General features: G+C 39.8%; 2 non-coding genes and 1 pseudogene across 2 annotated transcripts; 2 read left to right on the forward strand and 1 right to left on the reverse strand.

Annotated features, from left to right (window-relative positions):
- Nucleotides 1–6,116: 6,116 nt before the first annotated feature.
- LOC148571412 (small nucleolar RNA R71) lies at nt 6,117–6,220 on the forward strand. Its single transcript, XR_015908459.1, has one exon. It is a non-coding gene; the product is annotated as a small nucleolar RNA R71 (small nucleolar RNA).
- A 14,508-nt stretch (nt 6,221–20,728) lies between these two features.
- On the forward strand, nt 20,729–26,713 carry LOC148571413 (uncharacterized; annotated as a pseudogene).
- Nucleotides 26,714–44,293: 17,580 nt separating this feature from the next.
- Nucleotides 44,294–44,401, reverse strand: LOC148571414 (small nucleolar RNA R71). The gene has a single exon (XR_015908788.1). It is a non-coding gene; the product is annotated as a small nucleolar RNA R71 (small nucleolar RNA).
- Between the last annotated feature and the right edge of the window lie 27,688 nt (nt 44,402–72,089).

Raw genomic sequence — 72,089 nt, forward strand, 5'->3', positions numbered from 1 at the left:
AAGATATGCTCACATGCTCTGTCACAGCACGACCATTCATCTGTCGATTCTCGATCATGCTGGAATAGGATTCACCCTCCTTTTGCGTCTGTCACTAACGCCCAGCACTCGCGAGTTTGAAGCTCGTCACAGTCATTCAATCATTGAATCCTACTCGGAATACCACAGACAAGGTTTAGACTTTCCGGATTCTCTTGAATGCCGCCATCATTCTAGCTTACGCCACGAAGATTCTGGTTAGGAGATCTAAGAGATACTCATTCTAGCTTAATTCATGTAGAACAGAAGTGTTTGTCAGGCACGCGTTCATAAGGGAGAAGGATGATGAGCGTCACACATAATCATCACCTTCATCACGTTCTTGGGTACGAATGGATATCTTAGAAGCGAAATAAGATGAATTGAATAGAAAACAGTAGTACTTTGCATTAATCTTTGAGGAACAGCAGAGCTCCACACCTTAATCTATGGAGTGTAGAAACTCTACCGTTGAAAATACATAAGTGAAAGGTCCAGGCATGGCCGAGATGGCCAGCCCCCTAAACGAGATCAATAGTCTCCTAAGATGAACAATGGAATAAAACTGAGACCAAAGATACCTAATACAATAGTAAGAGGTCCTATTTATAATAAACTAGCTACTAGGGTTTACATGAGTAAGTAATTGATGCATAAATCCACTTCCTGGGCCCACTTGGTGTGTGTTTGGGCTGAGCCTGAGTGTTGCACGTGCAGAGGCCATTTGTGGAGTTGAACGCCAGTTTCTGTGCCAGTTTGGGCGTTCAACTCTGGTTTTGGATCCTTTTCTAGCGCTGGACGCCAGATTTGGGCAGAAGGCTGGCGTTGAACTCCAGTTTACGTCGTCAATTCTTGGCGAAAGTATGGACTATTATATATTGCTGGAAAGCCCTGGATGTCTACTTTCCAACGCAATTGGAAGCGCGCCATTTCGAGTTATGTAGCTCCAGAAAATTCACTTTGAGTGCAGGGAGGTCAGAATCCAACAACATCAGCAGTCCTTTTTCAACCTCTGAATCTGATTTCTGCTCAAGTCCCTCAATTTCAGCCAGAAAATACCTGAAATCACAGAAAAACACACAAACTCATAGTAAAGTCTAGAAATGTGAATTTAACACAAAATCTATTAAAAACATCCCTAAAAGTAACTAGATCCTACTAAAAACATACTAAAAACAATGTCAAAAAGCGTATAAATTATCCGCTCATCACAATACCAAACTTAAATTGTTGCTTGTCCCCAAGCAACTGAAAATCAAATAGGATAAAAAGAAGAGAATATACTATAAATTCCAAACTATCAATGAAACATAGCTCCAATCATATGAGCGGGACTTATAGCTTTTTGCCTCTTAAATAGTTTTGGCATCTCACTTTATCCATTGAGGTTCAGAATGATTGGCATCTATAGGAACTTAGAGTTCAGATAGTGTTATTGATTCTCCTAGTTCAGTATGATGATTCTTGAACACAGCTTCCTTATGAGTCTTGGCCGTGGCCCTAAGCACTTTGTTTTCCAGTATTACCACCGGATACATAAATGCCACAGACACATAATTGGGTGAACCTTTTCAGATTGTGACTCAGCTTTGCTAAAGTCCCCAATCAGAGGTGTCCAGGGTTCTTAAGCATACTCTTTTTTTTGCTTTGGACCTTGACTTTAACCGCTCAGTCTCAAGTTTTCACTTGACACCTACACGCCACAAGCACATGGTTAGGGACAGCTTGGTTTAGCCGCTTAGACCAGGATTTTATTCCTTTAGGCCCTCCTATCCACTGATGCTCAAAGCCTTGGGATCCTTTTTATTTGCCCTTGCCTTTTGGTTTTAAGGGTTATTGGCTTTTTCTGCTTGCTTTTTCTTTTTCTTTCTATTTTTTTTCGCCTATTTTTTTTTCTTTTTTTTTTTTTCTGCAAGCTTTGTTTTTTTGCTGCTTTTTCTTGCTTCAAGAATCATTTTTATGATTTTTCAGATTATCAAATAACATGTCTCCTAGTCATCATTCTTTCAAGAGCCAACATATTTAACATTCTTAAACAACAACTTCAAAAGACATATGCACTGTTCAAGCATACATTCAGAAAACAAGAAGCATTGTCACCACATCAATATAATTAAGCTAAGTTCAAGGATAAATTCGAAACTCATGTACTTCTTGTTCTTTTGAATTAAAACATTTTTCATTTAAGAGAGGTGATGGATTCATAGGACATTCATATCTTTAAGACAAAGTTACTAACTACTAATGATCATGTAGTGAAGACACAAACATAGATAGGCACATAACATAGAAAACGAAAAACAGAAGAAAGAAGAACAAGGAATGAATCCACCTTAGTGATGGTGGTGTTTCCTTCTTGAGGAACCAATGATGTCCTTGAGCTCTTCTATGTCTCTTCCTTGTCTTTGTTGCTCCTCCCTCATTGCTTTCTGATCTTCTCTTATTTCATGGAGCATGATGGAGTGCTCTTGATGTTCCACCCTTAGTTGTCCCATATTGGAACTCAATTCTTCTAGGGAGGTGTTGATGTGCTCCTAACAGTTTTGTGGAGGAAAGTGCATTTGAGGCATTTCCGGAATCTCATGGTGATGAGCTTCTTGCGTCTCTTGAGCTCCATGACTGGGCTCTCTTGCTTGCTCCATCTTTTTCTTAGTGATGGGATTTTCCTCTTTAATGAGGATATCTCCCTCTATGTCAATCCCAGCTGAATTGCATAGGTGGCAAATGAGGTGAGGAAAGGCTAACCTTGCCATAGTGGAGGACTTGTCAGCCACCTTGTAGAGTTCTTGAGGTATAATCTCATGAACTTCCACCTCTTCTCCAATCATGATGCTATGGATCATGATGGCCCGGTCTATAGTAACTTCAGACCGGTTGCTAGTGGGAATGATTGAGCATTGAATAAACTCCAACCATCCTCTAGCAATAGGCTTGAGGTCCAATCTTCTTAGTTGAACCGGCTTGCCTTTGGAGTCAATCTTCCATTGAGCTCCTTCTACACATATGTCCATAAGGACTTGGTCCAACCTTTGATCAAAGTTGACTCTCCTTGTGTAGGGGCATGCGTTCTCTTCCATGTATGGCAAGTTGAACGCCAACCTCACATTTTCCGGACTAAAATCTAAGTATTTCCCCCGAACCATTGTAACATAGTTCTTTGGATCCGGGTTCTTACTTTGATCATGGTTCTTGGTGATCCATGCATTGGCATAGAACTCTTGAACCATTAGGATGCCGACTTGTTGGATGGGATTTGTTAGAACTTCCCAACCTCTTCTTTGAATTTCATGTCGGATCTCCGGATACTCATTTCTTTTGAGTTTAAAAGGGACCTCAGGGATCACCTTCTTCTTGGCCACAACATCATAGAGGTGGTCTTTGATGGGCTTTGGAGATGAACCTTTCCATCTCCCATGACTCGGATGTGGAAGCTTTTGTCTTCCCTTTCCCTCTTCTAGAGGATTCTCCGGTCTTAGGTGCCATCAATGGTAATGGAAAAACAACAAAGCTATGCTTTTACCACACCAAACTTAGAATATTACTCGCCCTCGAGCAATAAACAAAAGAATAGAAGAAGAAGAAGAAGAAATATGGAGAGGGAGAGGGAGAAGTGGTTTCGGCCAAGGAGAGTGTAGAGGGGTGTGTTGTGTGAATTTGAAGAAGAATGGATGGCTTTATATAGGGTAGGGAGGTGGGGTTAAGGTTCAGCCATATGGGTGGGTTTGGGTGGGAAATTGGTTTTGAATTTTGAAGGTAGGTGGAGTTTATGAGGTAGGTTTATGGGGAAGAGAGATTGAGGTGATTGGTGAGGGGTTTTTAGGGAAGAGTGTTTATGGGGTTGTGTGAAAGAGAGTGGTGAGGAGAGGTGAGTGGAGGTAGGGGGGATCCTGTGGGGTCCACAGATCCTGAGTGGATCCTGTGGGGTCCACAGATCCTGAGTGGGTCCTGTGGGGTCCACAGATCCTGAGGTGTCAAGGATTTACATCCCTGCACCCATTAGGCATGTAAAAATGCCTTTGTACACAACTCTGGGCATTCAGCGCCAGGTTGGTGGCCATTTTGGGCGTTCAACGCCCATCTGTGTGCCATTTCTGGCGTTGAACGCCAGAACCATGCCTGTTCTGGCGTTCAGCGTCCAGAAGCTGCCCATTTTGGGCGTTCAGCGCCAGAACCATGCTCTGTTCTGGCGCTGAACACCAGACAGATGCTCCTCCAGGGTGTGATTTTTCTTCTGCTATTTTTGATTCCTGTTTTTGATTTTTTTTTGTTTATTTTGTGACTCCACATGATCATAAACCTAAGAAAACATGAAAAACAATAAAAATAAGAATTAGATAAACATTGGGTTGCCTCCCAACAAGCGCTTCTTTAATGTCAATAGCTTGACAGTGGGCTCTCATGGAGCCTCACAGATGTGTAGAGCTTTGTTGAGACTTTCCAACACCAAACTTAGAGTTTGGATATGGGAGTTCAACACCAAACTTAGAGTTTGGTTGTGGCCTCCCAACACCAAACTTAGAGTCTGACTGTGGGGGTTCTGGTTGACTCTTTTTTTTGAGAGAAGCTTTTTCTGCTTCCTCTCCATGGTTGCAGAGGGAGATCCTTGAGTTTTAAACACAAGGGAGTCCTTATTCCATTGAAGGATTATTTCACCTCTGTCAACATTAATCACAGCTCTTGCTGTGGCCAGGAAAGGTCTTCCTAGGATGATGGATTCATCCTCTTCCTTTCCAGTATCCAGGACTATGAAATCAGCAGGGATGTAAAGGCCTTCAACCTTTACTAATACGTCCTCTACTTGTCCATAAGCCTGTTTTCTAGAGCTGTCTGCCATCTCTAATGAGATTTTAGCAGCTTGCACCCCATAGATTCCCAGTTTCTCTATTACAGAGAGGGGCGTGAGGTTTATTCCTGAACCAAGGTCACACAGAGCCTTAAAGATCATGGTGCCTATGGTATAGGGTATTATGAACTTTCCAGGATCCTGTCTCTTCTGAGGTAATGTTAGTTGATCCAGATCTCTTAGTTCATTGATGAACAAGGGAGGTTCAACTTCCCAAGTATCAATGCCAAATAATTTGGCATTTAGCTTCATGATTGCACCAAGAAACTTGGCAGTTTGCTCTTCAGTAACATCCTCATTCTCTTCAGAAGAGGAATACTCATCAGAGCTCATGATGGGCATAAGGAGGTTTAATGGGATCTCTATGGTCTCTAGATGGGCCCCAGAGTCCTTTGGTTCCTCAGAGGGAAGCTCCTTATTGACCACTGGACGTCCCAGGAGGTCTTCCTCCTTGGGATTCACGTCCTCTCCTCTCTTCACAGGTTCGGCCATGGCACTTATGTCAATGGCCTTGCACTCTTTTTTTGGATTCTCTTCTGTATTACTTGGGAGAGTACTAGGAGGGATTTCAGTGATCCTTTTACTCAGCTGGCCCACTTGTGCTTCCAGATTTCTAATGGAAGACCTTGTTTCATTCATGAAACTTACAGTGGCTTTAGATAGATCAGAGACTAGATTTGCTAAATTAGAAGCATTTTGTTCAGAGTTCTCTGTCTGTTGCTGAGTTGATGATGGAAAAGGCTTGCTGTTGTTAAACCTGTTTCTTCCACCATTGTTAAAGCCTTGTTGAGGCTTTTGATCCTTCCATGAGAAATTTGGATGATTTCTCCATGATGAGTTATAGGTGTTTCCATAAGGTTCACCTAAGTAGTTCACCTCTGCTATTGCAGGGTTCTCAGGATCATAAGCTTCTTCTTCAGGAGAAGCCTCTTGAGTACTGTTGGATGCAGCTTGCATTCCATTTAGACTCTGAGAAATCATATTGACTTGCTGAGTCAATATTTTATTCTAAGCCAATATGGCATTCAGAGTATCAACTTCAAGAACTCCCTTCTTCATAGGCGTCCCATTACTCACAGGATTCCTTTCAGAAGTGTACATGAACTGGTTATTAGCAACCATGTCAATGAGTTCTTGAGCTTCTGCAGGCGTTTTCTTTAGGTGAATGGATCCACCTGCAGAAGTGTCCAGTGACATCTTTGATAGCTCAGATAAACCATCATAGAATATATCCAGGATGGTCCATTCTGAAAACATGTCAGAAGGACACTTTTTGATCAACTGTTTGTATCTTTCCCAAGCTTCATAGAGGGATTCACCTTCTTTCTGTCTGAAGGTTTGAACATCAGCTCTAAGCTTGCTCAGCTTTTGAGGAGGAAAGTACTTGGCTAAGAAAGCCGTGACCAGCTTATCCCAAGAGTTCAGGCTGTCTTTGGGTTGAGAATCCAACCATAATCTAGCTCTGTCTCTTACAGCAAAAGGGAAAAGCATGAGCCTGTAGACTTCAGGATCTACTCCATTAGTCTTAACAGTATCACATATCTGCAAGAATTCAGTTAAGAACTGAAAAGGATCTTCAGATGGAAGTCCATGAAACTTGCAGTTCTGCTGCATCAGAGAAACTAACTGAGGTTTCAGCTCAAAGTTGTTTACTCCAATGGCAGGAATGGAGATGCTTCTTCCATGTAAATTGGAATTAGGTGCAGTAAAGTCACCAAGCATTCTCCTTGCATTGTTGTTGGGTTCGGCTGCCATCTCCTTTACTTGTTCAAAATTTTCAATTAAGTTGTCTCTGGATTGTTGTATTTTAGCTTCTCTTAAATTTCTCTTCAGAGTCCTTTTAGGTTCTGGATCAGCTTCAACAAGAATGCCTTTTTCTCTGTCCCTGCTCATAAGAAAGAGGAGAGAAAAAGAGAAGAAGAGGAATCCTCTATGTCACAGTAAAGAGGATCCTTATTGTTAGTAGAAGAAAAGAGGAAGAAATTCGAACACAGATAGAAGAGGGGGGTTCGAATTTGGTGATGATGTGAGGAAGAGATGTTAGTTAATGAATGAATAAATAGAATAGGATGAGAGAGAGAGAGGGAATTTTCGAAAATTATTTTTGAAAAGGAGTTAGTGATTTTTGAAATTTGGTTTTTGAAAATGTGTTAGTAATTTTCGAAAATTAAGATTTAAAAAAATAAAATAATTAATAAATTAAAAAAGAAATTTTGAAAAAGGGGGAAGATATTTTCGAAAATGAGAGAGAGAGAGTTAGTTAGGTGGTTTTGAAAAAGTTAAGAAACAAACAAAAAGTTAGTTAGTTAGTTGAAACAAATTTTGAAAAGATAGGAAGTTAGGAAGTTAGAGAAGATATTTTGAAATCAAATTTTTGAAAAAGATAAGATAAGAAGATATTTTGGAAATTAATTTTGAAAAAGATTTGATTTTTAAAATCTCAATTAATGACTTGATTCATAAGAAATCACAAGATATGATTCTAGAACTTAAAGTTTGAATCTTTCTTAACAAGCAAGTAACAAACTTCAAATTTTTGAATCAAAACATTAATTGATTATGTTATTTTCGAAAATTTGGTATAAAAATAAGAAAAAGATTTTTGAAAAATATTTTTAGAATTTCTGAAAATAACTAAGAATTTTGAAAAGGATTTGATTTTTGAAAAAGATTTTGAAAAAGATAAGATTTTCAAATTGAAAATTTGATTTGACTCATAAGAAACAACTTGATTTTAAAAATTTTTGAAAAAGTCAACTCAAATTTTCGAATTTGATGAGAGAAAAAGGGAAAGATATTTTTTTGATTTTTGAATTTTTATGATGCAAGAGAAAAACACTAAAAGGATGCAATGCATGAAATTTTTAGATCAAAACAATGAATGCATGCAAGAATGCTATGAATGTCAAGATGAACACCAAGAACACAATGAATGTCATGATGAACATCAAGAACATATTTTTGAAAAAATTTTTAATGCAAAGAAAACATGCAAGACACCAAACTTAGAATTCTTTAATGCTTAGACACTAAGAATTCAAGAATGCATATGATAAACATGAAAAGACACAAAACAAAAAATCATCAAGATCAAACAAGAAGACTTACCAAGAACAACTTGAAGATCATGAAGAACACTATGAATGCATGATATTTTCGAAAAATGCAAGATGCATATGCAAGTGACACCAAACTTATGATATGACTCAAGACTCAAACAAGAAACAGAAAATATTTTTTATTTTTATGATTTTCTAATTTTTTTGGATTTTTCTTTTATATTTTTTGCATATTAAAAGGAAAAAGAAGGATTCCAAAAATTTTTAATATGAATTCCAGAAATCTTGCCATGTTAGTCTAAAGCTTCAGTCCAGGAATTAGACATGGCTCACTAGCCAGCCAAGCTTTCAAAGAAAGCTCCAGTCCAAAACACTAGACATGGCCAATGGCCAGCCAAGCTTCAGCAGGTGATCATGGATCAGCAGCAGGTGGATGAGCAACAACTAATTTGCTCTTGATAACAAATTGCAGGCCTCAGTCCAAATGAATTTAGACATGGCTTTACAGCCAGCCAGGCTTCACATGCTTCATGAAACACTAGAATTCATTCTTAAAAATTTTGAATAAATTTTTTTGAAAATATTTTTATTTTTTTCGAAAACAGATGAAAAAATTTTTTTGAAAATATTTTTTTTTGAAAAATTTTTGAAAACAAAACGAAAAGAAAATTACCTAATCTGAGCAACAAGATGAACTGTCAGTTGTCCAAACTCGAACAATCCCCGGCAACGGCGCCAAAAACTTGGTGTTATTGCCGGGATTGGGATCTCAGACGATTCTTGGCGCCAAACAGGAACAATTAAGTCCCCGGAAACGGCGCCAAAAACTTGGTGCACGAAATTGTGATGTCCAGGCTCAAACAATCCCTGGCAACGTGAGCAACTTGGTGCGCTGATCTCAATACATAATTGTCACAACTTCGATACAACTAACCAGCAAGTGCACTGGGTCGTCCAAGTAATACCTTACGTGAGTAAGGGTCGAATCCCACGGAGATTGTTGGTATGAAGCAAGCTATGGTCACCTTGTAGATCTCAGTCAGGCGGATATAAAGTGATAATGGTGTTTTCGAATATGATATAATAAAAGAGGGATAGAGATACTTATGTAATTCATTGGTAGGAATTTCAGATAAGCGAATGGAGGTGCTTTCGTTCCTCTGGACCTCTGCTTTCCTGCTATCTTCATCCAATCAGTCTTACTCCTTTCCATGGCTGGCTTTATGCAAGGGCATCACTGTTGTCAGTGGCTACATCCCCTCCTCTCAGTGAAAGATATGCTCACATGCTCTGTCACAGCACGGCCATTCATCTGTCGGTTCTCGATCATGCTGGAATAGGATTCACCCTCCTTTTGCGTCTGTCACTAACGCCCAGCACTCGCGAGTTTGAAGCTCGTCACAGTCATTCAATCATTGAATCCTACTCGGAATACCACAGACAAGGTTTAGACTTTCCGGATTCTCTTGAATGCCGCCATCATTCTAGCTTATGCCATGAAGATTCTGGTTAGGAGATCTAAGAGATACTCATTCTAGCTTAATTCATGTAGAACAGAAGTGTTTGTCAGGCACGCGTTCATAAGGGAGAAGGATGATGAGCGTCACACATAATCATCACCTTCATCACGTTCTTGGGTACGAATGGATATCTTAGAAGCGAAATAAGATGAATTGAATAGAAAACAGTAGTACTTTGCATTAATCTTTGAGGAACAGCAGAGCTCCACACCTTAATCTATGGAGTGTAGAAACTCTACCGTTGAAAATACATAAGTGAAAGGTCCAGGCATGGCCGAGATGGCCAGCCCCCTAAACGAGATCAATAGTCTCCTAAGATGAACAATGGAATAAAACTGAGACCAAAGATACCTAATACAATAGTAAGAGGTCCTATTTATAATAAACTAGCTACTAGGGTTTACATGAGTAAATAATTGATGCATAAATCCACTTCCTGGGCCCACTTGGTGTGTGTTTGGGCTGAGCCTGAGTGTTGCACGTGCAGAGGCCATTTGTGGAGTTGAACGCCAGTTTCTGTGCCAGTTTGGGCGTTCAACTCTGGTTTTGGATCCTTTTCTGGCGCTGGACGCCAGATTTGGGCAGAAGGCTGGCGTTGAACGCCAGTTTACGTCGTCAATTCTTGGCCAAAGTATGGACTATTATATATTGCTGGAAAGCCCTGGATGTCTACTTTCCAACGCAATTAGAAGCGCGCTATTTCTTGTTCTGTAGCTCCAGAAAATCCACTTTGAGTGCAGGGAGGTCAGAATCCAACAGCATCAGCAGTCCTTTTTCAACCTCTGAATCTGATTTCTGCTCAAGTCCCTCAATTTCAGCCAGAAAATACCTGAAATCACAGAAAAACACACAAACTCATAGTAAAGTCCAGAAATGTGAATTTAACACAAAATCTATTAAAAACATCCCTAAAAGTAACTAGATCCTACTAAAAACATACTAAAAACAATGTCAAAAAGCGTATAAATTATCCGCTCATCAGCGTTTAATGCTAGGAAAGGTAGAAGAGCTGGCGTTAAACTCCAGGATTGGCACACAGTGGGCGTTTGAATGCCAGAATGGTGCAGGGAGCAGAATTCCTTGACACCTCAAGATCTGTGGACCCCACAGGATCCCCACCTACTCCACCTCTTCTTCTCTTCTCTTCACACCTTTCCATAACACTTTTCCCCAAATATCCTTGACCAATCCCATCAATAACGCTCCCCCAAATACCCCTCACCTATCAAATCCTACCCTCTTCCCCATATTCTCTTCACCACTCACATCCATCCATCATAAATCCCACCAACCTCACCATTAAAATTCAAACCATTTTCCTCCCAAACCCACCCCTTAATGACCAAATTCCCCCCTCTCTCCTACCCTATAAATACCCCTCCTCACTACCTTCAATTTCACACATCATACACACTACTACCCCCTTGGCCGAAACCACTACTACTCTCTATCTCCTCTATTTCTTCTTTTTCTACTCCTTTCTTTCTTCTTTTGCTCGAAGACGAGCAAACCTTTTAAGTTTGGTGTGGAAAAAGCTCTGCTTTTCTATTTCTTCCATAACCATTAATGGCACCTAAGGCTGGAGAAACCTCTAGAAAGAGGAAAAGGAAGGCAATTGCTTCCACCTCCGAGTCATGGGAGATGGAGAGATTCATCTCAAAAGTCCATCAAGACCACTTCTATGAAGTTGTGGCCAAGAAAAAGGTGATCTCTGAGGTCCCCTTCAAGCTCAAAAAGGGTGAATATCCAGAGATCCGACATGAGATTCAAAGAAGAGGTTGGAAAACTCTCACCAACCGCATTCAACAAGTCAGAATCTTAATGGTTCAAGAGTTCTATGCTAATGAATGGATCAATAGGTACCATGATCAAAGTATGAACCCGAACCCAAAGAATTAGCTCACAATGATTCGGGGGAATTACTTGGATTTTAGTCCAGAAAATGTAAGATTGGCATTTAACTTGCCAATGATGAGAAGAGATCCTCATCCTTTTACTAAAAGTGTCAACTTTGATCAAAGGTTGGACCAAGTCCTCATGGACATCTGTGTGGAAGGAGCTCAATGGAAGAGAGACTCAAAAGGCAAGCCGGTTCAACTAAGAAGGCTTGACCTTAAACCTGTGGCTAGGGGATGGTTGGAGTTCATCCAACGCTCTATCATTCCCACTAGCAACCGGTCTGAAATTACAATAGACCGAGCTATCATGATCCATAGCATCATGATTGGAGAGGAAGTAGAAGTTCATGAGATCATATCCCTAGAACTCTACAAGGTGGCTGATAAGCCCTCCACTTTGGCAAGGTTAGCCTTCCCTCATCTCATCTGTACCTTATGCAATTCAGCTGGAATTGTCATAGAGGGATACATCCTTAATGAAGGAGACAAGCCCATCACTAAGAAGAGGATGGAGCAAACAAGAGAGCCCACTCATGGACCGCAACAAGAGCATGAGAAAATTCCTCATCAAGAAATCTCTGAGATACCTCAAGGGATGCACTTTCCCCCCAAAAAACTATTGGGAGCAAATCAACACCTCCTTAGGAGAATTGAGTTTCAACATGGGGCAACTAAGGATGGAGCACCAAGAGCATTCCATCCTCCTCCATGAAATTAGAGAAGACCAAAGAGCCATGAGGGAGGAGCAACAAAGGCAAGGAAGAGACATAGAGGAGCTCAAGCACTCCATAAGATCTTCAAGAGGAAGAACTAGCCGCCATCACTAAGGTGGACCCGTTCTTTAATTTCCTTGTTCTTATTTTTCTGTTTTTTCGAATTATATGCCGTATATTTTGTCTCTATTTGTGTCTTTATTACGTGATCATTAGTGTCTAGTGTCTATGTCTTAAAGCTATGAATGTCCTATGAATTCATCACCTTTCTTAAATGAAAAATGTTTTAATTGCAAAAGAACAAGAAGTACATGATTTCGAATTTTATCTTGAAATTAGCTTAATTATTTTGATGTGGTGGCAATACCTATTGTGTTCTGAATGAATGCTTGAACAGTGCATATTTTTTAATTTATTGTTTATGAATGTTAAAATTGTTGGCTCTTGAAAGAATAATGAAAAAGAAGAAATGTTATTGATAATCTGGAAAACCATAAAATTGATTCTTGAGCAAAGAAAAAGTAGTGAAAAGCAAAAGCTTGCGAAAAAAATATGAAAAGAAAAAAAATGGCGAAAAAAATAAAGAAAAAAAAGAAAAAGAAAAAGCAAGCGGAAAAAGCCAATAGCCCTTTAAACCAAAAGGCAAGGGTAAAAAGGATCCAAGACTTTGAGCATTAATGGGTAGGAGGACCCAAAGGAATAAAATTCTGGCCTAAGCGGCTAAATCAAGCTATCCCTAACCATGTGCTTGTGGCATGAAGGTGTCAAGTGAAAAGCTTGAGACTGAGCGGTTAAAGTCGTGGTCCAAAGCAAAAAGAGTGTGCTTAAGAGCTTTGGAAACCTCTAACTGGGGACTCTAGCAAAGCTGAGTCACAATTTGAAAAGGTTCACCCAGTCATGTGTCTGTGGCATTTATGTATCCGGTGGTAATATTGGAAAACAAAATGCTTAGGGTCACGGCCAAGACTCATAAAGTAGCTGTGTTCAAGAATCAACATACTGAACTAAGAGAATCAATAACACTATCTGAATTCTGAGTTCCTATGGATGCCAATCATTCTAAACTTCAAAGGATAAAGTGAGATGCCAAAACTGTTAAGAAGCAAAAACGCTATAAGTCCCGCTCATCTAATTGGAACTAAGTTCATTGATAAGTTTGGAATTTATTGTATTTTCTCTTCTTTTTATCCTACTTTGTTTTTAGTTGCTTGGGGACAAGCAACAATTTAAGTTTGGTATTGTGCTGAGCGGATAAATTATACCCTTTTTGGCATTGTTTTTACATAGTTTTTAGTATGTTTTAGTTACTTTTTATTATATTTTTATTCGTTTTTATGCAAAAATCACATTTCTAGACTTTACTATGAGTTTGTGTGTTTTTCTATGATTTCAGGTATTTTCTGGTTGAAATTGAGGGACCTGAGCAAAAATCTGATTCAAAGGCTGAAAAAGGACTGCAGATGCTGTTGGATTCTGACCCTCCTGCACTCGAAGTAGATTTTCTGGAGCTACAAAAGCCCAATTGGCGTGTTCTTAATTTAGTTAGAAAGTAGACATCTTGGGCTTTCCAGCAATATATAATAGTTTATACTTTGCCTGAGATTTGATGGCCCAAACTGGCGTCCAAAGGCAGCCTAAAACATATTGGCGTAAAACGCCCAAACTGGCACCAGAATTGGAGCTAAATGCCCAAACTGGCACCAAAGATAGCGTTTAACTCCAGGAACAGCCTATGTACAAAAAAGCTTCAAGGATCAGCCCAATCACATACCAAGTAGGTCCCGGAAGTGGATTTCTGCACCATTTTCACTTAGTTACTCATTTTCTGTAAACCTAGGCTACTAGTTTAGTATAAAAACTACTTTTAGAGATTTATTTTATATCTTTGGAATATCTTTTGATCACTTTGATCTTTAAGACCATTGTTCACGTTTGGAGGCTGGCCTCACGGCCATGCCTAGACCTCTTTTCACTTATGTATTTTCTACGGTGGAGTTTCTACACCCCATAGATTAAGGTATGGAGCTCTGCTGTTCTTCATGAATTAATGCAATTACAACTGTTTTCTATTCAATTCACACCTACTTCTTCTCCAAGATATACTCTCGTACTTAATTCAGTTTAGTCAGAATGAAGGGGTGACTCATGACAATCACCCAATCTTCGTTACTCGCTTAGCCAATATCGCGTGCCTGACAACCACAAAGCGGTCTACATGATGTTCAACGTAGTCATTGGACGACAGCTGGAGTATATTCTCTTGGATATCTAATACACGGACCGAGTCCGTGAGATTAGTATCTTCATGGTATTGGCTAGAATTATTGGCAGCCATTCCTGGGATCCGAAAAGTCTAAACCTTGTCTGTGGTATTCCGAGTAGGATCCGGGAAGGAATGACTGTGACGAGCTTCAAACCTGTGAATGTTGGGTGCCAGTGCCAGTGTGCAAAAGGATCAATAGATTCTATTCTGACGCTAGTGGGAACTGACAGATGATTAACCATGCGGTAGCTGTACCTGGTATTTTTCATCCGAGACGAGAAATCTGATAGTTGATTAGCCGTGCAGAAACCATAGAGGACCATTTTCACTGAGAGGATCCTACAGCTTGCCATGGAAGGAGGCAACGTATGGTTGGAAGAAGGCAATAGGAAAGCAGAGGTTTAGAAGCAACAAAGCATCTTCATACGCTTATCTAAAATTCCCACCTATGAATTACATAAGTAACTTTATCTTATTTTCTGTTTTATTTATCTTTTAATTGTCAAAACTTCATAACCATTTGAATCTTCCTGACTGAGGTTTACAAGATGACTATAGCTTGCTTCAAGCCGACAATCTCCATGGGATCGACCCCTACTCACGTAAGGTTTATTACTTGGATGACCCAGTACACTTGCTGGCTAGTTGCATGGAGTTGTGAGAAAAGTGTGAGATCACGATTCCGTGTACCACACGCCACCTGAACACCAGCCAAACGCCAGCCTGGAAGGTGACGTTTATTGAGTTTTTTTTCCCTCCAAATTATATTTTTCTTTTCCCTTTTGTATTCTCCTTATTCTAGTGATACGAGTAGTATAAATAACCCCTGAAAGTACTGAGAAAGGGGTTAAGAAGTTGAGCTATTAGTTATGGTTATATTTTCTTTTTACTTTATCATCTCTTCCATCTCTTGTACTTTTCTCTGAGCTATGAGTAGCTAAATTCCCTCTCATTGAGAGAGGGAGCTCTGTTATACTTGATGGATTAATGATAGTTAATTTCTTCTTCTCTTCATTTTCTCTTTGATTTGCTAGAAGGAATTTCGTTTTAATGTTATTGTTCAATCATCTTGGAAAAGAGGTTGAATGCAAAATGGGTTTCATGGGAACCTTGGAAAAGGAAACATGAAACCATGCTAGAAATCCCTTCTCACACTTGAGTAGGATCTGGGTTTTGGTGTTTGGATATGGTGACATATAATCCTCCCTCTACTTGGACCTATGATGATGTGTGGTATAATCAGGGACCAAGCATATCTCTCTTCATGAGCAATTAGACCAACGAATTGGCTATTGATCAAGATCTGAGAGATTGAGTCACGAAGGGATTGGGGCTCAATCAATCATGATTGCGAAGAGGTCAATGAGTTGCATGATTGAAGATGATATGAACTGGATTTAATCCAAAGAGAACAACATCTCCTGATTTCAATGAATTCCCCTATTCTTATCTTCCACTTTCTTTATAACTTTCCTTATATTCTGCAAATCCCCATTCCCATTTACTTTTGAGTCATTTATGTTTCTGCACTTTACATTATTGTTATTTTCGTTTCTGCACTTTACTGCTTATATTTACTTTTGAGCCATTCATGTTTCTGCCCATTTACAATTTTGCAATCACAATTTATTTTGCTTAGCTTAACTAATTCACCAACTAATTAAAGTTGCTCAAATCTACTAATCTCTGTGGATACGATACCACTCCACTGTGGGTTATTACTTGACGATAATTTTTGGGGCGCTTGCCAAAAGAACAGATTCATCATTTTTATATGGGGTGTGAATTCCGGTCATCAAGTTTTATGGCGTTGTTGCCGGGGATTGGTTTGAATTTGACAATGACTAAATTGATTGGAGAGCTAGATTAAGCATTTCAATTACCCTGTTATTTTTTTCAGTTCTTTAATTCTCATTTTGTTCTGTTTTATTTTGATTTTACTTCAAATTTTAGTTATTCATTGTTCATATTTCAATTCTTCTAACTGTTTGATTAATTGCATCAACCAAGCTAACCATCAATCTTAACAAGAGTGATTCCTTCACTTTCCCTCTGCTTGCTGTTTATTGAATGTATGATAGGTTGAAGGGGAGAAACTTCATCCTCCTTCGATAGTGAACCTGAGAGGACCTTCCTTAGATTAAGGAAGGAAGCAAGAGGCAAAGGCATAGTTGGAGTGGAAGTAGTAGAGGAAAATCTAGGAGCTACTATGGAAGAAGAAGTACAAAACCATGTTGGAGTAGATGCTGGTAATCAAATTGGGCAAGAGAGGAGAGTCTTAGGCTCTTACATCAATCCAAATCCAGGAAACTGTGGCAGCAGCATTCTCAAGCCAACAATCCATGCTAACAACTTTGAGTTGAAACCTCAATTCATCACATTTGTTCAGAATAATTGTTCATATGAAGGGGGAGCCCAGGAAGACACAAACCAACATCTCACTACATTCTTGAGGATTTGTGACACCGTAAAGTCCAATGGTGTACACCCTAACACTTACAAGCTACTTTTGTTCCCTTTCTCACTCAAAGATAAGGCAGTAAAGTGGTTGGAAGCATTTTCCAAGGAGAGCCTAACAACTTGGGATGAGGTTGTAAACAAATTTCTAGCCAGATTCTACCCTCCACATAGAGTAAATAGATTGAGAGCTGAGGTGGAGACTTTCAGACAACAAGATGGTGAAACACTTTATGAGGCCTGGGAGAGGTTCAAAGACTTGACAAGGAAGTGCCCTGATGAGCGGATATTTTATACGCTTTTTGGGGGTATTTTCATATAGTTTTCAGTAGGATCTAGCTACTTTTTAATATATTTTTATTAGTTTTGCTGCAAAAATCACATTTCTGGAACTTTACTATGAGTTTGTGTGTTTTTCTGTAATTTCAGGTATTTTTTGGCTGAAATTGAGGGACATGAGCAAAAAATCTGATTTAGAGGCAGAAAAAGGACTGCAGATGCTGTTGGATTCTGACCTCCCTGTACTCGAAATGGATTTTTTGGAGCTATAGAAGCCCAATTGGCGCGCTCTAAATTGCGTTGGAAAGCAGACATCCAGGGCTTTCCAGAAATATATAATAGTCCATACTTTGCCCAAGTTATGACGATGTAAATTGGCATTTAACCCCAAGTCCTTACCCTAATCTGGCGTTAAACGCTAGAAACAGGTTGCAAACTAGAGTTAAATGCCAGAAACAGGCTACAACCTGGCGTTTAACTCCAAATAAAGTCTCTACACATGAAAGCTTCAATGCTCAGCCCAAGCACACACCAAGTGGGCCCCGGAAGTGGATTTCTGCACTATCTATCTTAGTTTACTGAATTTCTGTAAACCTAGATCATTGGCTTAGTATAAAAACTACTTTTAGAGATCTATTTTGGGATCTCATGACATTTTTCACGTTTTACATTGTATCTCTACGGCATGAGTCTCTAAACACCATGATTGGGGGCGAGGAGCTCTGCTGTGTCTTGATGAATTAATGCAATTACTTCTATTTTCTATTCAACACGCTTGTTTCTATTCTAAGATATTCACTCGTACCTAACCATGAAGAATGTGATGATCCGTGACACTCATCTTCATTCTTTACCTATGAACGTGTGCCTGACAACCATACGTTCTATATGTAATAGCTTGAGTGTATATCTCTTGGGTTCCTGGTTCAGGAGTTTGATTGCCTCTCCTAACAACAGAGTGTTCAACTCCATGAATCCAGAGTCTTCGTGGTAAAAGCTAGAATCAATTGGCGGCCATGCTTGAGATCCGGAACGTCTAAACCTTGTCTGTAGTATTCTGAGTAGGATCTGGGAAGGGATGACTATGACGAGCTTCAAACTCACAAGTATTGGGCGTAGTGACAAACGCAAAAGGATCAATGGATCTTATTCCAATACAAGTGAGAACCGACAGATGATTAGCCATGTACATGGACCTTTTTCCCTGAGAGGACGGGAGGTAGCCATTGACGACGGTGAAACCCAACATACAGCTTACCATGGAAGGAGCCTTGCGTGCGTGAAGAAGAAGATGGAAGGAAAGCAGTGACTCAAAGACAAAGCATCTCCAAAACCTCAATCTGTTCTCCATTACTGCATAACAAGTAGTATTTAATTTATGCTATTTATTCTTCATAAACATAATCATTTTCATTACTAATTTCCTGACTAAGAGTTACAAAATAACCATAACTTGTTTCAAGCCGACAATCTTCGTGGGATCAACCCTTACTCACGTAAGGTATTACTTGGACGACCCAGTGCAGTTGCTGGTTAGTTGTGCGGAGTTATGAATCATAATTTCGTGCACCAAGTTTTTGGCGCCTTTGTCGGAGATTGTTTGAGTTTGGACAACTGACGGTTTATTTTGTTGCTTAGATTAGGAAAATTTTTCTTTTTGGTTTAAAGTCTTCTGTTTGAGTTTAGTTTCATATTTTAAGTTTGGTGTCCTTTGTGTTTCTATTTTCTTAATATTTTTTTTAAAAGTTGTTCTTAGTGTTCATCGTGGTGTTTAAAGTTTTCCTGTTTGTTTCCTTTGTTTTGATCTAAAAATTTAAGTTTGGTATCATTTTTGCTGTTTTTCTCCTTCTTCATTAATTTCAAAAATATCTTTTCCCTTTAATTTAATTAATTTTCGAAATTTCCTTTAAAAATTTAGATTTTAAGTTTAAAACCTTTTATTCTATCTTATCTTAGTTTTGAAATTTCAAAATTCAAAATCTTTTTCAAAAATCCTATCAAAAGTTTTTCAAATCTTCTTAATTAAGTAATTATTCTAGTTTTCAAGTTTATTTTTCTTTTAGTTTTCGAAATCTATATTTTATTTTCTATTTATTTTATTTTATCTTATTAATCTTAATTATTCGGTTTGCTTCTACTTAATTAAAATAAAAATAAAAATATATTTTACTTATAACTCACATCATCTCCCTTTCTCCATCATGGATCTAAGCGAAAATGAACAGTCCAGAAGGAATTTAGGGTCATATGCTAACCCCATTACTGCTGCATATGGGAGTAGTATCTGTATACCCCCCATCAAAGCAAGCAGTTTTGAGCTAAATCCTCAGCTCATTGTCATGGTGCAGCAAAATTGCCAGTATTTCGGTCTTCCGCAGGAAGAACCTACTGAGTTTCTGGAACAGTTTTTGCAAATTACTGACACAGTACGTGACAAGGAGGTAGATCAGGATGTCTACAGACTATTACTATTTCCATTTGCTGTGAAAGATCAAGCTAAGAGGTGGTTAAATAACCAGCCCACAGCAAGCATAAGAATATGGAAACAGCTGTCAGAAAAATTCCTGAATCAATATTTCCCTTCTAAACGGATGACACAGCTAAGGCTGGACATCCAAGGCTTCAAACAAGGAGATGATGAACCTCTTTATGATGCTTGGGAGAGGTACAGAGGGATGCTAAGGAAATGCCCCTCTGAAATATTTTCAGAGTGGGTGCAGTTAGACATCTTTTACTATGGGCCTACAGAAAAAGCTCAAATATCGCTAGACCACTCAGCTGGTGGATCTTTACATATGAGAAAAACAATTGAAAAGGCTCAAGAACTCATCAATACAGTTGCTAGAAATCAGTATCGGTACATAAATAGTGAGCCCTCCATGAAAGAAGAAGCTGAAGCAGTATCTACTAACTTTAGTCCTCAAGAACAAGTTACTGAACTTAATCAGCAACTATCTTCTATAACAAGACAGTTAGCAAAATTTAAGGAGATTCTACAAAACACTGAGAATGCTAACAAGAATATGGAAGTACAATTGAATCAGACAAGACAGCAGTTATCTAAATAGATAATAGAAGAATGCCAAACTGTTCAACTAAGGAGTGGGAAGACATTGAGTAATTCGGCTCAAGGTAGCAGAAAGCCAAGAAAGGAACAACTGACAGAGGATGACCAAACCACCACCCAAAATCCCTCTGAGGACAGTAAGAGCCTAGAGAAGAATCATTCTAGCGTTCAAACGACAAAAAAGGGTGGAAAATTGGCGTTAAACGCCCAATCCATGTCCACTTCTGGCGTTCAAACGCCAGTGAGGGATTAGACACCTGAGAGTGCTGATGATAACCCCTCCAAGAAGGCTTCTCCAACCATCTCTGTAGGGAATAAACCTGCAGCAACTAAGGTTGAAGAATACAAAGCCAAGATGCCTTATCCTCAGAGACTCTGCCAAGCAGAACAGGATAAACAATTTGCCCGCTTTGCAGATTATCTCAGGACTCTTGAAATCGAGATTCCGTTTGTAGAGGCACTTGAGCAAATACCCTCTTATTCTAAGTTCATGAAAGAAATCTTAAGTCATAAGAAGGATTGGAGAGAAACTGAAAGTTTTTTTCACTGAAGAATGCAGTGCAGTCATCCTAAAGAGCTTGCCAGAGAAGCTTAGAGATCCTGGAAGCTTTATGATACCATGCACATTAGAGGGCACTTGCACCAAGACAGCTCTGTGTGAACTTGGGGCAAGTATCAACCTAATCCCTGCATCCATTATCAGAAAGCTTGGCTTGACTGAAGAGGTCAAACCAACCTGGATCTGTCTTCAACTTGCTGATGGCTCCATTAAATATCCATCAGGCATAATCGAGGACATGATTGTCACAGTTGGGCCATTTGCCTTTTCCACTGACTTTGTAGTGCTGGAGATGGAGGAGCACAAGAGTGCAACTCTCATTCTGGGAAGACCTTTCCTAGCAACTGGACGAACCCTCATTGATGTCCAAAAAGGGGAAGTAACCCTGAGAGTCAATGAGGATGAGTTCAGGCTGAATGTTGTTGAGGCAATGAAGCATCCAGACACATCAAAAGACTGCATGAGTGTTGATATTATTGACTCCCTGGTAGAGAAGATCAATATGGCTGAGAGTCTCGAATCAGAGTTAGAGGACATCTTCAAGGATGTTCAGCCTGACCTGGAGGAATCATAGGAAATAAAAGAACCCCTAAAAACTCCTCAGGAAGAGGAGAAACCTCCTAAACTCGAGCTCAAACCACTACCACCATCCCTGAAATATGTATTTATGGGAGAAGGTGAAACTTTTCCTGTAATCATAAGCTTTGCTTTAGAGCCATAGGAAGAGAAAGCACTAATTCAGGTGCTAAGGACACACAAGACAGCTCTTGGGTGGTCCATAAGTGATCTTAGGGGTATTAGCCCAGCCAGATACATGCACAAGATCCTATTGGAGGATAATGCTAAGCCAGTGGTTCAACCACAGAGGCGGCTAAATCCAGCCATGAAGGAGGTGGTGCAGAAAGAGGTCACTAAATTACTAGAGGCTGGGATCATTTATCCCATTTCTGATAGCCCCTAGGTGAGCCCTATCCAAGTCGTCCCAAAGAAGGGAGGCATGACAGTGATTCATAATGAAAAAAATGAACTAGTTCCTACAAGAACAGTTACAGGGTGGCGTATGTGCATTGACTACAGAAGGCTCAATACAGTCACCAGAAAGGATCACTTTCCTTTACCATTCATAGACCAGATGCTTGAGAGACTAGCAGGTCATGAATACTACTGCTTTTTGGATGGCTATTCTGGTTACAACCAAATTGCAGTAGATCCTCAAGACCAAGAGAAAATAGTATTCACATGTCCTTCTGGAGTGTTTGCCTACAGAAGGATGCCTTTTGGTCTGTGTAATGCACCTGCAACCTTTCAGAGGTGCATGCTCTCTGTCTTCTCTGATATGGTAGAGAAATTTCTGGAAGTCTTCATGGATGACTTTTCAGTATTTGGAGACTCATTTAGCTCCTGCCTTGACCATTTATCACTTGTTCTGAAAAGATGCCAAGAGACTAACTTAGTTTTAAACTTGGAAAAATGTCACTTTATGGTGACTGAAGGAATTGTCCTTGGGCATAAAATTTCAAACAAGGGAATAGAGGTGGATCAAGCTAAAGTAAAAGTAATTGAAAAATTACCACCACCTGCCAATGTTAAGGCAATCAGAAGCTTTCTGGGGCATGCAGGATTCTATAGGAGGTTTATAAAGGATTTTTCAAAAATTGCAAAATCTCTGAGCAATCTGCTAGCTGTTGACACGCCATTTGTGTTTGACACAGAGTGTCTGCAGGCATTTGAAACTCTGAGCTGGTCACAGCACCAGTTATTTCTGCACCAGACCGGACATTACCATTTGAACTAATGTGTGATGCCAGTGACCATGCCATTGGTGCAGTACTGGGACAAAGGCATAACAAGCTTCTGCATGTTATTTATTATGCTAGTTGTGTTTTAAATGATGCCCAAAAAAATTACACAACCACAGAAAAAGAATTGCTTGCAGTGGTTGATAAACCATTATTTATGGTTTACATTGTGTTTAATTGTGCGGTTTTATCAAATCTTTACCCACTTATTCATTAAATTAGCATGTATTTACAACTCCTTCCCAAAATCACTCCATGGTTGAAAATAAACTTCCTAGAGACTTTTAATTATGTATTTTAATTATCCTTTATTCCATTCGATGCCGTGATCTGTTTGTTATGTGTTTCAGGTTTTATAGGGCATGAATAACTTGGAGATTGGAAAGGAAGCTTGCAAAAATGGAAGGAACACAAGAAATGGAAGAGATGACCAGTGAGAAGTGACGCGGACGCATGGCTCATGCGACCGTGTGAAATAGAGGAAATTGCAGTGACGCGCTAGCATGCCTGACGCGAACGCATGGATTGGAAACTGCACAAGTGACGCGAATGCGTGGACGACGCGCACGTGTGGCAAGGCAAAACACTGGATGACGCGAACGCCTAGATGAGGCGATCGCGTGATGTGCGCGATCTGCAGAATCTGCAGAATTCGCTGGGAGTGATTTTGGGCCCTGTTTTCAGCCCAAAAAAGCAGATTAGGGCCAGGGAACATGCAGAGACCAAAAGAAGATTCATTCCGCATAATCTTAGTTTTTAGATCTGTTTTTACTCCTCCTCTAGGTTTTCTCTCTACACAATCATAGTTCTTAGGATTTCGTTTTTATTGCTTTTTGGACTGGGATATTGAGAAGAGTTATTACCTCCATCAAGACTTCGTCATTCTAGTTTGTTTCCTTACTTGTCACTTACTCTTCCATGTCCTTAATTTATTCAGAGTTACTATTGGATTATTTTTATAATCTATTAATACAAGAATTATTTTTACTTTTAATTGGTTTCTTTGATTATTATTATTTATCATGTCTCTCTTTATTTCTCTTCCTTATTTTGTGAGATTTACATTCATAATGAGCGAGTAGTTCCATAACTTGATTGGGAGATGATTGAAAAGAGAACCTTGAGTTGGAATAATCAAGAGAAAAAATGTAATTGGGTTTATTGTTGGATCGCCCTTTAGTCACTGACACTAGTCCTTCCCAAGGAAGAGGATTAGGACTTGTGAATAGAAATTGCCTTCCAACTTGCTTGACTTTCCTCTACCTAGTAAAGGATAACTAAGCAGAACAACCTTCAATTATCATTTTGATCTTGGGAGAACTCCATCAAGTATAGGGCTTCCAACTAATCTACTCCCGGTCAAGGTTTTTATTTAAATTACATAAATTCTCTGATTTAATTTCCTGTTTATCAATTCAAACCATTTTAGAAAACATCTGATTAATAAAATAGCACACCTTTCTGCAACTCGTTGGGAGACGACCTGGGATTAATACTCCCAGTATTTTAATTCTAATTTTTGTGACAACCCCTTCTAAATTGATAAGCGGATTTTCGGTTGGTTAAGAACTGTACTTGCAACGTATCTCTTATAATAATTTCTTAACTCGCCAATTTCTGCCACGTCAATTTTTGGCGCCGTTGCCGGGGAGTTGCAATAGAGTGCTAAGTTATTGATTGGAATTTATTTATTTGCATTTTATTTTATTTTGCTACTATGAGCTGCATGTTTCTTTCGTTAAATGACGCATTCACTTCCTGAACCAAGCTTGCCAGTATTTGATCCTAAGATCGAAAGAACTATTTCACGTATAAGGCAAGCTCGGCGTCGGTTAGTCCTCCCCGAGGGCGAATCTGAAACGTCACGTAAGGAAGAAACAAGCCCCCGTTCTACTGATTCGGTTAATTTATGTGCAGGTAACATGGCAGCACCTAGGAGAGTTACTATCCAGGAGGCTGGAGCCCTTGATTTCACAATGCAACCATTTCAAGTGCATCACCCAGCAGTGGCTACATATTTTGAAATAAAGACTGCACTACTCAACTTGATGCCTAAGTTTCATGGCTTACCTGCTCAAGAGTCTATCAAGCACCTTAAGAAATTCCAAGCAGCCTGTTCTACTGTCAGGCGTGATGGTGCAGATGAAACTTCTATTTTATTAAAAGCCTTCCCATTCTCTCTTGAGGGAAAGGTGAGAGAGTGGTAATGCACTCAACCCGCAGCAACTATTTCTGATTGGGACACGCTTAGAAGAGAATTTTTGGAAAAATTCTTTCCAACTGAAGTTACTGATAAACTGAGGAAAGACATTTCCATGATTGTTCAAGACGAGTCCGAGACTCTCTATCAATACTGGGAGCGCTTCAACAACCTTCTGGAAGCATGCCCCTACCATATGATTGACAAGATAGTGTTGCTCGGCTACATCACACAGGGCATGAGGCCCCAAGATAAGACCACATTGGAAAGTGCTAGCAATGGGTCTATAAAAAAGTACAAGACTACTGATGAGGCATGGCAATTGATCAGCGACTTGGCTGAATCAACTAGAAATCATAGGCAGAAACAAGGCCGGTCAAAAGTTATTGTAGAGGTATCTTCTAGCAAGGAGACTACTGCTCTGACTCAGAGTATATGCGAAATGACCAACTTACTGAAGCAGATGCAGTTGAATCAACAACAAGCGCAGCAAAGCCAACAGTTAGTCCCACAAAGAATGTGCGGGATCTGTGCTGATTATAGCCATTATACTGATGAATGTCTGCAGCTCCAGCAGGAAGACAACACTGTGGCAGCCACTCATAACTTCTATGACCGCCCCAACCAAGGATACAATCAAGGTGGCAGCTACAACCATGGATGGCAAGACAATTCCAACCAAGGTTGGAGAGATAATTCTAACCAGAGCTAGAGGGACAACAATAACAAAGGAGGCAGAGACAATCAGGGAAATCAGAGGTGGAATAATAACAACAACAGGCAGCAGAACCAGAACCAGCCTTACAGAGCACCTCACCTGAGGCAATCCCAAAGACCACAACACAACCAACAGCAGACCTCTCAAATCACTTATCCCTCTTCATTTTCTAATGATGAGTTACTACAATCCATTGATCAGAGACAGCAGGCCATGGAAAACAACCTTACTTCTACTCTAAATAGTCTGAACTCTACCTTGCAAGCTCTTATCTCACAGATTAGATCACTAAATAACTCCAACAACCAGCCTTTAAGCTCCAGTGGAATCCCCTCTCAACCATCACCCAATCCAAAGGGTGGCATCAATTCCATCACCCTAAGGTCTGGAACCATACTGCAAGAGAGGAATCAGGAGGTACCAATCCCATTAGAACACGCCTCAGCTGAAGAGGTGGTGGAAGTAGAGGATGCTGAAGAAGAAGAGGACATACAAGACATGACTGAAGAAGAAGAAGCCTAACCACAGAAGGAAGCACCAAGGGATGCAGACACTGCAGAAAACGTCATTCCTCTTCCATTTCCACAAATTGCAAGGAAGCCCAGGAAGCAGATGGAACTTGATCCCAAAATGGTAGAAATATTCAAAAAGGTCGAGGTAACTGTTCCTCTTTTTGATGTTATTCAACAAGTACCTAAATATGCAAAGTTTCTAAAAGATTTATGCATATATAAAGACAAAATTAATGAATTATAAACTATTCCTTTAGGTAGTTCTATATCTGCTTTAATGGGAGGTATACCTGAAAAGTGTAGTCATCCAGGTCCATGTATGGTTAATTATACTATTGGTGGTGTGATATTTTCTGACTGCATGTGTGATTTAGGAGCGTGCGTTAGTATAATGCCTTTATCTATATATGATACTTTGAGGCTCCCTCCCTTAAAAAGGTCGGCAGCTCGTTTTGTGTTAGCAGATAAAAGCATTATTACAGTGGTTGGAGTTGCTGAAGATGTATTAATGAGCACTAAGGGACTCACATTTTCCATTGACTTCTATATCCTGGAAATGCCCCCTAATGACTCAGGAAGGCCATCATCGATCCTGCTTGGAAGACCATTCCTGAAGACTTCAAAGTTCAAGCTGGATGCATTCTCAGGAACTTATTCCTTTGATATAGATGGCAGAGTAGTGAAGTTCAGCTTAAATGAAGCAATGAGACATCCTCCGGAAGATCATTCTATCTTCCAGTGCGATATTATTGATGAAATTGTAGCTGAAGTTCACCAGGAGGAATTAGAAGAGAGGTACATAGGATAAGGTCCAAGTATGGGGACACTTGTAGAGGACAATGAGGACACTTTGCCATTATCACCAGCTCCGGATGACCCAGAGCCTGGCCATGAGCAGAAATTAGAATTAAAGCCCCTCCCTCCACACCTCAAATATGCTTACCTTGAGGACAAGCAGAAGTTTCCAGTTATCATTGCAAGGGAACTCACTTCCCAACAAGAAGAACAACTACTCAGTGTGCTAAGGAAACACAAAAAAGCAATTGGATGGAGCTTGGCAGACATAGAAGGCATCAACCCTCAAGTTTGTGAGCACTGAATATTTTTAGAAGAGGGAGTAAGTGCTGTTCGTCAACCCCAGAGAAGACTGAATTCCACTATCTTAGAGGTTGTCAAAAAGGAAGTGACCAGACTACTTGAGGCAGATATTATCTATCCCATCTCAGACAGTGAATGGGTAAGCCCAGTACAAGTGGTGCCCAAGAAGTCTGGAGTCACTACAGTGAAGAATGAGCATGGAGAGCTCATGGCAACCAGATTACAGAACGCCTGGAAGGTCTGCATTGATTACAGGTGTCTCAACCAAGCCACTCGTAAGGATCACTACCCCCTTCTATTCATTGATCAAATGCTGGATCGCCTGTCAGGTAAATCATATTATTGCTTTTTAGATGGTTATACAGGCTATTTCCAGATTCATATAGCTCCTGAAGATCATGAAAAGACTACTTTTACATGTCCTTTTGGGACTTATGCTTATAAGAGAATGCCCTTTGGCTTGTGCAATGCACCAGCTACTTTCCAAAGGTGCATGATGAGTCTTTTCTCTGACCTTTTTCAGGACTGTAAGGAGGTTTTTATGGATGATTTTAGCATTTATGGTGACTCATTTAGCCTTTTCTTGGATAGTTTATCTAGAGTATTAGATAGATGTATCAGTACGAACCTTGTATTGAACTTTGAAAAATGCCACTTTATGGTAAAACAAGGGATTGTACTAGGACATGTTGTGTCTAATACGGGCATTTCTGTAGATCCAGCAAAGGTGGATGTTATTTCTAGTTTACCTTACCCCTCCTCTGTGAGGGAAGTCCGTTCGTTCCTTGGCGATGCAGGTTTTTACTGGAGATTCATTAAGGACTTTAGTAAGGTAGCACTACCCTTATCCATACTACTGCAGAAAAATATTCAGTTCGAGTTCAGTGGGGATTGCAAACACGTGTTTGATAAGCTGAAGACTGCCCTGACTCAAGCTCCAATTGTGAGAGGACCAGACTGGAGCCAGTCATTTGAAATCATGTGCGATGCTTCCAACCATGCAGTAGGAGCAACGCTGGCTCAGCGTGAAGGTAAGGACCCTTTTGTAATTGCTTATGCGTCTAAGACTTTAGACGTTGCTCAGTCTAATTACACTACTACTAAGAAAGAGCTTCTTGCTATTGTTTTTGCTCTGGATAAATTCCGAGCCTATTTACTTGGTACTAAAGTAGTAGTGTACTCAGATCACACATCTCTAAAGTATTTATTAGCTAAAAAGGAGTCCAAACCAAGGCTTATACGTTGGATACTGCTACTACAAGAATTTGATTTAGAAATTAAAGATAGGAGTGGTAACCAAAATCTAGTGGCAGACCACTTGAGTCGCCTTGAGCACATTAAGGATACCTCCACTCCTATAAATGATAATTTCCCATTTGATAACCTGCAAGCAGTATCTGAAGTAGTCCCTTGGTATGCGCCTGTAGCTAATTATCTAGTTAGCCGCACTTTTACTCCAAACTTTACTAAGCATCAAAGAGACAAGCTGAAAAGCGAGTCCAAGTTTTATATATGGGATGACCCATATTTATGGAGATGTGGCACTGACCAGGTAATTAGACGGTGTGTGCCTCAATCAGAATTCCAGTCCATTTTAGAGGCCTGCCACTCATCTGAGAGTGGAGGACATTTTGGCCATCAAAGAACAGCTAGAAAAATTTTAGACTGTGGATTCTGGTGGCCTACTCTTTTTAAAGACGCTGCTGAATTTTGTAAATCTTGTTCTCGTGCCAAAAGTTTGGCAATATATCCAAGAGGGATGAGATGCCTCAACAGATTATACTTTTCTGTGAAATTTTTGATGTTTGGGGCATTGGCTTCATGAGTCCATTTCCAAATTCTAATGGTTATTTTTATATATTGTTAGCTGTAGATTACGTTTCTAAATGGGTGGAAGCAATTCCTACCTGTACTGATGATGCTAACACTGTTATTTCCTTTGTTAGAAACCACATTATTTGTCGCTTTGGATCACCCGAGCAATCGTGAGTGATCAAGGCACCCATTTTTGTAACAGGAGACTAACAGGATTACTGAAGAAGCATGGGATAATTCATAAAGTAGCAACAGCCTACCACCCTCAAACTAATGGGCAAGCCGAGGTGTCAAACGAAGAGATAAAGCGTATATTACAGACGATAGTCAAACCTCATAGAAGAGACTGGAGCACCAGGCTACAAGATGCACTCTGAGCATACAGAACTGCATACAAGACACCCATTGGGATGAGTCCCTTCCGCTTAGTTTATGGAAAAGCCTGTCACCTCCTAGTTGAAGTAGAGCACAAAGCCTTTTGGGCAATAAAGGAGTGCAACATGGGATTTGAGAAAGCCGGAGCTGAAAGAAAGTTGCAACTGCAAGAATTGGAAAGCCTTCGCCTGGAAGCTTATGAGAACTCAAGGTTGTACAAGGAAAAGATGAAGGCTATACATGATAAGAACATCAAGAGGAGAGAGTTCTAACCTGGGGACTTAGTCCTCCTTTACAACTTTAGACTGAGGCTCATGCCAGGCAAGTTGAGATCAAAATGGGAAGGTCCATATAGAGTAGAGAACGCTGAGACATATGGAGTTTTCCACCTGAGTCATCCTTCAAGATCTGAATTCATCAAAGTTAATGGACATCGCTTAAAGCTATATCATGGTGAGAAGGTAACGAAAAACAATGAGCTAGAGATCTTCCTCTTGGAGGATCCACCTACAGCAGAAGACTGAGCTAGTGGAGCGTCCAATTTAAGGACGTTAAAGCAAAGTGCTGGGTGGGAGACAACCCACCATGGTATGATCGTTCCTTTCCTTCTTCTTCTTAGTTTTATTTTTCAATAACTCTTCTCATTATTAGCACATTTAGTTTGCATCTTCATCTGTATATTGCATATATATAAAAAAAAGGGGAGCACGCGACGCGTCCGCGTCGCAGGTGAGTAAGAAAGCAAATAAATCGAACAGAGAGTCACGCGGGAGCGTGGCTGGAGGCGTGCCTTTGGCACAAATCGCCTCACGCAACTACGTCACTGACGCGTCCGCCTCATGTGAGAATAATGCCTCCCATGCATCCGCATCACCCACGCAGACCCGTGACCTGAAAATCGACGTAAAAAAGGGTGCATGACCGAAAGTTGTGCGGGAGTGGTGCTGGACTGGTGCTGAACGCACAAGCCTTACCACGCAGACGCATGGCTAATGCGTCTGCGTCATATTCAAATATTGTCCACCCACGCGATCGCGTCCACCACGCGAACGCGTCACCCTGGAATTTGGCAATAATGAGTTTTGAACAGAAAGTTGTGCAAGAGCGACGCTGCCCTCGCGCCAGTAGCACCGAACGAGTTACGCGTCCGCGTGACTGACTCGACCGCGTCGATTCATATGAGCGCAAGTCGCGCGAACGCGTACCCCACGCGTCCGCGTCGCTTGCGCCGGACAGCTTATCCTAATTTGCCAAAATATCTTATCTTTCTCTTCCCCAAATCCTACTTTTTCTTTTCCCTCCTTATTTCTTTCTTCCCCTTTCTTCCTTCTTCCTTCTTTCTCACTTTCTACTTTCTCTCTCCCTCACCACCATTACCAAGGTTTTTCTTTTATTCTTCCCTCCCTACTTTTCTATTCTTCTTTTTATTTTTATGTTTTTTTCTCCTTTTCTTTTTCTTTTTACTTGCATTATCCATGTTTTCTTTTTCTTTCTTTTTCTTTTAATTGGTGTTGGAAATTTATTAGGGTCATTATTATTCCTTATGATTTGCTTGTGGATTGTTAAGGACTTATTTGGCAATTATATATTAATATTTTAAGGGTTGCTTGCATGTTCAATTTATTTTTTTCATTAGCTTATTTATCATGCATGCTATGTGTTTGTGAAAACGCCCGTATGGCATTGTGCACTGTTTTTCAAAATCTTTTATCCTACTACTCTACAATGCTTGCTTTTCACAAAACCATTTCTCATATCATATTAATTCCATATAATTGCCATTACAAACAGATTGTTAGTATGACAGACTTGGTAATCTAACTTAGACATTGAATGCTTGATCTATGCTACTCATGCCTTTGCCGGCATGCCAATAAACACCTTGCATTTAATTGTCCCCATATGCACTTGCTATATTTCCATTGATGATTTTCCACATATAGTCATGACCATGTGTTAATATCATTCATCTTTTAAATGTGCATTGATTACCACCTTTTCCGTCCTCTTCCTTGCTCTATCCCTTGACATTTTAACATACTTTTTCTTTTCTTTCTTTTAGGATGGCCACCAAGAAAGGCAAGGAGAAAGCTACTCCCAAACCACCCGCAAGAAGAGGAACAAAAAGAGCATTAGTGGCAGAGCCATCTTCAACCGCAGTTAAGCCCTCAACAAAAAGGATTAAGAGGATTATAAAGGTTGATGAAAAAGAGAAAGCCTTCCCAGCAAAGGAAACTGCGCGATTTACCAATTGCTACTGTGAGCAGATGTTCCCCATCCTGGCAGAAAGGAGTTACAACAACGAATACCTCCTTATCCTCCCGACCCATATTGCTAAATTTGTTGAGCCGCAAATTGCACGAAGACAATGGGGTTTCCTACAGAGACAGCCACGATAGGTTAATCTTTCCTGGGTAGTCGAGTTCTACTCCAACTTCCACCTGCCGACCTGCAGTCTGTCTATGTCCGTCAGAAGCAAATCCCTATTACAGAAGAGGCCATTCAACGAGCTTTAGATCTTCCCGCTACTCCAGAAGGACTGGACGCATTTCAAGAGGCCGCACTCAAGCGCCAGATGTACCAATTTGACTGGGATGCTGTTCTCAAAGTTATCGCACTACCTGGCAGTAGATGGATCTACTTATACCATCATTCCCGTCCTAAGGGAATATTGGCTTCTGTACTTACCTTGGAGGCTCGCGTATGGGCACAGATTATGTCCCATTACATCTTTCCGAGCACCCACGAGTCCTCTTTCACTGCAGACATGGCCGTTCTACTATGGTGCATCCTTACAGACCAGCCTCTGAACCTACCAAGACACATCCGGAATGCTATGGGACACGTACAGATTGTGGGTAACTTACCTTTTCCCGCCTTGGTTTCAGATCTCGTCTCAGCAGCCGGAGTCTCCTACAGAGCTGGAGACACCAAAGCCATGCTCCCACTGGATGATCAGTACGTCCCTAACGGGAAATATATTAGACTTCCAGCAGCCACTACAAGCCAGCCTACTGAACCGGCTGAAGAAATTCCTCCTTTAACACCACAAGCACCTACAACAAACCAACTACTCCATCAGATACTTGAGAGGTTGGATCGGCAGGAACACAAAGCAAAGCTAAGAGAGCGCCGTAACAAGCGCCGATTCACATACCTCAAGGAGCTACTTAAAGAAAAATACAGAGACTCAGACACCCTGGACTTCACTTCCTTTACCAGCACAGGGAGCCATGACGGTCCCGACTGTGGAGATACTACTACCAGCCCACCTTTGTTCCTGACACATGGCACCGAGGACGGTGCAAAGCCTTAAGTGTGGGAAGGTCGGTCAGTACCTGACTTCCGGAGGTAATTTCTCTTCCTTAACACCAATAAAATAGGATATTTAGTTAGTTTTTCTTTTGTAGAATAGGATAAATTGCATAATAATAGGTTAGTTGCATGCATGTTCTACTTGATTGAAAAGACAGTAAGTTTCTTCTAAGACCATATTTTTAGAACAAAATTTCACTAATTTTAATTAAAACTTTTATGTTAAATTTGCTTGAAGTTGTATTTGAAACATGATTTTTGAGGTAAAGAACACACAACCTGTGAGACTTTGAGCCTAAACACATGGTTACATTATTTAACCATAATTATTTTATTCTTGTGTGTTTACTTCTCTATGATTGTAATCTATATTTTGTTTCATCCTATATGTCCAATGTTTAATATATTTATATGCTTGCATATGATTGAGGCCATTATTTGTTTAACTCACTTATCTAAATTAAGCCTACCCTTTAAGTTACCTTTATTAGCCACTTTGAGTCTTTAAATCCCATTTGTTCTTTATTTTACCACATTACTGGCCTGAAGAGGAAAAATAATTATATATCCCAATTGAATCTTTGGTTAGCTTGAGGTATAATTGTGTGTTAATTGAGTATGGGAAGATTTTGGGAACAAAAGATAATAAGGGAATGTGTCATGATAATATAACGGGAATTTGGGTACCTACTCATGTGAAACTATAAAAGAAAAAAATTAATAATTCTATGTGCATTGATAAGCTGTGTTTATTTAAAAAAAATGTCGATAAATAAATAAGGGGACAAAATTACCCCAATGCTAAGTTAAAACTCAAGGATCAATGCATATATGATAAAATCAAAATAAAAGTTGATACATGAGTATGGAATGTGAAAGGGAAATTTTGGGTAGCTAGGTGTGAAATTTAAGTTATATACAATGTATATATGTGTGTTAGGTGAAAGCTTGGGTTAATTAAAGATTCAATTTATAAGCTTACTTAGCCATATATGTACCCTTACCCTTACCTTGGCCCCATTACAACCTTGAAAAGACCTCATGATGTTTGCATTGGTATATTAAATGTTGTTGATTGGTTAGGAGAAGAACAAAAATTAGAAAGCATGATTAGAGAAGGATAGAGTGATTACCCTACACACTAGAGAGACTAGAGTGCACATACATCATCAGTGAGGGTTCAATGCTTAAATTCTATGTTCCCTGCTTTCATGAGCTACCTTCTTGAATTTTAATTTGTTGTTACTGTATAAGAATTGAATTAGTGGAATTTCATTTGTGATTGTCTTGAAGAGCTTATTTACTTTGGACCAAGTGGACAAGAATCATATAGTTGCATTCACATATATAGGTTGCATTGCATTGCATGAGTTTTACATGTTCCTACTCATTTATTTTATCTCTTTCAACTAAGCATGAGGACATGCTAATGTCTAAGTGTGGGGAGGTTGATAAACCATTATTTTATGGTTTACATTGTGTTTAATTGTGCGGTTTTATCAAATCTTTACCCACTTATTCATTAAATTAGCATGTATTTACAACTCCTTCCCAAAATCACTCCATGGTTGAAAATAAACTTCCTAGAGACTTTTAATTATGTATTTTAATTCTCCTTTATTCCATTCGATGCCGTGATCTGTGTGTTAAGTATTTCAGGTTTTATAGGGCATGAATGACTTGGAGATTGGAAAGGAAGCTTGCAAAAATGGAAGGAACACAAGAAATGAAGGAGATGACCAGCGAGAAGTGACGTGGATGCATGGCTCACGCGACTGCGCGAAATAGAGGAAATTGCAGTGACGCGAACGCATGGATTGGAAACTGCACAAGTGACACGAATGCGTGGACGACGCGCACGCGTGGCAAGGCAAAACGCTGGATGACGCGAACGCCTGGATGATGCGATCGCGTGACGTGCACGATATGCAGAATCTGCAGAATTCGATGGGGGCAATTTTGGGCCCTGTTTTGACCCTGTTTTTGGCCCAGAAAAGCATATTAGAGCCAGGGAACATGCAGAGACCAAAAGAAGATTCATTCCACATAATCTTAGTTTTTAGATCTGTTTTTACTCCTCCTCTAGGTTTTCTCTCTACACATTCATAGTTCTTAGGATTTCATTTTTATTGCTTTTTGGATTGGGATATTGAGAAGAGTTATTACCTCCATCAAGACTTCGTCATTCTAGTTTGTTTCCTTACTTGTCACTTACTCTTCCATGTCCTTAATTTATTCAGAGTTACTATTGGATTATTTTTAGAATCTATTAATACAAGAATTATTTTTACTTTTAATTGGTTTCTTTGATTATTATTATTTATCATGTCTCTCTTTATTTCTCTTTCTTATTTTGTGAAATTTACATTCATAATGAGCGAGTAGTTCTATAACTTGATTGGGAGATGATTGAAAGGAGAACCTTGAGTTGGAATACTCAAGATAAAAGTTGTAATTGGGTTTATGGTTGGATCGCCCTCTAGTCACTGACACTAGTCCTTCCCAAGGGAGAGGATTAGGACTTGTGAACAGAAATTGCCTTCCAACTGGCTTGACTTTCCTCTACCTAGTAAAGGATAACTAAGCAGAACAACCTTCAATTATCATTTTGATCTGGGGAGAACTCCATCAAGGATAGGGCTTCCAACTAATCTACTCCCGGTCAAGGTTTTTATTTAAATTACATAAATTCTCTGATTTAATTTTCTGTTTATCAATTCAAACCATTTTAGAAAACATCTGATTAATAAAATAGCACACCTTTCTGCAACTCGTTGGGAGACGACCTGGGATTCATACTCCTAGTATTTTAATTCTAATTTTTGTGACAACCCCTTCTAAATTGATAAGCGGATTTTCGGTTGGTTAAGAACTGTACTTGCAACGTATCTCTTATAATAATTTCTTAACTCGTCAATTTCTGCCCCGTCAGTGGTTTATGCCATTGACAAGTTTAGATCATACTTAGTAGGATCAAAAGTGATTGTGTACACTGACCATGCTGCTCTTAAATATCTACTCACGAAGCAGGATTCAAAACCCAAGCTCATAAGATGGGTGTTGCTTCTGCAAGAGTTTGATATAGAAAGACTCCCGAGAGACTCCCGAGAGTTTGTGCGTAACTGTGACAACTGTCAGAGAGCTGGTAATCTACCTCACAGTTACGCCATGCCTCAGCAAGGGATCTTAAAGATTGAGTTTTTTGACGTATAGGGTATTGACTTTATGGGGCCTTTCCCACCATCATATTCAAACACTTATATTCTAGTGGCAGTCGACTATGTATCCAAATGGGTAGAAGTCATTGCAACACCCACCAATGATACTAAGACAGTGCTGAAGTTCCTCCAGAAGCATATCTTCAGCAGGTTTGGTGTCCCTAGAGCACTAATCAGTGATGGGGGCACTCACTTCTGCAGCAAACAACTTTACTCTGCTATGGTCTAATATGGAATTAGCCACAAGGTGGCAACTCCGTATCATCCACAGACAAATGGGCAAGCTGAAGTCTCTAATAGAGAAATAAAAAGAATCTTGGAACGGACTGTAAGTACCCGTAGAAAGGATTGGGCAAGAAGCTTGGATGACGCTCTGTCGGCATACAGAACAGCATTCAAAACTCCTATAAGGACCTCTCCATACCAGCTTGTGTATGGTAAGGCCTATCATCTGCCCATGGAACTGGAGCATAAGGCCTACTGGGCAACCAGATTCCTAAATTTTGATGCTAAATTAGCTGGAGAAAAAATATTGCTCCAGCTGAATGAGCTAGAGGAATTCAGACTCACTGCTTTCAAAAATGCCAAGCCTTACAAAGAGAAAGCAAAAAGGTGGCATGACAGAAAGCTGTCATCTAGAGTCTTTGAACCAGGACAGAAGGTTCTGCTGTTTAACTCTAAGCTCAGACTATTCTCCGGGAAACTGAAATCCTGGTGGAGGGGACCATATGTGATTACAAGTGTGTCACCATATGGCTATGTGGAGCTTCAAGACATTGATTCTAATAAGAAGTTCATTGTTAATGGACAGAGAATCAAGCATTATCTTGAAGGCAATGTTGAGCAAGAGTGCTCAAAGCTGAGGCTAGATTAAAAGCTCAGCAAGGTCCAGCTAAAGTCGATAAAGAAGCGCTTGCTGGGAGGTAACCCAGCCATTAGCAAGGCTTATTTGTTATTTAAATAATAATTATACGAGTTTAATATAAATAATCTTCAAGGTAAAGTATCAATTGCATAAGTTCACAGAGTTACAGAAGGATTCAGAGCACAAAACGGGGAAAAAGAACTCACTGGCAAGAAAACGCCAGTAAGAGGGATATTTGGGCGTTAAACGCCCAAAAGAAGCTTCTACTGGGCGTTTAACACCAGTAAAGATACCTTTTTGGGAGTTAAACGCCAGAATTGCAGCATCCTGGGTGTTTAGAAAAATGCCCAATGACAAAGGATTTCTGGCATTTAACGCTAGCCAGGATACCTGGCTGGGCGTTAAACGACCAAAACAAGCAGCAAATGGGCGTTAAACGCCCAAAACAAGCTACAACTGGGCGTTTAGCGCCAGAAGTGTGGAAGGGGAGGAATTTTGTTTTTCAATTCAATTTTTTTTTTAAATTTTCATGTTTCCATCCATGATTTCTTGCATGAACATGTTACAAATTCTCATTTTTTTCAATTTCAATTTCAAAATAATCTCAATCCTAAAAATCTTTTGATTCTTCTTCAAATTCTTCTAAAATCTTTTTCAAAACTCATCTATCTTTTTAAATTCTTTTCAAAACTTTTTCAACTAATCATACTATCTTCTCAGAAATTGGATTTATCTTTTTCAAATCTCTATCTTATCTTTTCAATTTTAAAATTATATCTTTTGCATATCATAATCATCTTTTTACAAATCATATCTTCTATCATAACTTTTTCATAATTTTTGAACCCAACCCATCCTCTTTAAATTCACATTCGGCCTCCCCCTCTCCTCCACAATTCGAATTTGTCCTTTCTTCTATTACTCTCCTTTCCTTTCTTTTTCTTGAGGACAAACAAACCTCTAAGTTTGGTGTGCTTTTCGGGAGCTCTGAGCTAATTCTCACTAAGATCATGGCTCCTAAGGGAAAACAAGCCACTTCAAGAGGCAAGAAAGAGAAATTCCAAAACCACTTTGGAATCAAGAGAGGTTCTTAACCAAAGAACATGCAGACCATTACTACAAAATAATGGGTCTAAGAACAGTGATCCCAGAAGTTAAATTCGATCTGAAAGAAGATGAATATCCGGAGATCCAAGAGCATATTCGAAACAGAGGCTGGGAAATTCTGGCTAATCCAAAGACAAAGGTAGGTAGAAACATGGTTCAGGAATTCTACGCAAATCTGTGGCAAACAGATAAGCAAAGATTAACTGGAGCCGCTTTCTATACCTTTCGAACCTTGGTCAGAGGGAAGATTATGTACTTCCACCAGGACAAAATAAGAGAGGTCTTCAAGCTGCCTCAACTACAAGATGATCCAGAATCCTTTAACAGGAGAATGGTGAAATTTGATAAGCGCTTAGACCAAGTTCTAGAGGACATATGCATCCCTAAAACTAAGTGGATAACCAATACAAAGAGTGTCCCAAATCAACTCAAGAGAGGAGATCTCAAACCAATTAGCAAGGTTAGCCTTCCCTCATCTCATCTGTACTCTATACAATTCAGCTGGAATTGTCATAGAGGGAGACATCCTCAATGAAGGAGACAAGCCCATCACTAAGAAGAGGATGGAGCAAACAAGAGAGTCCACTCATGGACCTCAACAAGAGCATGAAAAAATTCCTCATCAAGAAATCCCTGAGATACCTCAAAGGATGCACTTTCCCCCCACAAAACTATTGGGAGCAAATCAACACCTCCTTAGGAGAATTGAGTTCCAACATGGGGCAACTAAAGATGGAGCACCAAGAGCATTCCATCCTCCTCCATGAAATTAGAGAAGACCAAAGAGCCATGAGGGAGGAGCAACAAAGGCAAGGAAGAGACATAGAGGAGCTCAAGCACTCCATAAGATCTTCAAGAGGAAGAACTAGCCGCCATCACTAAGGTGGACCCGTTCTTTAATTTCCTTGTTCCTATTTTTCTGTTTTTTCGAATTATATGCTTTATATTTTGTCTCTGTTTGTGTCTTTATTACATGATCATTAGTGTCTAGTGTCTATGTCTTAAAGCTATGAATGTCCTATGAATCCATCACCTTTCTTAAATGAAAAATGTTTTAATTGCAAAAGAACAAGAAGTACATGATTTCAAATTTTATCTTGAAATTAGCTTAATTATTTTTATGTGGTGGCAATACCTATTGTGTTCTGAATGACTGCTTGAATAGTGCATATTTTTGAATTTATTGTTTATGAATGTTAAAATTGTTGGATCTTGAAAGAATGATGAAAAAGGAGAAATGTTATTGATAATCTGAAAAATCATAAAATTGATTCTTGAAGCAAGAAAAAGCAGTGAAAAGCAAAAGCTTGCGAAAAAAATATGAAAAGAAAAAAAATGGCGAAAAAAATAAAGAAAAAAAAAAGAAAAAGAAAAAGTAAGTAGAAAAAGCCAATAGCCCTTTAAACCAAAAGGCAAGTGTAAAAAGGATCCAAGGCTTTGAGCATTAATGGATAGGAGAGCCCAAAGGAATAAAATCCTGGCCTAAGCGGCTAAATCAAGCTGTCCCTAACCATGTGCTTGTGGCATGAAGGTGTCAAGTGAAAAGCTTGAGACTGAGCGGTTAAAGTCGTGGTCCAAAGCAAAAAGAGTGTGCTTAAGAGCTCTGGACACCTCTAACTGGGGACTCTAGAAAAGCTGAGTCACAATCTGAAAAGGTTCACCCAGTCATATGTCTGTGGCATTTATGTATCCGGTGGTAATATTGGAAAACAAAATGCTTAGGGTCACGGCCAAGACTCATAAAGTAGCTGTGTTCAAGAATCAACATACTGAACTAAGAGAATCAATAACACTATCTGAATTATGAGTTCCTATGGATGCCAATCATTCTAAACTTCAAAGGATCAAGTGAGATGCCAAAACTGTTCAGAAGCAAAAAGGCTATAAGTCCCGCTCGTCTAATTGGAACTAAGTTCATTGATAAGTTTGAAATTTATTGTATTTTCTCTTCTTTTTATCCTACTTTATTTTTAGTTGCTTGGGGACAAGCAACAATTTAAGTTTGGTGTTGTGATGAGCAGATAAATTATACCCTTTTTGGCATTGTTTTTACATAGTTTTTAGTATGTTTTAGTTACTTTTTATTATATTTTTATTCGTTTTTATGCAAAAATCACATTTCTGGACTTTACTATGAGTTTGTGTGTTTTTCTGTGATTTTAGATATTTTCTAGCTGAAATTGAGGGACCTGAGCAAAAATCTGATTCAAAGGCTGAAAAAGGACTGCAGATGCTGTTGGATTCTGACCCTCCTGCACTCGAAGTCGATTTTCTGGAGCTACAGAAGCCCAATTGGCGCGCTCTTAATTGAGTTGGAAAGTAGACATCCTGGGATTTTCATCAATATTTAATAGTCCATACTTTGCCTGATATTTGATGGCCCAAACTGGCGTCCAAAGCCAGCCTAAAACATCTTGGCGTAAAACACCCAAACTGGCACCAGAATTAGAGTTAAATGCCCAAACTGGCACCAAAGCTGGCGTTTAACTCCAGGAACAGTGATGAGCGGATAATTTATACGCTTTTTGGCATTGGTTTTAGTATGTTTTTAGTAGAATCTAGTTACTTTTAGGGATGTTTTCATTAGTTTTTATGTTAAATTCACATTTCTGGACTTTACTATGAGTTTGTGTGTTTTTCTATGATTTCAGGTATTTTCTGACTGAAATTGAGGGACTTGAGCAAAAATCAGATTCAAAGGTTGAAGAAGGACTGCTGATGTTGTTGGATTCTGACCTCCCTGCACTCAAAGTGGATTTTCTGCAGCTACAGAACTCAAAATGGCGCGTTTCCAATTGCGTTGGAAAGTAGACATCCAGGGCTTTCCAGCAATATATAATAGTCCATACTTTGGCCAAGTTTAGAGGACGTAAAAGGGCATTGAACGCCAGTTCTATGCTGCTGTTTGGAGTTAAACGCCAGAAACACGTCACAAACCAGAGTTGAACGCCAAAAATACATTACAACCTGGCGTTCAACTCCAGAAAGAGCCTCTGTACGTGTAATATTCAAGCTCAGCCCAAGCACACACCAAGTGGGCCCCAGAAGTGGATTTATGCATCAATTACTTACTTCTGTAAACCCTAGTAGCTAGTTTATTATAAATAGAACTTTTTACTATTGTATTTGACATCTTTGGACGTCTGGTTCTTAAATTATGGGGGCTGGCCATTCGGCCATGCCTGGACCTTCATCACTTATGTATTTTCAACGGTAGAGTTTCTACACTCCATAGATTAAGGTGTGGAGCTCTGCTGTTCCTCAAAGATTAATGCAAAGTACTACTGTTTTTCTATTCAATTCAACTTATTATGCTTCTAAGATATTCATTCGCACTTCAACCTGAATGTGATGAACGTGACAATCATCATCATTCCCCCACGAACGCGTGCCTGACAACCACTTCTGTTCCACCTTAGATTGAATGAGTATCTCTTGGATCTCTTAATCAGAATCTTCGTGGTATAAGCTAAATTGATGGCGGCATTCATGAGAGTCCGGAAAGTCTAAACCTTGTCTGTGGTATTCCGAGTAGGACTCTGGGATTGAATGACTGTGACGAACTTTAAACTCGCGAGTGCTGCGCATAGTGACAGACGCAAAAGTAGGGTGAATCCTATTCCAGTATGATCGAGAACCTCAGATGATTAGCCGTGCTGTGACAGAGCATTTGGACCATTTTCACAAGAGGATAGAATGCAGCCATTGGCAAGGGTGATGCCTCCAGACGATTAGCCATGCAGTGACAGTGCATCGGACCATTTTCCAGAGAGGATTAAAAGTAGCCATTGACAACGGTGATGTCCTTACATAAAGCCAGTCATGGAAAGGAGTAGGATTGATTGGATGAAGACAGCAGGAAAGCAGAGGTTCAGAGGAACGAAAGCATCTCTATGCGCTTATCTGAAATTCTCACCAATGAATTACATAAGTATTTCTATCCTTATTTTATTATTTAATTTCGATAACTCCATAACTATTTTATATCCGCCTGACTGAGATTTACAAGATGACCATAGCTTGCTTCATACCAACAATCTCCGTGGGATCGACCCTTACTTGCGTAAGGTTTATTACTTGGACGACCCAGTGCACTTGCTGGTTAGTTGTGCGAAGTTGTGATAAAAAGTTGAGATTACAATTGAGTGTACCATGTTGATGGTGCCATTGATGATCACAATTTTGTGCACCAAGTTTTTGGCGCCGTTGCGGGGGATTGTTCGAGTTTGGACAACTGACGGTTCATCTTGTTGCTCAGATTAGGTAATTTTCTTTTTGTTTTCTTTTCAAAAATTTTTCAAAAATCTTTCAAAAAAAAAAATTTTCTCATCTGTTTTCGAAAAAATAAAATAAATGTTTTCAAAAATATATTTTTCTTCAGAATTTCTAAGAATGAATTCTAGAGTTTCATGAAGCATGTTGAAGCAGGGCTGGCTATAAAACCATGTCTAAATTCTTTTGGACAGAGGTTTTGGCTTAAAATTGAATGAATTACTCCCATATTCATGCTAAAGCTTGACTGGCTATTAAGCCATGTCTAACCCTCAGATTGGAGCTTTAGACTAAGATTGTAAGATTCTTGGAATTCATATTAAAAATTTTGTAATTCTTATTTTTATTTTTCAAATAATTTTCGAAAAATAAAAAAAAATCATAAAATCATAAAAAATTCAAAAATATTTCATGTTTCTTGTTTGAGTCTTGAGTCAAGTTGAATGTTTGGTGTCAATTGCATATTCATCTTGCATTTTTCGAAAAATTCATGCATTCATAGTGTTCTTCATGATCTTCAAGTTGTTCTTGGTAAGTCTTCTTGTTTGATCTTGATGTTTTCTTGTTTTGTGTTGTGTGGTGTTTTGCATATGCATTCTTGAATTCTTAGTGCCTAGGCATTAAAGATTTCTAAGTTTGGTGTCTTGCATGCTTTCTTTGCATTAAAAATTTTTCAAAAATATGTTCTTGATGTTCATCATGACATCCAAAGTGTTCTTGGTGTTCATCTTGACATTCATAGTTTTCTTGCATGCATTCCTTGTTTTGATCCAAAAAGAAAAGAGAAAAACATGAAAATGATGTTTTAATTTTTCCCTCTCATCATTAAAAATTCAAAAATCAAAAAAATATCTTTCCCTTTTTCACTCATAAATTTCGAAAATTTGAGTTGACTTTTTCAAAACTTTTTAAAATCTAGTTGTTCTTATGAGTCAAATCAAATTTTTAATTTAAAAATCTTATCTTTTTCAAAATCTTTTTCAAAAATCATATCTTTTTCACTTTTCTTATTTATTTTCGAAAATTCTAAAAATATTTTTCAAAAATCTTTTTGTCATCTTTATCTCCTAATTTTCGAAAATAACATCATCAATTAATGTTTTGATTCAAAAATTTCAAGTTTGTTACTTACTTGTTAAGAAAGATTCAAACTTTAAGTTCTAGAATCATATCTTGTGATTTCTTGTGAATCAAGTCATTAATTGTGATTTTAAAAATCAAATCTTTTTCAAAACCAATTTCAATCGTATCTTTTCAAAAAATATCTTTTCATCTTATCTTTTTCAAAAATTTGATTTTAAAATATTTTTCTAACTTCTTATCTTCTTATCTTTTCAAAATTGCTTTTCAAAATCTGTTTCAACTAACTAACTAACTTTTTGTTTATTTCTTATCTTTTTCAAAACTATCTAACTAACTCTCTATCTCTAATTTTCGAAAATATCTTCCCTCTTTTTCAAAATTTCTTTTTAATTAACTAATTATTTTAATTTTTAAATCTTAATTTTCAAAAATTACTAACCTTTTTCAAAAACTATTTTCGAAAATTACTAACCCTTTTTCAAAAATAATTTTCAAAAATCCTTCTCCCTCATCTCCTTCTAATTATTTATTCATCTACTAATACTTCTCTTCATCTCACATTACTGCTCCTATCCTTACCCTTGTGTTTGGATTCTTCATTCTTCTTCACCCCTATTCCTTTTCTTCTTCTACTAACAATAAGGAACCTTTTTAACTGTGACATAGAGGATTCCTCTTCTTTTCATGTTCTCTTCTCTTTCTTATGAGCAGGAACAAGGAAAAAGGCATTCTTGTTGAAGCTGATCCGGAACCTGAAAGGACTCTGAAGAGGAAACTAAGAGAAGCTAAATTACAACAATCCAGAGACAACCTTATTGAAAATTTTGAACAAGTAAAGGAGATGGCAGTCGAGTCCAACAACAATAATGCAAGGAGAATGCTTGGTGACTTTACTGCACCTAATTCCAATTTACATGGAAGAAGCATCTCCATTCCTGCCATTGGAGCAAACAACTTTGAGCTGAAACCTCAATTAGTTTCTCTGATGCAGCAGAACTGCAAGTTTCATGGACTTCCATTTGAAGATCCTTTTCAGTTCTTAACTGAATTCTTGCAGATATGTGATACTGTTAAGACTAATGGAGTAGATCCTGAAGTCTACAGGCTCATGCTTTTCCCTTTTGCTGTAAGAGACAGAGCTAGAGTGTGGTTGGACTCTCAACCCAGAGATAGCCTGAACTCTTGGGACAAGCTGGTCACGGCTTTCTTAGCCAAGTTCTTTCCTCCTCAAAAGCGGAGCAAGCTTAGAGTGAATGTTCAAACCTTCAGACAGAAAGAAGGTGAATCCCTCTATGAAGCTTGGGAAAGATACAAGCAACTGACCAAAAAGTGTCCTTCTGACATGCTTTCAGAATGGACCATCCTGGATATATTCTATGATGGTCTATCTGAATTGGCTAAGATGTCATTGGATACCTCTGCAGGTGGATCCATTCACCTAAAGAAAACGCCTGCAGAAGCTCAAGAACTCATTGACATGGTTGCTAATAACCAGTTCATGTACACCTCTGAGAGTAACCCTGTGAGTAATGGGACGCCTATGAAGAAGGGAGTTCTTGAAATTGATACTCTGAATGCCATATTGGCTCAGAACAAAATATTGACTCAGCAAGTCAATATGATTTCTCAGAGTCTGAATGGAATGCAAGCTGCATCCAACAGTACTCAAGAAGCATCTTCTGAAGAAGAAGCTTATGATCCTGAAAACCCTGCAATAGCAGAGGTAAATTATATGGGTGAACCTTATGGAAACACCTATAACCCATCATGGAGAATTCATCCAAATTTCTGATGGAAGGATCAAAAGCCTCAACAAGGCTTTAATAATGGTGGAAGAAATAGTTTTAACAATAGTAAACCTTTTCCATCATCCACTCAGCAACAGACAGAGAACTCTGAACAAAGTACCTCTAATTTAGCAAACTTAGTCTCTGATCTATCTAAGGCCACTGTGAGTTTCATGAATGAAACAAGGTCATCCATTAGAAATTTCGAGGCACAAGTAGGCCAGCTGAGTAAAAGGATCACTGAAATCCCTCCTAGTACTCTTCCAAGCAATACAGAAGAAAATCCAAAAGGAGAGTGCAAGGCCATTGAATTAATCACCATGGCCGAACCTGTGAAGGAAGGAGAGGACGTAAATCCCAGTGAGGAAGACCTCCTGGGACGTCCAGTGATCAATAAGGAGTTTCCCTCTGAGGAACCAAAGGAATCTGAGACTCATCTAGAGACCATAGAGATTCCATTGAATCTCCTTATGCCATTCATGAGCTCAGATGAGTATTCCTCTTCTGAAGAGAATGAGGATGTTACTGAAGAGCAAGTTGCCAAGTACCTTGGTGCAATCATGAAGCTGAATGCCAAATTATTTGGTATTGAGACTTGGGAAGATGAACCTCCCTTGTTCACCAATGAACTAAGTGATCTGGATCAACTGACATTGCCTCAGAAGAAACAGGATCCTGGAAAGTTCGTAATACCTTGTACCATAGGCAACATGATCTTTGAAAAGGCTCTGTGTGACCTTGGTTCAGGGATAAACCTCTCTATGGGGTACAAGCTGCTAAAATCTCATTAGAGATAGTAGACAATTCAAGAAAACAGGCTTATGGACAAGTAGAGGACGTGTTAGTAAAGGTTGAAGGCCTTTACATCCCTGTTGATTTCATAATCCTTGATACTGGGAAGGATGAGGATGAATCCATCATCCTTGGAAGACCTTTCCTAGCCACAGCAAGAGTTGTGATTGATGGTGACAGAGGTGAATTAGTCCTTCAATTGAATGAGGACTCCCTTGTGTTTAAAACTCGAGGTCATCCTTCTGTAAACATAGAGAGGAAGCATAAAAAGCTTCTCTCACTGTAGAGTCAACCAGAGACCCCACAGTCAAACTTTAAGTTTGGTGTTGGGAGGCCACAACCAAACTCTAAGTTTGGTGTTGAACTCCCATATCCAAACTCTATGTTTGGTGTTGGGGAGTCTCAACAATGCTCTGAACATCTGTGAGGCTCCATGAGAGCCCACTGTCAAGCTATTGACATTAAAGAAGCGTTTGTTGGGAGGCAACCTAATTTTTATTTATCTAATTCTATTTTTCTTGTTCTTTCATGTTTTATTAGGTTCATGATCATGTGGAGTCACAAAATAAATATAAAAATTGAAAACGGAATCAAAAACAGCAGAAGAAAAATCACACCCTAGAGGAAGACCTTACTGGCGTTTAAACGCCAGTAAGAAGCATCTGGCTGGCGTTCAACGCCAGAACAGAGCATGGTTCTGGCGCTGAACGCCCAAAATGGGCAGCATCTGGGCGTTTGAATGCCAGAATTGCACCCTGGAGAAGAGCTGGCGCTGAACGCCCAGAACAAGCATGGTTCTGGCGTTCAACGCCAGAAATAGGCAACAAATGGGCGTTCAACGCCCAGAACAAGCACCAATCTGGCGCTGAACGCCCAGAGTTGTGTGCAAGGGCATTTTGCATGCCTAATTTGGTGCAAGGGTGTAAATCCTTGAACACCTCAGGATCTGTGGACCCCACAGCATCACATCAGGATCTGTGGACCCCACAGGATCCCCACCTACCTCCACTCACTTCTCCTCACCCCTCTTTCACACAATCCCATAAACACTCTTCCCTAAAACTCTTCACCAATCACCTCAATCTCTCTTCCCTATCACCACTTAACCACTCACATCCATACACCCACCTACCTTTAAAATTCAACATCTCTTTCCCATCCAATCCCACCCATATGGCCGAATACACACATCCCTCCATCTCCTCCATATCTTCTTCTTCTTCTTCTATTCTTTCTTCTTTTGCTCGAGGGCGAGCAACATTCTATGTTTGGTGTGGTAAAAGCATAGTTTTTTTGTTTTTCCATAACCATTAATGGCACCTAAGGATAGAGAAACCTCAAGAAAGAGGAAAGAGAAGATAATTGCTTCCACTTCCGAGCCATGGGAGATGGAAAGATTCATCTCACAAGCCCATCACTAAGAAAAGGATGGAGCAAACAAGAGAGCACATTCATGGATCTCAACAGGCACATGAAGAAGCCCATCATCAAGAAATCCCTGAGATCCCTCAGGGGATACATTTTCCTCCACATAATTATTGGGAACAACTAAGGGTGGAACATCAAGGGCACTCCATCATACTCCATGAAATAAGAGAAGATCAAAAAGCAATGAGGGAGGAGCAACAAGGACAAGGAAGAGACATGGAAGAGCTCAAGGACATCATTGGTTCCTCATGAAGGAAATGCCACCATCACTAAGGTGGATTCATTTCTTGTTCTTACATTCTCTATTTTTTGTTTTCTCTATGTTAAGTGCTTATCCATGTTTGTGTCTTCATTACATGATCATTAGTATTTAGTAACTTTGTCTTAAAGTTATGAATGTCCTATGAATCCATCACTTCTCTTAAATGAAAAATGTTTTAATTCAAAAGAACAAGAAGTACATGAGTTTCGGATTTATCCTTGAACTTAGTTTAATTATATTGATGTGGTGACAATGCTTCTTGTTTTCTGAATGAATGCTTGAACAGTGCATATGTCTTTTGAAGTTGTTGTTTAAGAATGTTAAATATGTTGGCTCTTGAAAGAATGATGACAAAGAGACATGTTATTTGATAATCTGAAAAATCATAAAAATGATTCTTGAAGCAAGAAAAAGCAGCAAAGAACAAAGCTTGCAGAAAAAAAATAGCGAGAAAAAAAATATAGAAAAAAAAAAGAGAAAAAGCAAGTAGAAAAAGCCAAAGCTCTTAAAACCAAAAGGCAAGAGCTGAAAAGCCAATAGCCCTTAAAACCAAAAGGCAAGGGTAATAAAAAGGATCCCAAGGCTTTGAGCATCAGTGGATAGGAGGGCCTAAAGGAATAAAATCCTGGCCTAAGTGGCTAAACCAAGCTGTCCTTAACCATGTGCTTGTGGCGTGTAGGTGTCAAGTGAAAACATGAGACTGAGCGGTTAAAGTCAAGGTCCAAAAAAAAAAAGAGTGATTAAGAACCCTGGACACCTCTAATTGGGGACTTTAGCAAAGCTTAGTCACAATCTGAAAAGGTTCACCCAATTATGTGTCTGTGGCATTTATGTATCCGGTGGTAATACTGGAAAACAAAGTGCTTAGGGCCACAGCCAAGACTCATAAAATAGCTGTGTTCAAGAATTATCATACTGAACTAGGAGAATCAATAACACTATCTGAACTCTGAGTTCCTATAGATGTCAATCATTCTGAACTTCAATGAATAAAGCGAGATGCCAAAACTATTCAAGTGGCAAAAAGCTACAAGTCCCGCTCATCTGATTGGAGCTATGTTTCATTGAGAGTTTGGAATTTATAGTATATTCTCTTCTTTTTATCCTATTTGATTTCCAGTTGCTTGGGGACAAGCAACAATTTAAGTTTGGTGTTGTGATGAGCGGATAATTTATAAGCTTTTTGGCATTGTTTTTAGTTTGTTTTTAGTAGAATCTAGTTACTTTTAGGGATGTTTTCATTAGTTTTTATGTTAAATTCACATTTTTGGACTTTACTATGAGTTTGTGTATTTTTCTGTGATTTCAGGTATTTTCTAACTGAAATTGAGGGACTTGAGCAAAAATCAGATTCAGAGGTTGAAGAAGGACTGCTGATGCTGTTGGATTCTGACCTCCCTGCACTCTAAGTGGATATTTTGGAGCTACAGAACTCAAAATGGCGTGCTTCCAATTGCGTTGGAAAGTAGACATCCAGGGCTTTCCAGAAATATATAATAGTTCATACTTTGGCCATGTTTAGAGGACGTAAAAGGGCATTGAACTCCAGTTCTACGCTGCTGTCAGGAGTTAATCGCCAGAAACACGTCACAAACCAGAGTTGAACGCCAGAAATACGTTACAACCTGGCGTTCAATTCCAGAAAGAGCCTGTGTACGTGTAACATTCAAGCTCAGTCCAAGCACACACCAAGTGGGCCCCGGAAGTGGATTTATGCATCAATTACTTACTTTTGTAAACCCTAGTAGCTAGTTTATTATAAATAGAACTTTCTACTATTGTATTTGACATCTTTGGACGTCTGGTTCTTAGATCATGGGGGCTGGCCATTCGGCCATGCCTGGACCTTCATCACTTATGTATTTTCAACGGTAGAGTTTCTACACTCCATAGATTAAGGTGTGGAGCTCTGCTGTTCCTCAAAGATTAATGCAAAGTACTACTATTTTTCTATTCAATTCAACTTATTCCGCTTCTAAGATATTCATTCGCACTTCAACCTGAATGTGATGAACGTGACAATCATCATCATTCCCCCACGAACGCATGCCTGACAACCACTTCTGTTCCACCTTATATTGAATGAGTATCTCTTGGATCTCTTAATCAGAATCTTCGTGGTATAAGCTAGATTGATGGAGGCATTCATGAGAGTCCGAAAAGTCTAAACCTTGTCTGTGGTATTCCGAGTAGGACTCTGGGATTGAATGACTGTGACAAACTTCAAACTCGCGAGTGCTGGGCGTAGTGACAGACGCAAAAGGAGGGTGAATCCTATTCCAGTATGATCGAGAACCTCAGATGATTAGCCGTGCTGTGACAGAGCATTTGGACTATTTTCACAAGAGGATAGGATGCAGCCATTGGCAAGGGTGATGTCTCCAGACGATTAGCCATGCAGTGACAGCGCATCGGACCATTTTCCAGAGAGGATTAAAAGTAGCCATTGACAACGATGATGTCCTTACATAAAGCCAGCCATGGAAAGGAGTAGGATTGATTGGATGAAGACAGCAGGAAAGCAGAGGTTCAGAGGAACGAAAGCATCTCTATGCACTTATCTGAAATTCTCACCAATGAATTACATAAGTATTTCTATCCTTATTTTATTATTTAATTTCGAAAACTCCATAACTATTTTATATCAGCCTGACTGAGATTTACAAGATGACCATAGCTTGCTTCATACCAATAATCTCCGTGGGATCGACCCTTACTCGCGTAAGGTTTATTACTTGGACGACGCAGTGCACTTGCTGGTTAGTTGTGCGAAGTTGTGATAAAAAGTTGAGATTACAATTGAGCGTACCATGTTGATGGTGCCATTGATGATCACAATTTTGTGCACCAAACAGCCTATGCACGAAAAAGCTTCAAGGCTCAGCCCAAGCACACACCAAGTTGGCCCCAAAAGTGGATTTCTGCACTATTTGCACTTAGTTACTCATTTTCTGTAAACCTAAGCTACTAGTTTAGTATAAAAACTACTTTTAGAGATTTATTTTATACTTTGGAATATCTTTTGATCACTTTGATCTTTGAGACCATTGTTCACGTTTGGAGGCTGGCCTAACGGCCATGCCTAGACCTCTTTTCACTTATGTATTTTCTACGGTGGAGTTTCTACACCCCATAGATTAAGGTATGAAGCTCTGCTGTTCTTCATGAATTAATGCAATTACTACTATTTTCTATTCAATTCACACCTACTTCTTCTCCAAGATATACTCTCGTACTTAATTCAGTTAATTCAGAATAAAGGGGTGACCCGTGACAATCACCAAATCTTCGTTACTCGCTTAGCCAAGATCGCGTGCCTGACAACCACAAAGCGGTCTACATGATGTTCAACGTAGTCATTGGATATCAGCTGGAGTATATTCTCTTGGATATCTAATACATGGACCGAGTCTGTGAGATTAGTATCTTCTTGGTATAGGCTAGAATTATTGGTAGCCATTCCTAGGATCCGAAAAGTCTAAACCTTGTCTGTGGTATTTCGAGTAGGATCCGGGAAGGAATGACTGTGACGAGCTTCAAACCTGTGAATGTTGGGCGCAAGTGACAGTGTGCAAAAGGATCAATGGATTCTATTCCGACGCTAGCGGGAACTGACAGATGATTAGCCATGCGGTAGCTGTACCTGGTATTTTTCATCCGAGACGAGAAATTCGAAAGTTGATTAGTCGTGCAGAAACCGTAGAGGACCATTTTCACTGAGAGGATCCTACAGCTTGCCATGGAAGGAGGTAACGCATGGTTGGAAGAAGGCAATAGGAAAGCAGAGATTCAGAAGCAACAAAGCATCTTCATACGCTTATCTAAAATTCCCACCAATGAATTACATAAGTAACTTTATCTTATTTTCTGTTTTATTTATCTTTTAATTGTCAAAACTTTATAACCATTTGAATCCGCCTGACTGAGATTTACAAGATGACTAGAGCTTGATTCAAGCCGACAATCTCCGTGGGATCGACCCCTACTGACGTAAGGTTTATTACTTGGACGACCCAGTACACTTGCTGGTTAGTTGCATGGAGTTGTGAGAAAAGTGTGAGATCACGATTCCATGTACCACACGCCACCTGAACACCAGCCAAACGCCAGCCTACAAGTGCACATTTATTGAGTTTCTTTTCCCTCCAAATTATATTTTTCTTTTCTCTTTTGTATTTTCTTTATTCTAGTGATAGGAGTAGTATAAATAGCCCCTGAAAGTACTGAGAAAGGGGTTAAGCATTTGAGCTATTAGTTATAGTTAGATTTACTTTTCACTTTATCATCTTTTCCATCTTTTGTACTTTTCTCTGAGCTATGAGTAGCTAAATTCCCTCTTATTGAGAGAGGGAGCTCTGTTGTACTTGATGGATTAATGCTAGTTAATTTCTTCTTCTCTTCATCTTCTCTTTGATTTGCTAGAAGGAATTTCATTTTATTGTTAGTGTTCAATCATCTTGGAAAAGAAGTTAAATGCAAAATGGGTTTCATAGGAACCTTGGAAAAGGAAACATGAAACCATGCTAGAAATCCTTTCTCACACTTGAGTAGGATATGGGTTTTGGTGTTTGGATATGGTGACATATAATCCTCCCTCTACTTGGACCTATGATGATGTGTGGTATAATCAGGGACCAAGCATATCTCTCTTCATGAGCAATTAGACCAAGGAATTGGCTATTGATCAAGATCTGAGAGATTGAGTCACGAAGGTATTGGGGCTCAATCAATCATGATTGCGAAGAGGTCAATGAGTTGCATGATTAAAGATGATATAAACTGGATTTAATCCAAAGAGAACAACATCTCCTGATCTCAATGAATTCTCCTATTCTTATCTTCCACTTTCTTTATAACTTTCCTTATATTCTTCAAATCCCCATTCCCATTTACTTTTGAGTCATTTATGTTTCTTCACTTTATATTATTGTTATTTTCGTTTCTTCACTTTACTGCTTATATTTACTTTTGAGCCATTCATGTTTCTTCCCATTTACAATTCTGCAATCACAATTTATTTTGCTTAGCTTAACTAATTCACCAATTAATTAAAGTTGCTCAAATCTACCAATCTCTGTGGATATGATCCCACTCCACTGTGGGTTATCACTTGACGATAATTTTTGGTGCGCTTGCCAAAATAACGGATTCATCATTTTTATGTGGGGTGTGAATTCTGGTCATCAAGTTTTATGGCGCTGTTGCCGGGGATTGGTTTGAATTTGACAATGACTAAAATAATTGGAGAGCTAGATTAAGCATTTCAATTACCCTGTTATTTTTTTCAGCTCTTTAATTCTCCTTCTGTTCTGTTTTATTTTGATTTTACTTCAAATTTTAGTTATTCATTTTTCATATTTTCATTCTTCTAACTGTTTGATTAATTGCATCAACCAAGCTAACCATCAATCTTAACAAGAGTGATTCCTTCACTTGCCCTCTGCTTGCTGTTTATTGAATGTATGTCAGGTTGAAAGGGAGAAACTTCATCCTCCTTCAATAGTGAACCTGAGAGGACCTTCCTTAGGTTAAAGAATGAAGCAAGAGGCAAAGGCATAGTTGGAGTGGAAGTAGTAGAGGAAAATCTAGGAGCTACTATGGAAGAAGAAGTGCAAAACCATGTTGGAGTAGATGCTGGTAATCAAATTGGGCAAGAGAGGAGAGTCTTAGGCTCTTACATCAACCCAAATCCAGAAAACTGTGGCAGCAGCATTCTCATGCAAACAATCCATGCTAACAACTTTGAGTTGAAACCTCAATTCATCACACTTGTTCAGAATAATTGTTCATATGAAGGGGGAGCCCAGGAGGACCCAAACCAACATCTCACTATATTCTTGAGGATTTGTGACACCGTAAAGTCCAATGGTGTACATCCTAACACTTACAAGCTACTTTTGTTCCCTTTATCACTCAAAGATAAGGCCGTAAAGTGGTTGGAAGCATTTTCCAAGGAGAGCCTAACAACTTGGGATGAGGTGTAAACAAATTCCTAGCCAGATTCTACCCTCCACATAGAGTAAATAGATTGAGAGCTGAGGTGGAGACTTTTAGACAACAAGATAGTGAAACACTTTATGAGGCCTGGGAGAGGTTCAAAGACTTGACAAGGAAGTGCCCTGATGAGCGGTTATTTTATACGCTTTTTGGGGGTATTTTCATATAGTTTTTAGTAGGATCTAGCTTCTTTTTAATATATTTTTATTAGTTTTGTTGCAAAAATCACATTTCTGGAACTTTACTATGAGTTTGTGTATTTTTCTGTAATTTCAGGTATTTTCTGACTGAAATTGAGGGACCTGAGGAAAAAATCTGATTCAGAGGCTGAAAAAGGACTGCAGATGCTGTTGGATTCTGACCTCCCTGCACTTGAAATGGATTTTCTGGAGCTACAAAAGCCCAATTGGAGCGCTCTGAATTGCGTTGGAAAGTAGACATCCAGGGCTTTCCAGAAATATATAATAGTCCATACTTTGCCCAAGTTATGATGACGTAAATTGGCGTTTAACCCCAAGTCCTTACCCTATTCTGGCGTTAAACGCCAGAAACAGGTTGCAAACCAGAGTTAAACGCCAGAAACAGGCTACAACCTGGCGTTTAACTCCAAATAAAGTCTCTACACATGGAAGCTTCAATGCTCAGCCCAAGCACACACCAAGTGGGCCCCGGAAGTGGATTTCTACACTATCTATCTTAGTTTACTCAATTTCTGTAAACCTAGGTCACTAGATTAGTATAAAAACTACTTTTAGAGATCTATTTTGGGATCTCATGACATTTTTCACGTTTTACATTGTATCTCTACGGCATGAGTCTCTAAACTCCATGATTGGGGGCGAGGAGCTCTGCTGTGTCTTGATGAATTAATGCAATTACTTCTATTTTCTATTCAATACGCTTGTTTCTGTTCTAAGATATTTACTCTACCTAACCATGAAGAATGTGATGATCTGTGACACTCATCATCATTCTTTACCTATAAACGCGTGCCTGACAACCACTTACGTTCTATCTATAATAGCTTGAGTGTATATCTCTTGTGTTCCTGGTTCAGGAGTTTGATTGCCTCTCCTGACAACAGAGCATTCAACTCCATGAATCCAGAGTCTTCGTGGTAAAAGCTAGAATCAATTGGTGGCCATGCTTGAAATCCAGAACGTCTAAACCTTGTCTGTGGTATTCTGAGTAGGATCTGGGAAGGGATGACTGTGACGAGCTTCAAACTCACAAGTATTGGGCGTAGTGACAGACGCAAAAGGATCAATGGATCTTATTCCAATACAAGTGAGAACCGACAGATGATTAGCCATGTACATGGACCTTTTTCACTGAGAGGACGGGAGGTAGCCATTGACGACGGTGAAACCCAACATACAGCTTGCCATGGAAGGAGCCTTGCGTGCGTGAAGAAGAAGATGGAAGGAAAGCAGTGACTCAGAGATAAAGCATCTCCAAAATCTCAATCTGTTCTCCATTATTGCATAATAAGTATTATTTAATTTATGCTATTTATTCTTCACAAACATAATCATTTTCATTACTAATTTCCTGACTAAGAGTTATAAAATAACCATAGCTTGCTTCAAGCCGACAATCTTCGTGGGATCGACCCTTACTCGCGTAAGGTATTACTTGGACGACCCAGTGCACTTGCTGGTTAGTTGTGCAGAGTTATGAATCATAATTTTGTGCACCATGCCCTCCAGACATGTTCAACGAATGGGTTCAACTTCACATTTTCTATAAAGGGTTATCATATGGAGTAAAGAAAGCTATGGACCACTCTTCAGGGGGTTCACTCAACAAGAAGAAAACCATTGAAAAAGCCATAGATGTTATAGAGACTATAGCTGAAAATGAATACTTCTATGCTTCAAAAAGATCTCAAAGGAAGGGAGTGCTGGAGCTAAATTCTATGGATGCCTTGTTAGCACAAAACAAGATGATTGTAGCACAGCTAGCAGCCTTAACAAAGAGGATGGAGACTGGCCAAGTTTCAGCTGTCCAAGCTCAAGCACCATCACAGGAGGAAGATGCCCTAGAAGTTGAAAGTGAATGGGAGCAGGCAAACTACGTAAACAATTCTTCTAGACCACCATATGACCCAAACTCCAAGACATATAACCCAGGTTGGAAGAACCACCCAAACTTTGGGTGGGAAAACCAACAAAGCCACAACCAAGACCACAACAAACCATACCAATCCAACCAATACAACAACCATAACCCCAACCATCAATCAGGCAACAACAGACCCTACCACAACTCATAAAATATATCATATCACTCCACCCAACAAACACACAGCAACCACCACCAGGAAGGATCACTTCCCTCTACCTTTCATGGATCAGATGCTGGAGAGACTTGCGGGACACGAATATTATTACTTCTTGGACGGTTACCCTGGTTACAACCAAATAGTTGTAGACCCCAAGGACCAAGAAAAGACCTCATTTACATGTCCCTATGGTGTTTTTGCTTATAGGAGAATACCCTTTGGATTGTGCAATGCACCTGCAACATTCCAAAGGTGCATGCTCTCCATATTTTCATACATGATTGAAAAATTCATTGAGGTGTTTATGGATGACTTTTCTGTATTTGGTGATTCATATTCTAACTGCTTGCACCACTTAGCCTTGGTGCTAAAGAGATGCCAAGAAACCAACCTTGTTTTGAACTGGGAAAAATGTCACTTTATGGTTACAGAGGTGGTGGTTCTTGGCCACAAAATCTCAAAAAGAGGTATAGAGGTGGACAAGGCTAAGGTGGAGGTGATTTCAAAGTTACCCCCACCCTGTAATGTTAAAGCAGTTAGAAGTTTTCTAGGACATGCTGGCTTCTATTGGAGGTTCATTAGAGATTTCTCAAAGGTTGCCAAACCTTTGAGCAACCTGCTTGTCTCTAATGTACCTTTTATTTTTGATAAAGAATGCATGCTAGCCTTTGAAGAGCTTAAAAACAAACTCTCCTCTGCACCTATCATAGCACCACCCTGCTGGGATCTACCCTTTGAGTTGATGTGTGATGCATCTGACTTTGCAGTTGGTGCTGTTTTAGGACAGAGGAGGGAAAAACTGGTGCATGTTATTTATTATGCCAGCAAAGTCCTCAATGAGAATCAAAGGAACTATACCACTACAGAAAAGGAATTACTTGCCATTGTCTTTGCTTTTGATAAGTTTAGATCATATCTTATTGGCTCTAAAGTAGTTGTATTCACTGATCATGCAGCACTCAAATATTTGCTTACCAAACAAGAGTCCAAGCCAAGACTAATAAGGTGGATTCTACTTCTCCAATAGTTTGACATCGAAATTAAAGATAGGAGTGGAGCAGAGAACAAAGTGGCTGACTGATGAGCGGATAATTTATACACTTTTTGGCATTTTTTTACACAATTTTCAGTATAATTTAATTAGTTTTTAGTATATTTTTATTAGTTTTTAATTAAAATTCACATTTCTGGACTTTACTATGAGTTTGTATGTTTTTCTGTGATTTCAAGTATTTTCTGGCTGAAATTGAGGGACTTGAGCAAAAATCAGATTTAGAGGTTGAAGAAGGACTGCAGATGCTGTTGGATTCTGACCTCCCTGCAGTTAAAGTGGATTTTCTGGAGCTACAAAACACCAAATGGCGCACTCTCAATTGCGTTGGAAAGTAGACATCCAGGGCTTTCCATCAATATATAATAGTTCATACTTTGCCTGAGTTTAGATGACGTAAGCTGGCGTTCAACGCCAGTTCCATGCTGCATTCTGGAGTTAAACGCCAAACACAGGTTGCAAAGTGGAGTTAAACGCCAGAAACAGGTTACAAACTGGCGTTCAACTCCAAGAGAAGCCTCTACACGTGGAAAGCTCAATGCTCAGCCCAAGCACACACCAAGTGGGCCCCAAAAGTAGATTTCTGCATCATTTACTCAATTCTGTAAACCCTAGTAACTAGTTTAGTATAAATAGGACTTTTTACTATTGTATTTACATCTTTGGAACATCTTTTGATCTTTTGATCACGTTTTGGGGGCTGGCCATTTGGCCATGCCTGGACCTTATCACTTATGTATTTTCAACGGTAGATTTTCTACACTCCATAGATTAAAGTGTGCAGCTCTGCTGTTCCTCATGAATTAATACAAAGTACTACTGTTTTTATATTCAATTCAAGCTTATTCCTTCTCTAAGATATCCATTCGCACCCAAGAACATGATGAATGTGATGATTATGTGACGCTCATCATCATTCTCACCTATGAATGCGTGCCTGACAAACACTTCCATTCTACATGCAAACAATCTAGAATGAGTACCTCTTAGATATCTAATACAGAGGACCGAGTCCGAGATATTAGAATCTTCGTGGTATAAGTTAGAACCCATGGACGGCCATTCTTGAGATCCAGAAAGTCTAAACCTTGTCTGTGGTATTCCGAGTAAGAACTGGGAAGGGATGGCTGTGACGAGCTTCAAACTCGCAAGTGCTGGGCGTAGTGACAGACGAAAAAGGATAGTAAATCCTATTCCAGTATGATCGAGAACCAACAGCTGATTAGCCATGCAGTGACAGCGCATTGGACCATTTTCACAGAGAGGATGGGATGTAACCATTGACAACGGTGATGCCCTACTTAAAGCTTGCCATGGAAAGGAGTAGGAATGATTGGATGAAGACAGCAGGAAAGCAGAGGTTCAGGAGGAATGAAAGCATCTCTATACGCTTATCTGAAATTCTCACCAAAGAATTACACAAGTACCTCTATCTTTATTTTACGTTTTATTTATCTTTTTATTATCAATTCACCATAACCATTTGAATCCGCCTGACTGAGATTTACAAGGTGACCATAGCTTGCTTCAGGCCGACAATCTCTGTGAGATCGACCCTTACTCACGTAAGGTTTATTACTTGGACGACCCAGTGCACTTGCTGGTTAGTTGTACGAAGTTGTGATAAATAGTTGAGATTACAATTGTGCGTACCAAGTTATTGGCGCCATTGATGATCACAATTTCGTGCACCACTGACCACCTTTCAAGGATCCCATAAAAAGAATATAAGGCACACCAATTTGCAGTGAATGAGAGCTTTCCTAATGAGCAGTTGATGATGATCCAATAAGCCCCTTGGTTTGCGGACATAGACAATTTCAAGGCTATTGGAGAACTACCAACCAACATCAACAAACACATGAGGAGAAAGCTAATCAAAGATGCTAAACACTACATTTGGGATGAGCCCTTTTTGTTTAAAAAGTGTGCTGATGGGATCTTGAGAAGGTGTATCTCCCATGAAGAAGGGCAGGAAGTACTTTGGCAGTGCTATGGATCTGCATATGGAGGCTTCTTCAGTGGGGAAAGAACTGCAGCCAAGGTGCTACAATGTGGGTTCTATTGGCCAACCATGTTTAAGGATGCAAACGAATTGGTATCAAGGTGTGATGAGATGCCACAGAGGTTTATAATGGAGTAACAATTGTGTGGGGGATTGACTTTATGGGACATTTCCCATCCTCCTACTCAAACAATTATATATTGGTGGCTGTAGATTATGTGTCAAAGTGGGTAGAAGCCATAGCCACGGCAACAAATGACAACAAGGTTGTGATGAGCTTCTTGAGGAGGAATATCTTCAGCAGATTTAGAGTCCCAAGAGCCCTCATTAGTGATGGAGGAACACACTTCTGCAACAGGCAACTTGAAGCACTCCTATCTAAATATGGAGTAAAGCACAAATTGGCAACTCCATACCATCCACAGACCAACGGGCAAGCTTAGATTTCAAACAGAGAGCTCAAAAGAATTCTTGAAAAAACTGTTGGCAGCTCAAGAAAGGATTGGTCTAAAAAGCTAGATGCTGCCTTATGGGCCTACAGGATAGCCTTCAAAACACCCATTGGGATGTCTCCATACCAATTGGTGTTTGACAAGGCTTGTCATTTACTAGTTGAGCTTGAATATAGAGCATTTTGGGCTCTAAAAATGCTGAATTTTGATCAAGCCACTGGAGAAAGGAGGCTAATGCAACTCAATTAGCTGGATGAATTCAGAAATTAAGCCTATGACAATGCAAATATTTACAAGGAAAACATAAAGAGGTGGCATGATCAAAAGATAGCAAGGAGAGAGTTCATAGAAGGACAAAAAGTGCTACTATATAATTCAAGACTCAAGTTCTTCCCAGGGAAGCTTAAGTCTCGATGGTCTGGATCCTTCACCGTCCTCAAAGTATCACCTTATGGTCATGTAGAGCTCATGTGAATGGCCATAGACTCAAGCATTACTTGAGAGACTCACTGGATGAGAAGAGAGTGAGCTACCATCTCAACTAAAGAAGGAAGAACGTCAAGCTAATGACGCTAAAGAAGCGCTAGTTGGGAGGCACCCCAACACTTTATATCCTTTTGATTTACTGCTTTCTTAAGAGTAGCTTAAAATTTTTCAATTTAGGTAGTTTAAATCTCAGTTTAATGTTGTTGTTTCATTGCTTTTTAAAGGTAGATTGCATGTGGTAGATTAGGAAGTTTAAATATCAGTTTTGTTAGTTAGAGAATCTTCAATTTGTTTTCTTTTCTCTGGAAGTGCAATTTGGTGAATACATTTACTGATGATGGGTAATTGGGCTGAGAACTAGCTAAAAAGCTAAGTTTGGTGTGGCCACCAACCAACTTTATCTAGGCTTACAACCCTTTGAATAAATTAAATTTGAAAGTAAGCCCAGAGATTAAGTTTGGTGTGGCCACCACCATACGAAGATCACCTAGCAGGCACAAGACCATCCAAGTTGAAAACATTTAATAAGTTGGTAAATGCATGAAAGTTGGTTTTAAATGTGTTCGGAAGGAGTTGGAAGCAAAAGAATGTGAAAGGATTAAATTTAATTCACCCTTATGAACACATTAAAAACCCAATGATGAAACAAATTTATTAGATGTAATGGGATTAACTTTGGTGTCCCAAGTGCCACTCATCAGTTGCAATTTCATTTGCTCATAATAAAAGGTGTGTGAAAGATTCTTTTGTCATTACTGATGGGGTTTCGGTTTTATTTTTTAGGAGAGAGAATGGGGCCCATATGATTGATAGGTCATCAAGAAGAGAGTCAAAGTGTACTTGCACTTTGGAACTCAACACATGCAGGAAGCAAAGTGGGATAAGGATTGGCGCCTCTTCCCACGCTAGGCGCCACTCCCCAAGTGGGAAAATATTGAATTGCTTTCACTTCCCACCATTTAGACCATACCTTCCAACCCTATAAAAACCCCTTACTTTTCCCACCTCTCCCCCCACTTTAAACCCCAACTTCACACACGAAAAGACCCCACAATTCCTTCTTTCTTCTCGTTTCTTTCCACTCTTCCCTACCTTTATTCTTCTACTTGATTAGGGACAATTAAGTCCTAAGTTTGGTGTTGGAGAAAAAATGTGTTTTGCTTGCTCTCTTACAACTTTCTTCAACTTTCTTTAACCCTCAAACACCCTTTTCTTCATTGCAATGGCACCACCAAAAGCCGCATCATCAAAGAAGAGGAAGACCAAGGAACCAACCTCAGGATCCTCAAGCCACAATGAACACAAGTTCCTCTCTTCATTCAACCAAAACCAATTTTATGGTTGGGTGAGTGAGAGGCAAATCATTCCAGAGGTTAGCTTCCAATTGGGAAGGAATGAACACCCTGAGATCAACAGGGAAATTGACCCGATTGTCCCCAAGGGTGTATTGGTAAAGATTTTCTTTAATAAAATTGCGTTGCAAGTATAGCTCTACCAACAACAATCCTCGGGTGTCAAATTTAGAAGAGGGATTTGGTTGTCACAAGTTCAACCCCAATAGAAATAACCGAAGTATTCAAACCTCGGGTCGTCTGATGAGCGGATATTTTATACGCTTTTTGGGGTTAATTTCATGTAGTTTTTATTTTGTTTTAGTTAGTTTTTAGTATATTTTCATTAGTTTCTAGGCAAAATTCATATTTCTGGACTTTACTATGAGTTTGTATGTTTTTCTATAATTTTAGGTATTTTCTGGCTGAAATTGAGGGAGCTGAGCAAAAATCTGATTCAGGCTGAAAAAGGACTGCTGATGCTGTTGGATTCTGACCTCTCTGCACTCGGAATGGATTTTCTGGAGCTACAAAAGTCCAATTGGCGTGCTCCCAATTGCGTTGGAAAGTAGACATCCAGAGATTTCTAGCAATATATAATAGTCTATAATTTACTCAAGGATAGATGACGTAAACTGGCGTTCAACTCCAGTTCCATGTTGTAGTCTGGCGTTAAATGCCAGAAACAGGTTACAAGTTAGAGTTAAACGCCCAAAACAGGTTACAACCTGGCGTTTAACTCCAGAAACAGCCTAAGCACGTATAAAGCTTAAGTCTCAGCCCCAGCACACACCAAGTGGGCCCCAGAAGTGGATTTCTGCACTATCTATCATAGTTTACTCATTCTCTGCAAACCTAGATTACTAGCTTACTATTTAAACAACTTTTAAAGGATAATTTTGTATCAGATGACATTTTAGATCTAAACTTTGTACTCCTTGATGGCATAAGTCTCTAAACTCCATTGTTGGGGGTGAGGAGCTCTGCTGTGTCTCGATGAATTAATACAATTACTTATGTTTTCCATTCAAACACGCTTGTTTCTATCTAAGATATTTATTCGCACTTCAATATGATGAATGTGATGATCCGTGACACTCATCACCATTCTCAACCCATGAACACGTGCCTGACAACCACCTCCGTTATACATTAGATTGAATAAGTATCTCTTGGATTTCTTAATTAGAATCTTCGTGGTATAAGCTAGAATCCATTTGCAGCATTCTTGAGAATCCGGAAAGTCTAAACCTTGTCTGTGGTATTCTGAGTAAGATTCAGGGATTGAATGACTGTGACGAGCTTCAAACTCACAAAGGTTAGGCGTAGTGACAGACGCAAAAGGACCAACGGATCCTATTCCAGCATGAGTGAGAACCGACAGATGATTAGCCGGGCGGTGACAGCGCACCTGGACCATTTTCACTGAGAGGACGGATGGTAGCCATTGACAACGGTGATCCACCAACATACAGCTTGCCATAGGAGGAAACTTGCATGCGTGAAGAAGATGACAGTAGGAAAGCAGAGATTCAGAAGACAAAGCATCTCCAAAACTCCAACATATTCTCCATTACTGCATAACAAGTATTTATTTCTTGCTCTTTTATTCTTCGTAATTCAACTTGATAATTATAATTGATATCCTGACTAAGAGTTACAAGATAACCATAGATTGCTTCAAGCCAACAATCTCTGTGGGATTCGACCCTTACTCACGTAAGGTATTACTTGGACGACCCAGTGCACTTGCTGGTTAGTGGTACGAGTTGTGAAAAGTGTGATTCACAATTTGTGCACCATCGTCTCACAAGGAATGGGCAAACATATGCTTCAACATTAGTTAGAAATCCGAGGTTGTGAGTTATGAGCATGAAAATAAATGGGAATCTTAACAAGCAAGTAATCTTAAATTGCAACAAACTAATTCAATTGAGTAAGCAAAACATGAGAAATTCCGATGAATAAGTAACATTCCACTTAATTCTATTATAAACCAAACAAGTAACTATAACTAAAGCAAATAATTGGAAAGTTGGTTTTTAAATATGAATAATAAAAGTAACTCTTGGCTAGGCATGGGAATTGGGATCACCATCCTTGTCTAACAACCATATCTTGACAATTATAAGGAACCAAGCTCATTAAGTCTACCCTCAAAGTCTTAAGTACGTGATATCTACTCCTAGACTTGAAGTACGTCAAATGGCTTTGATCACATCAACCCATAAGTCCCAACCTACCTACTAATTAGATTAGTAGTGGGTTGGCGTCAATGTGTATCAAATTGACCACCAAGGGCTCCCAAATCATCAAATCCATTAGACCCAATGACTCAAGTTTACCCAATTCCCTTAACCTAGGCCAAGAGTAAAGAAGACTACTCCATAATCAAAGCAAACAATTCATCGAACACATGCTAAGCATTAATAAAAAACATGTTTAAAATAGCAATTAAATTGGAATCTACAAATATCCACTAACAATTATCAACATACAATCATCAAAACAACAAGACTAAACATAGAAATCATCAATGTAACATCAACAAGTCAAGAATCACAACATTCATGAAATGGGTATAAAATGACAAGTAACAAGAATTCATAAACTATCACAAGATATAAGCAAAATTGTAGCAAGAAATTTAAATTGAACAATTAAAACTAGCAATTAACAAGATCCAATTCATAAATCAACAAGGGAAGATCAAATTAAAACTAGATCTAGAGAGGAACAAGGGTTTCTCTCTCTAGAATCACCCAAGAACCAAAAACTAGCTAAAAATTATGTCCTAGTGTAAAATGATTGATCCCCCCTTTTTCCCTAGCATCCTTGGGTCTTTTCCATGCAAAAACAGCTTGGAATTGGGCCTCATGAGCCTCAGAAATTGCTAGGCGCGATTTCCTTTAATGAGGTCACGTGCAGCTTCCCACGCGTGCGCGCCATGTGTGCATGCGCGCCATGCGTGCTTGCGCGCCGATTGCTTTTGCGATCCACCCGTGCGCGCCAAGCATTTGTGCGTGTCGATCGGAATCTTCTGATCCACACGGATGCGTCTATCCTTGCGCGCCGCTTCCAGCCAACCTCGCGTGCGCATGGAGTGCGCGGGCGCGCCGATGCTGCTTTTTCCAAGATCTCAATTCTTCATGTCCCTCCCTTTTCGTACATGCTTTCTCCCTCTCTTCTAAGTCATTCCTATCCTATAACTCCTGAAATTACTCAACAAATACATCACGACATCGAATGGCAATAGAAGAGGATTAAAATATGGCAATTTTAAGGCAAAATAAGCATGTTTTCCATCATGGAGCAATATTGGAAAGTGAACACAAAACCATGCATTTCTTGCGAATAAGTGTGAGAAATATTGATAAAATCCCCCAAAATAAGCACAAGATAAACCACAAAATCGGGGTTTATCAAATCTCCCCACACTTAAACCAAGCATGTCCTCATGCTTAAAATAAAAAGACCAAAGATCATGATGAGAAAGGGTTTATGAAATGCAAACTACCTAAGTGGATGCATGCAACTAATGTAAAATCATCTACCTACTTGGTCAAGAGTGAATCTATCCTCCAAGAATACGTTTGAACATGTAGGGTGAAAATAGTATGTAATTCACGAATCCTAATAAATTGAATATCACTAAGGAGTGCATATGACTTGCTAAGCAAACGCTTGTGAAAGCCGGGAACAAGCATTGAGCATCGAACCCTCACCGGAAGTGTATCCGCTCTATTCGCTCAAGTGTATAGGGTTCGTCACTCAATCTTCTCCTAATCATACTTTCCAAGATTTGTCTTTCATCAACAATCAACAATTACTCAATGCATGCTTACAAGTATCATGAGTTCTTATTCATGGGTTGTAATGGGGCTTGGGTGAAGGTAAGGATGTATATGGCCAAGTGGGCTTAGAATTTGAGTCCTTGATCAACCTAGGATCCACTAGACACATAGAACAACCTATACAACTACAATACATTACCTAGCTACCCTTGAGTTTTACTCTTTTTGCATACTTATGCATTCTTTTCAATTCACACCCATATGCATTATTTTTTTTTTGTTGCTTTATCTTGGGGCATCTTTGTCCCCTTTCATTGCTTTCTCTCTTTTCTTTTCTCTTCTCTTTTTTTTATTATCCCCTTTTCTTGGAGTTTCTTTGTGAACAAAAGTTTCAATGCATACAGTTTAATCATTCAATACATGAGTATGTTCCCAAATTCTAGAATTTTCAATTACACTACAATTACACACCTATATATCTACCCGAATTTCCCAAGTATACCCTCCTATTTGAATGATACACATCCTAACTTACCTAAGCTAATCAAGGATTCAAATTTAGGGACATTCATGGTTTTTCACTTAGGGTTGTTGACGTGCTCTTTTCAAGAACAAAGAGGGTTCATCATAGGCTCAAAATGGGTTAGCAATGGTAGATGAAAGGGTTAAGGCCGTTTGGGAAAGTGACTATTGAAATGATGGCCTTAATCATGTAAATGCATTCATACACAAAGAAATGAACATATAGAATCAGACAAAGCAAGGATCGCAATCATAGAGAGAGATATGCACACAAGAATGGAAATAATGGTTAGAAGATGTAACCATGCAATAGGCTCAAAACTTTCATGCTTGTGTTCTTAGCTCAATCACTATGTTCCAAATACATTCTTAAAGCAAGTTCACTGCAAAAATTTTTTGAGAATTTTGGTAGGTCACCCAAAATACAGTTTCTTGAAAAGGAAGTCATCGTTTTGACCAAGTAACTCTATAGAAACTAACTATCATGCAAAGGGTATTTACAAGCAAAACTAACTACACATGCAATATACTAACTTCTAAGCAAAAGATAAATCCATGGGTATTGAAGGGAAGAGATTGTTACCCATGGAGATCGGTCGAACGACCTCCCCACACTTTAGAAATTAGCACGGTCCTCCGTGCTACGAATAATACGCAAGGGACGGTCGGGACCGGAACCTTCACCATCCCCTTCATCAGAGCTCCCATCACTTGGGTTTGAGGTGGATGTGAATATTTCGGGTTCTTCCATGCTAGGGGTAACACAACCTAGAAGCTTCTTGATGTAAGTGTATCGGCGGTGGTTGCGCCGCTCATATCTATCAAGCTTCCGGTGAAAATCTTCTATCCTTTGATGTGTGGATCTCAGTGGTGGTCATGATGAGCTAGAAGGAAAAAGAAGTGGCGGGGCCATGTCGAGGCTTGGTTTGTTCATGAGAAGGTGTAGGTATTTTCCGCTTGGGACTACATCGCCCTTAGCTGGAACTACAATCTTTTTATCCTTGGCTTCCCAAGAAACATCCGCAGCAGCAACTAAGTCAGATATCAATGCTGGAAATGGCAAATTACCCCGGTCGTGAACTTGACCCATCGCTTGCTTGACAAGAAGCGGGATGTTCACCGACTTCTCCGTGAGAACACACCAAACAAGCAAGGCGAGGTCTGCCATGAGGGACGACTTGTGGGTGCTAGGTAGGACATAATGAGATAGGATCTGGGCCCAAGCTCTAGCTTCCACAGTGAGGAAGCGAGCGTCAATGCTCTTGGGCCTCATCCGCAGTCGACCATGGATCTAAAATGCCTCTAGTTCAGCAATGACTCGGAGGATCAAGTCCCAATTGAATCCAAACTTCTCTCGCTGACGTAAGATGTCTTGGTAGCCATCCATGTCACTTGGTACTGGTAGGACATTAAGCACTTGCTGAATAGCCTCTTCTAAAACTGAGACTTGCTTCCGGCGCATGTATACCGATTGAAGAGAGGGAAGATGGTAGTTAGTGTAGAATTCTTCCACCCAAGAGAGGTTGATTTCCCTTGGTTTCCTCAAGAGAAACTCCCATCCTCGCTGTTTAATGTGGGACAAAATATAAGGAGCAACCTTGTCCGGCAGAGCGAGTAGATGCTCAGGATGATAGTTCTTTACGGCTATGGAGGGGAACATAAGTTCACAAAAGCGGTTGGGGAACCTTGAAGAATCTTTCGCCGGTTTGCCCTTTTCATTCACATCAATAGGAGCGAGTGTCTTCCCTTTCTTAGATAGGGGTTTGGCTCCTAATGAAGAGCGCGCCTTAGAGTTTGACCTTTGGGGTGCCCTTTTTGCGGCCGGTTTCCTCGAAGCTATCTCCTTGCCTTTCTTGGTGGCCATCCTAAAAAGGAAGGGAAGGAAGGAAAACATTAAACCCAATAATCAATTTGACAAAAACATGCAAGTGACTTGTAGTGCCCATGGTGAATGTAAAAGCAAGGGTCATAACACTTGGCATGGGATGCACGAGGAAGTAAAGCATGCAATGGCATGAGAAGAGTGATCTCAAGCATCCATAATAAAGAGCAAGTCATGTTCAATCAATATCTAATTGGCAAGTATGAACTTGAGGCACACAAATTAGACTCAATGTATTTAAGAGGAAGCAAGTGAATGAGGAGGGAGCACCAATTTAAAAATCTTCGACTAAAATGAACCAAAATGGTATGTGTGCATTTTCTCGAACACTTGGCGTACAATAATCAAGCAATGAGCAATTATGAGATACTAAACCAATTCAAAGCCCAAAATTGAACATCAATCATCACATAAACATCACACAATGGCAAAGATAAGAAAAAGAATGACAAAAGATCTATTAATGCAAATTAAGCTCAAATTCAACATCCACGGAGAAATAAGGAAAAAGGAAAAGTAAGCAAACAAGAAGTAAGAAACGTCATCATGTAAGTGAAAGAGAAACTAAGTAAAGCAATAAGAAGCATCTAACTAGAAGAAATAATGCAAGAGAAAATAAAGAAAAGAAGTAGAAGAAGTGAAACCTTGAAAAGTATGAAGGAACAAGGTTGAATCTTCTTTTGTGAAGATGAGAAAGAAAATAGGAGAAGTGTAGTGCCACCGAAAAAGGTGGTTGTCGCCGGTGAGTGGCCGGAGACAGTGGTGGTGGATTATGAAGGAAGAAGAAGAAGAGGAGGGAAATGATGGAGGAAGAAAGAAAAGAAACTAAGAAAGAAAAGGGGTTGAGATAAAGAAAAATAGGGCAAGGCGCGAAGGTATTAAACTGACTTGCGCAACCGGTGCGCGTGCGCAAGGTCCGCTGGCGCATCAGTGAGGATGCTAGCAGAGGACGCGTGCGCGTCAGTGGCGTGTGCGTGCGAGGGAAGTTGTGCCTCAGGCACAGAAGTGGCACAAAGTTGGCTCAAGTCTCTGGTTTTTGTACCAGAGTGAATCATTGAGGCAGGCGCGCGGATGCGCACCTTGCGTGGACACGTGCTTGAGGTATTTTGCAACTGGCGTGGACGCGCACAACGCGCAGACGCGTCAGTTTTGGCACAAGGTTGGCCCAATTGTGGCACAGCTCTCTGGTTTTTGTACCAGAGAATCCACATATCTCCATCGGCGCGCGCGCGCATCGTGCGCTGGCGTGTCGATGGTTAAATTGCAAGGGTGCGCACAGGCAGCATGTACGCGAACGCGTGGGTGCCTGGCGCGAGTTGGGCACGAAGTGGGCACGACTCTCGGGTACTTGGCCCAAGAGTTGAATTGTGCTAACGGCGCACGCGCGCACTGTGCGCTGGCGCGTCGGTGCCCTTCTTCAAAGAAAATTTTTTTGTTTTCTTTATCTTTTTCACATCCTATCTATATGAACATTATACCTATCCAACAAAATCAACAAAGCTAGCATTCCTATGCATTCAATCAATCATCAAAAGATCACAAAATTCACAAGAAACTAAAGAATGCAAACAAGATGGTATAAACAAGTAAGATCTTACCACGGTGGGGTGCCTCCCACCAAGCACTTTTCTTTAACGTCCTTAAGTTGGACAGTCCTTTTGTTAAGCTTCCTCTCTTCTTAGTGCATCCTCCAATATGTACACCTCTAGCTCTTTTGGGGGCTTGTACCCATGGTACTTCTTCACTCTATGTCCATTCACTTTGAAAGTTGCTTCACTCTTGGGATCAAACAATTCCACCACTCCATAGGGCTTCATCCCCTTCACCTTGAAAGGTCCTTCCCATCTAGAGCGGAGCTTGCCAGGCATAAATCGGAGCCTTGAGTTGTAGAGGAGGACCTCATCACCTTCTTGAAAGTCCTTCTTCCGGATGTAATGGTCATGGAATGCTTTAGTCTTTTCCTTGTAGATTCGGGCATTCTCATATGACTCGTTCTTCAAACACTCAAGCTCCTCTAGTTGTAACTTCCTAGCTTCACCCGCCTTGGCTAAATTCATGTTGCACTGCTTTACCGCCCAATAGGCTCGATGCTCAATTTCCACCGGGAGGTGGCATGCCTTACCATAGACGATCCAGAAAGGACTCATCCCTATCGGAGTCTTGTAGGCCGTTCTATACGCCCATAGTGCATCCCCTAACCGGAGGCACCAATCCTTTCTTTGCGGATTGACCACTTTCACCAAGATTCTCTTGATTTCCCGGTTGGACACTTCCGCTTGTCCATTTGTTTGCGGATGATAAGCAGTAGCAACCTTATGTGATACTCCATAGCGCTTGAGCAATGCTTCTACATTCCTGTTACAAAAGTGGGATCCTTGGTCACTCACGATTGCTCGTGGCGACCCATAACGGCATACAATGTGATTCCTAATGAAAGACACAACGGCATTGGCGTCGTCAAAGCGGATAGGTATGGCCTCTACCCACTTTGACACGTAGTCAACAGCTAACAGAATATACAGATACCCACTAGAGTTAGGAAACGATCCCATAAAGTCAATGCCCCATACATCAAATATCTCACAGAACAATATAGGTTGTTGAGGCATTTCATCCTTTTGAGATGTGTTTCCTGACTTCTGACATTGATGGCAAGACACACATAACCGGTTAGCATCCTTGAATAAGGTTGGCCACCAGAATCCACAATCTAACACTTTTTTAGCGGTCCTTTGTGGGCCAAAGTGGACACCACATTCGGACGAATGACAAGCTTCAAGAATTGGTTAGAATTCAGACTCCGGGAACATCTTCGAATTACTTGGTCCACGCCCCTCTTCCACAAGTGAGGGTCATCCCAAATATAGTATTTGGAATCACTCCTCAACTTGTCCCTTTGGTTTTTCGAAAAGTTGGGAGGGAAGATTTTCGCAACCAAGTAGTTCGCCATTGGGGCAAACCAAGGAAAGCTATCCGATACAGCATGCAAACTAGCCAATGGGAATAAGTCATTGATCGGAAATAGATCAATTTTTAAATTCTCAAGGTGACTTAAATGATCCGCAACCAGGTTTTGAGATCCACTCCGGTCCCTAATCTCAATGTCGAATTCTTGCAAAAGCAAGATCCAACGTATGAGTCTAGGCTTTGACTCATTCTTTGTCAATAAGTACTTTAAAGCTGCATGATCCGTGTATACCACTATCTTTGAACCTAGAAAATAAGATCTGAATTTATCCAAAGCATGAACAATAGCTAGGAGTTCTTTTTCAGTAGTGGTATAGTTGGATTGTGCTGCATCTAGTGTCTTAGAAGAGTAAGCAATGACATAAGGGAGTTTACCATCGCGCTGTGCAAGCACGGCACCTACAGCATGGTTTGACGCATCGCACATTATCTCAAATGGCAACGTCCAGTTGGGGCCTCGCACAATTGGTGCCGTCATAAGAACTCTCCTTAGCTCTTCAAAAGCTTTTACATATTCACTATCAAACTCAAAATCCACATCTTTTTGGAGTAGGCGCGACAATGGCAAAGCAATCTTGCTAAAGTCCTTGATAAAGCGCCTATAAAATCTTGCATGTCCCAAAAACGAGCAGACCTCCCTTACGGATGAGGGGTAAGGCAAAGTGGTGATAACATCGACCTTCGCCGGGTCTACAGAAATGCCTTCATGAGATACTACATGTCCTAACACTATACCTTGTTGTACCATAAAGTGACATTTTTCAAAATTTAAGACAAGGTTAGTGTCAACACATCTAGCTAGGACCTTGGCCAAGCTCTCTAAACAATAATCAAATGAAGTACCATAAACGCTGAAGTCGTCCATAAAGACTTCCAGACAATTCTCTATTAGATCAGAGAAGACACCCGTCATGCACCGCTGAAAAGTAGCGGGTGCGTTACATAGTCCAAATGGCATCCTTTTATAGGCAAAGGTGCCAAACGGACAAGTAAACGTGGTCTTCTCCTGATCTTCTGGAGCAATATGTATCTAAAAGTAGCCAGTAAATCCATCAAGAAAGCAGTAGTAAGATTTACCTGCCAAGCAGTCTAGCATCTGATCGATGAAGGGTAAGGGGTAATGGTCCTTCCGTGTAGCGGCGTTCAATCTTCTGTAGTCAATACATACTCGCCACGCATTTTGTACTCTTTTAGTGACCAATTCATCGTCGTCCTTCTTGACCGTTGTGATGCCCGACTTCTTGGGGACAACCTGAACCGGGCTCACCCACTCACTATCGGAGATTAGGTATATGATATCCGCATCCAGTAATCGGGTGACCTCTTTCTTCACTACATCGAGGATGGTTGGTTTGAGCCTCCTTTGCGGTTGCCTAACCGGCTTAGCTCCATCTTGGAGAAATATCCTATGCATGCACTTGCGGGGGTCAATTCCCACAATATCTGCTAGGCTCCATCCTATTGCTTTCTTGTACTTTCTTAGGACATCTAGGAGCTTTCTCTCTTCTTCACTTGAGAGCTCACTAGCAATAATGACCGAAAACCTTTGGTTATCCTCTAAGAAAGCATACTTCAAATGAGATGGAATGGGCTTCAGTTCACTTTTTGTCTCAAGATGAGGTTCCTTTTCATCAAGCTCATGGGACTCATTCTTGACAACTTCCTCATGTTCATCTTCTTGGTCATCCGTCTCCTCAACAATGGGGTAGCACAACTTGTCATGGTCTTCTTCTTGTACTTCCGCTACCACTTCATTAATCACATCACATCGGAGCACGGAATGTTCTTCGGGAGGATGTTTCATGGCTTCCTCTAAATTGAACTTGATAATCTTGTCTCCAACCCCAAAGGAATATATACCGGTGAAGGCATCTAACTTGAATTTGGAGGTTTTGAGGAAGGGTCTACCAAGTAGAATGGAGGATGAGCTTCTATTTTCTATTGGAGGCATTTCAAGGATGTAAAAGTCAACCAGAAAAACCAAGTCCTTAATTGC

Source organism: Arachis ipaensis, chromosome B3 (assembly GCF_059453495.1).
Source record: "Arachis ipaensis isolate K30076 ecotype BB chromosome B3, ASM5945349v1, whole genome shotgun sequence".
Lineage (NCBI taxonomy): Eukaryota > Viridiplantae > Streptophyta > Magnoliopsida > Fabales > Fabaceae > Arachis > Arachis ipaensis.